Genomic DNA, 58081 nt, shown 5'->3' on the forward strand with positions numbered 1-58081 from the left:
ATGCTCTGGTCGCAGGAGTAGGTGTAGTGTGGAATGTCGACACACCTATGGAAACGTTGAAGTATAGATTGGGTGCTAAAACCAACCAATATGCAGAGATTGTAGCAGCCCTGGTCGCTGTACAGTCTGCGGTACAGAAGGGGATCCCAGAACTGATTATCTGTACAGATTCTGATTATGTGCGTCAGAACTTTGTGTCTCACTTACCCGTGTGGAAAAAGAAGGACATGTTAAATTCCAAAGGAAAGCCTGTCCATCATGGCGACTTGATTCTAGCCTTAGATCAATTGGTATGAGACAATGACATGACCATCTATTGGAAGAAAGTGAAAGGTCACGCCAAGGTTAATAGTTTTGACAAGATCGGAAATGACCTTGCGGATCAACTGGCCAAAGAAGGTGCTTTGTCAGGTGAACTATGGCAATGCCCTGAAGAGTTGTTCTCGGTGGTACATGCTATTACTCGACGCCAAGCGAAACAGGTAGCTGAAACACCTGTAGTGCAGTGGGGTAATGATGTCCCTTCCTTTGATCTTGTAACCGCTCAGAAGACAGATCTTATCCTGGGAAAGTTCTATAACTTCATACACAATCCACAGGATCATCCATTGTCTGAAGACGACCAGAAGGATGAAGAACTGAGGATACTCTACACCTCCAGAGAGAAATTCTCGATTCACCAGGACCTGCTCACTCGGACGAGTAAGCATGGTATCGTGCAGTGGGTTGTACCCCGTGCATATCGAGGAATCATGTTGCAACATGCCTATGATGAACCTTGTGCTGGAAATAGAGGTGAAGAAGTTACCTATGAGACACTAAAGCAAGTGGCCTACTGGCCTCATGTGCGGCAAGATGTGCAGTTATATACGAGAGGTTGCTTGACTTGTTGCCAATTTCAACCCTCTTCACCACTTCACCGAGCACCCTTGAGAAAGAAGGGTTTGGTCATGCCCTGGTCTGACATCCAGATTGTTTGGATTGGCCCAGTGGTCCGTTCCTCCCGAGGTAATAAGTATATGTTGACTGTCACCTGTTTGTTTACCAAGTGGATTGAGTGCTTGCCTGCACCCAATTGTACGGCAGAGACTACCGCTACCTTGTTACTGAATCATTTGTTCAGTAGGTGGGGTTTGCCCATGAGATTGGACTCAATCAAGGATCACATTTCACTGCGGATGTGATGCGACACATGTGGAAGATGCTCGGAGTGAAAAGTAAATTGCACATAGCTTACCACCCTCAATCATCGGGACAAGTGGAAAGAGCGAATCGTACCATCATCACGATCCTGAAGAAGTACGTGTCTACCTCTGGTAAGGATTAGGACATGAAGTTACCTTTGGTACTGATGGCTATTCGTGCCACACCTCACCGGTCTACGGGGGTAACGCCTTTTGAAATGATGACAGGTAGAGAAATGACATTACCAATTCATTTGTTGTATAGAACTAATGATGTAAATCTTTCTAGTGCTAATACTGCTCATGAGTATGTCACCCATTTACGTAAACATTTACAGGGTGCATTTTCCTTTGCCCAGAAAAATCTGGAAACTGCTGCTAAAGGTAGAAAAGCTTATTATGATCATAGGACTACCACAAAGGAATACCAAATTGGTGACAAGGTATTCTATTACAATTTTGGCAAAACCAAGACCAAAGAAAGTAAATTTTTGCCAAGCTGGCATGGTCCATTCCCTATAGTGGAAAAAGCTTCACCTGTGGCCTATCAAATTCGCACCAAGTCAAATTCTCCAGGTGCAGATGTCCTTAAATGGGTCCACATTAATCAACTGAGACCATGTCATCCCAGTAAATTTGCCCAGGATGAAACTATTGTTGTGATGAAGACATTAACCTAGCAACAGCCTAGGCTGTTCTCTCTTTTTTCTGTTTTTCAGATGGCGAAACGAGTTCTGCCGATGCTGTTCCTGGTTGTCCTGCTGATTGGAGTTGTTACCAAAGTGATCGATCCTGGTCCGCAGTCCCGTGTTGTCCTTCAAGATTCTCCTGGTTTCCTGATTACCCAGTCTCAGATCGTTACACAGAAAGTCTTTATCTCCTTGGCTCCTCTCGATGTGTTCCGGAAGCATTTCAACTTTACCAGTCCATCTAACGCTCCTACTTCTAACTGGAATACCCAATTATGGTATCGTGACCACCTGCGCTATGCTACTACCAATGTGCAGCATATCCTGAATCAACTTGAAAAAGTAATGGTACCGCAGGTTCAACCTCACCATGGCAGATCCCGACGTTTTGTCGGTTTTGTCTCTGGTGCACTTTTAATCACTGCTCTTGGTTCACTTTTTGGCTCATCTATGTCCATTGCCAATGCTGTCTCCATTAATAAATTACGTACAACTGTCAATCAGTTCCAAAATAATTTGGATGAAATTCAGTCTCAAGTGAGTATCCAGCAGCAAAAACTCATTGCTCAAGGCCAGACTCTCCATGATACTGTGACTCTGGTTAATCTGCATTCACATCAAATTTACTTTAATGCTGCTGAGGTATCTGTGATCAAAGGCATGATGAATGATGAACGTATATTTATGCATCCCATGAGAGAAATGACTTATAACCTTTTCTGTGAAATTGACACCAGTATTAGTCATCTTCTATTGGGTCATATTCCCCTGTATTTGGTTTCCTCTGATGTAATTAGAGAAGCATTTTCTAAAATTACTCGCATTCCTCTTGACCCTTTTCAAATCCAAATTGCTTTCCACTTAGGTTCTGCAGTTCCTTTATATGTAAATGTAGAACGCATGGAACTGGCTTTTGTGTTACATATACCTTTTATTCTCCCTGAAAATGTCTACCAGTTAAAGCACGTCATTAATGTGGGTACCTGGAAAGATAACATTCACATAAAGGTAGACACTCCAGAACATGTAGCTTTCCACTCTGATGATCCCACTCATTATTTGGTCCCTAATTTGGTTCTGTGTCAGAAAACTAAAGATATTCATTGGCTCTGCCCTGGTAAACCCTTCCTGAAAGATACCTCTGAAACACTATGTGGTTTCTATTCCTGAGAAATGCCAGGTGACCATGACTAAGTATGAGGATTTTTCTGACACCACTGTTGCCATTGTAAACAATGCTTGGTTACTCAGTACTCCTACTTCTGAACTTATTGTCACCTATACTAAACATGATGTGACTAATCGTTTTACTTTACCTAGCAATGTCTGTATGATTACTGTTCCACCTTATGCTTTTGTTTCCATTGGAGGTGTTTCTCTTTTCCATTTGGACTCTACTCCTACTGAAACTGAATTGGAAATCCTGGATGTTTTCCATGGACATTCCATCAACTTTACCCTTGAAGTGGAACAATATTTGTTGACAAAGCCTTCCCACACCATTGAACTGAAAGTTGATAATGATAAGCTTCATGTTGAGGACTTTCATGTTGGCTCCTCCAATGTACATGAAGTTGTTGATACCCGCAGTATTGATCTTTTTATCACTGTTGTTATTCCAATTTTTGCCATCCTGTGGGCTCTCTTATTTGGGTTCTCTGTTTTTGCACTCTATGAGACCATTCGGATTTGACGTCTTATTCGTCAGAAACCATCACATACGGACTTAAGAATGCATGATTACATTAGGCTATGAAGGAGTGATTTTGCCAGCCGTATTTTTGATTTTGGTCTATCTGTCTTAACTTTTGCTTTGGCATACCTTTTGTGCCTTGCTAAGTAGTTATGATTTTTTATTTTATCATATATTGCCATTAATCAGTGATTTTGTTATCATTTATTTGGCTGGGTTCATATATTTTGCCCTTGCCTTTATGATTATTATACATTGATTATTGATATCTTTGATTTATTGCTGATTTATATGGTATTGCTTATGTTTATGCATTTTTATATCACCTTGGGTCTTGACGATCCTTTCCTACTTAGTTAGGTTGAAGGTGAAATAGACTCCATTGAAGTTATTTCTCCTTCAAGAGGGGGCACTGTAGGGATATTTCCGTATTCACACCTGTGGGTTAGGCCTCTCTGATGTCATCACAGCCTGAACCATTCTCAAGAAATCTTTCTGCTGAACAAGAGATTTTTCCAAGCATGAATTACAAGAAGAAAGAAGTACACAGCTTTGCTGTTTCTGCCTGATGCATTATGGGTATGTACCAGAATGTTACTAAGCAAGGACATTCATCTGTGCCTTCATAATGGGACAGTGTGAATCTTGAAGAAATTATCCTGCTCTTATCTGTCTAACGGCCCTGGGTCTTTCAGACTATATGATACTTTTGACAGAAAGGCTATTCATCCAAGTTTTGTTTCTGGATTGGTCCGAGGTCATCTGATGAGATACAAGAAAGAGGGCTAATTAATTAGTTAGTTAGTCTGTGATAAGGTCCGGGGAAGCTCAGATCTGTTCACAGATGTTCTATATGTAAACTTTTTCTTTCAATAATTAGACCTGTAAGATACCTCGTGTGACTCTCTGCATAAGAGAGAGAAATTCAGACTTTTAAAACGGCTCTGAACTCAGCACAGAACGGGACTTGTTTGCGGATGATTTATAGCTTCATCAAGGATTGTCAACACGTGTACCCTTAACAACAAGATTCCTGACGTCTACCAAGAAGTTTTCCCTTCCACCTAATTTCGCCTGAGCGGCTGATCCTAAGGTGAGATTAAGGAATTTACACTCTTAACAGCTGGGTTAGATAAGGATCACTTGTGATAAAGGATAAGGGTTGAAAAGCTCCATTGGTGATAATATAATCATTTGCTAATCAGGGATTATTATTATAAGGAATTATTTAGTGTGTGTAACAAGTAGAATTACTTAATTGTCTAACAATTAGATTGTGATAATTATGTGAGTTTCATTTGTGTAATCAGATATTTTGTGAACAATACCTAGATTTTGCAGCTGGCTTGTGAATTATATTTTTCTATTTTCATAATAAAGATATTTCTCATTAGCCTGGGTTTTGTGTCATATAAATAGACCATGATATTTGGACCTGGATAAGAGGTTGTGGTTTTCCCTAGACAACTTAACAGAGACGTAACGTGTTTATAAAACTGCGGAGTGAACCATAAATCCTACTACATCCCTTAATTTAGCCACATATTCCACAGCAGATAGCTGGTCTTCAATTTGGTGCTTAGCCTGGTCTAGCTCAGTAGCTAGATCTTGAATTGGGCTTTGGACCATTCCAGGTAATCATCTTGGAGCTCTGTCTCCCCTTCTGGCTGAGACACCATGGAGAGATACCCCATTCCAACCTTCAGTGGGCTTCAAATCACAGGGTTTGACCAGGCTCCTTCTCTTGGACTGTGAGTCAGGGTTTGGACTCGCTTGTCTCCTTTCCCTTCTTGGAACTTTTGGGCTTCCATTTTCCCACTCCTGGGTTTAAATCTGCTTCTTTCTGCTGGCTAGTTCCTTGACTGCCTCCTAGTAGTCTACTGGCTCCAGGGCACTTAATCTCTTGTGCTCCTCTGACTCTGCCAGGACCCTGGTGCAAGATCAGCCAGGTTTTTTGCCACTCTTCCTCCCAAACTCCCATTTTGGGTTCCTAGATTCTGGTCTCTCACTAGTGGTACCTGGAGTACTGACTTTTATATTTCAATCTGTTTTATTGAAGGAACATATCTGAACAGTACAAATGAAAAATACAGGCAGAGCCCTAGTTCTTGTGGCCCCACTCCAGGAATTATGCTAACATTGTAAATAGTTCCCCCAAGCAGTACAAAGTATACCAAAGTTCCCCCCCCAGTAAGACCCTAAAGATGGAAAGTGACCGTCACAACAGGAAATAAAAGGCGGTATATTAATGTAAATCATTCAAAATCGGACTTCTAGGTCTATATGATAAAGATTGGAGTTAAGGGTCCCAGATCAACAGGAAGATTCTTGTAAATTTAGGAGTCAGATGAGCCCCAAAACCTCAAAAAGTAGCAACCTAAGGGGTTGATTTCTCCAATGCCAAAAACTCGGGGAAGAATCCTGTACCCAAGACTGCGTTTCCCCATCCCAAAGACCCCACAACAAGCAGCCTTACCAAACAAAGCTCCCATAGGAGAACTCCGGACCAGACTATCCCATAAGGCACCTAGAGAGCGAAGGATATGATTCCAAAAGGATTGTATTTTAGGACGTTGCCAGAGGGCATGAGCACATTTGTTACATAGGGAAGAGATAATCAAGCCAGCAGGAGTAAAGTACGCCCTATGTATGACTGTAAGGTTGCCAGATTTTGTGGAATTAAAATCTGGATCCATGGCCACCCCCAATCCTATCCCATTCCGCCCCCACTGCCTTGCCCTCAGCCCCGCCTCCCTCAGCCTGTTCACTTGCCAGGAGGGCATCTGAGCAGGCGAAGGTGTTACATCACTGTATTGCATCCGTGCATGCGCAGATGCCGTCCCGACGTTGCTCCTAGCTGGAAGCTTTTCAAAACCTGGACAAAAGTGCCAGGTTTTGAAAAGCCGCCCAGACGCCTGAACATGTTCTCTAAAAGAAGGACATGTCCAAAGAAATCCGGACTTCTGCTAACCCTATCTATAAGTGCACTCTCTCCAGACATGTTATGATTTTTGAGAGTCGTAGAATCGCCTAACATCTGTGGCCCCTGGTTCTTTTTCCTGTGGCTCCTCCTTAATATTGTGGACTATTTCCTTATTTGTGTAATTTTCTCTTATTAGTTTACTGATTTCTTTATTTCAACTGGTATTTTGGTTAAATATTAAATACTAGTCTTATAGCCTATTACATTAACGGGTGCTAGAATATATGTGTGTGTGTGTCTCTCTTTATTTCTTTCTCTCTCTCTCTCTCTCCTTAGCCGCTTTCTTTCTTTCTGTCTTTCTTTTTCCTTGGCTGTCCATCACCACCCCTTGCCTGCTCCCCCTGTCCATTCTCCTTCCTTTTACCTCCCCTGTGTCCACCACCACCCCTTCACAGCTCTCCTTATGCAGCAGCAGCCCTTCTCCCTTTGTTTTACCTCCCTACCTGTCCAGCAGCACCTTCCTTCTCCCCCTGTCCAACATTAGGACTCTGTTTTTCTTCACCCCCCCTGTCCATCAGCACCTCTTTCCTTCTCCCCCTGTCCAGCAGTAGGCGTCCCTTCCTTTTTCTCCCCCCTCCTCCTTCTTATCCCTATGATACACTTACCTTGCTCTGCCCCTGATCAGATGCTCCCGACAGCCGCCCAGTTGCACCCATTGGAAAAGTTCCCTCTGCGTCATTCCGCACCCCTCCTGACGCGACTCCCGCTGTCTTTCTTTCTGTCTGTCTCTGTCCCTGGCCCTCTTTGTGTTTGTCTTTCTGTATATCTCCCTGCCCCTGTGTCTTTCTTCTTTTATTTGTCTCCCTTCCTCCCTCTGTCTGTCTGTCCGAAGCAGCATTCCCTCCCCCTCCATTTCCCTCCCCCCACACCAGTTCCCTGTGCACCTGCCCCTGTGTCTTTCTGTCTCCCTCCCTCTGTCTGTCTGTCCAAAGCAGCATTCCCTCCCCCTCCATTTCCCTCCCCCCACACCAGTACCCTGTGCACCTGCCCTTGTGTCTTTCTGTCTCCCTTCCTCCCTCTGTCTGTCTGTGCAAAGCAGCATTCCCTCCCCCTACACCAGTTCCCTGTGCAGCAGCATTAGCGTTTCCTCTACCCCCTTTCCCCTCCCACAGTCGCGACTACAAACGCGGGTCCGAGTACTTTACCGCCCCCCCTTCCCTTCCCTTCCCGCGGGCCCGACTACACATGGCGATTCAAGCAGCGTGTGCAGCTGTCTTCACATGCTGCTTCGGGTCCTTCTACTGCCCTGATTTACTCTGGCACGTCCGGAGGGCAAATCAGGGCAGTAGAAGGGCCCGAAGCAGTGTGTGAAGACTGCTGCACACGCTGCTTAAATCGCCAGTCGGGCCCGCGGTAAGGGAAGAGGGGGGGCGGCAAATGACTCGAGTCCCGGGCAGTGGAAAGTTGCTGGGCTCCTCGGTGGGGGCGCTGAGTGGCCGCAATCCCTCTCCTCCCAGACCCCCCCCTGAGGAACGGAGATCGGCGGCTACAGCCGCTGGCTTCGGCGTCTTCTATCCACTGCGGCCAACCCTAGCGGAAACAGGAAGTAGTCAGAGGGTGGGCCGCAGTGGACAGAAGACAGCAAAGCCAGCGTTAGCGCAGTGCGCTTTTCTCTTCATTTAAAAGCGGGTGAAGTGGGTGAGCCGGCAAGAAGGAGGAGGTGGTGGTTTTGGCAGTGAGTGAGGGCGGGAGTCGCCGGCTGTGCTGTGCTTTCCCGATCTGTCCGCCGCATACGCACTCTGGCCACGGACCTACGGATCAGGGATTACAGATCACTCAGGTCTGAGTGCGCATGCGCGGCTAGCGTTTTATTATATAGGATACATTCACGTGTGTGTATTTGTATATATGTGTGTGTGTGTGTGTGTGTATATATATATATATATATATATATATTGTCACAATCCTATCCCTAAAGTGCAGCTTTCACCAGGACAGGCTATTGTCAAGCCTGGTCCATTGATCCAGAGGGCAAATCATGGGGATAGGATTGTGACCAAGCCTAAGGAAAAACCTAGCTTGCCCTTTAATTCAGTCAGGTCTGAGCTCCAGGGAGAAGAAGAGGAAAGTTGGGACAACCCACAACAGCCCCAGAGAGAGCTCCCTTCCCCTGGCTTCTCCCAGCTGGAGGGAATAATTAGGCTTCCCAAGCCAAGCAGGCAAAGTAAGCTGAAAGCTCCTCCCACTAAAAAGGCAGGGCAGGTTCACCTGAGTATGTTAGAGGCTGCTTTGAGTAGGAAAAGGGCAGTCTGCCCAGGACCAGCCAGTGGAAGGATCTCTCCTCACCAAAGTGCTTCAGAGCTGCCAGATTGGGAAATGCAGGAACTTGACACAGACCCTGGGGAAGAACCTATGGAGTTTGGAGAACTTGCCAATCTGTCTGAAGACACAGAAATGGACATCAGCTAAGTGGCAGGGCTGAGAGGTGGGAAGGTTGGTTAATCCTTCTGTAGTTTAAAGGCACAAGCTGTGAGAAAGAGGGTTTGTTTTTGAATGCCCTTGCAGGACTTGTGCTGGCTCTGCTTGTGTGAAGGAAAAAAAAAAAACGTTTTTTTTTTGTGCTTATGATTCAGTTAGCTAGAGTAAGGCTGACTGGAGTTTTTTTGCCAGGATTGGTATGAATATCTGAGGGAAGTAATTGGGGAGAATTCACTTACCAACTAGGTTGGGTTTGTGGGGCCGCTACTGGCATTCTGTTAATCAGAAAGATAATTAGTGAATTCATTTACTCCCCTCCCCCACCAACTCCTCCTGGAGCTGGCTGGAGACAAGCCTGGAAGTCTGTAGGGCTTGGACACAGTGTGAAGCAAAGTGATTATTGGTTCTGTTACCTAGATGAAAGTTTAGGCAACTGCACTTCAGTTTTTGTTTCATGTTTGAACTTTACTTACCTGAACTGCCTGAATGAAGGTAAGAGTGGGAACCTTGTCTTACGGTTCAACTCTATTTTTGTTTATTTGAATTGGATTGTGTTGGGTTGCTCAGATCCTGGACTGCCGGTAAAGCAACAACACCAGTACCACTGAATAAAGTGGGTTTGAATGATTATGAAAATTGACTTTTGTTTTGTTTTATTCCATATTTTGAGAAAGACCCAGCAGGACTTCTTACATTTAAGAAGCACGTCGGAGTAGCGCTGTATGGCGCGGGGATATGGATAAGAGCCCCGTTACAAGTGGTGTCAGAAGTGGGATTGTGCGCCTCCTGCTGGACATACGGTGAAATTTTTTTTGGGAAAAAAAAAAAAAAAAAATTTTTTGGATATAGTTGGGAAAAAAAAAAAAAAAAAGTTTTGGACTTTTGACTGATTTATTTCTTTAGCTTGTTTTTTTAGTTTGTTGTGTTGGTTCCTGTTTGCGAGGAGCTGAGTTCCTGTCCTGGAGGATCCGGTGTCCAGACGTTTCTGTTGGAGTGACCAGAGTGATCCTGTCTGACCGTGGAGAATCGGAGGCCGAGAAGGATCGGGAGAACGGGAGAAAAGAATAAGAGGACAGAAACGCAGTAAGCGACTGGGGGCCAAGGAGGCCTACAAACCAAAGGCGGAGACTCACCTTGCTCTCTGGTAAGCTACTAAACCAGGGGGGGTGAGGGGATTGGCTACCCAGTTATTTTGGTACCGCACTTGGGTTGGTCTCTCCGTTTGTTTTTCCCAGGTGTCGGGCCAAGATGGACCAGCCACAGCCGGAGATGTCGTGCCTGAGCGAAGACAGGCAAAGCCAGTCCAGGGACCTACAGGCCGCCCTGAAAGCAAGCCAGGACGAATGGACTCATAAGCAAGAAGGGCAAGTACGACAGCATGAGGAGTTGATGAGGGTGATGAACACCCAGGCCGCGTCCCTGAGACAGTTATTACAACCACCGTGGGTCGAAACTCCCACTAGGTCGACAATGGACCAGAACAGCTCCTCTGCGGTAGGACAGAGCCTTTTGCCTTTGCTGGACATAACTGAAGGCAGGGATGGTCCTGAGCCCCACCTAGGGTTAGGGAGGCCCAGGGGGGGCGCTGCTCCAAGGACCGAACCCCAGGGGAAAAGGGTTAGAGACGATGCAGAGGGTGACTGGTTGGACAATCTGTGGCCCTCTCCCGAGGTTAAAGTAAATTCCGCTCCATACTCAAGGCCAAGAGTTAGAGACGATGTAGAGGGTGACTGGTTGGACAGTCTGTGGCCCTCTCCCGAGGTTGAAGTAAATTCCGCTCCTTACTCAGGGCAGCCTAAGGAGGGGGGAAGAGACACCCGCGTTAGGAAGACCCTTAAGAGAAGCCCTCTGCGGTGTTGGAGCTGTGGGGAAAAGGGGCATGTCCAAAGAAGTTGTGGGACCAGGAAAGACCCAGTAGCCGAATGGGGGCCAGATAAATATAACCCTAGGGAATACCAACTTCCTGTTTCAATTGCTGGAAAACAGGTTATGGCTCTAATAGATACGGGTGCAGACCAATCTATGTTGGCGGCTGATCAGTATCGCGGCCTGTTCCCGGGGGAAAAGATAAGTGGGAAGGAAAGAACGGTGGTCATTAGGTGTGTGCATGGAGATAGTCTCAGGTATGTTCTCCGGCCAACGACTATGTTGTATGGAGATAGGGTCTACAGGGTAGATCTAGCTATTGTGCCCAAAGCTCCCTATTCCCTGATTTTAGGTAGAGATTGGGAAGGTTTGGGGGAGTGCCTAAGGGCCAGACAAGGCTTGGTGGGGACACGCTCCCAGGGTCCGGTGAAGACTAAGGAGGAGGAAGGGCTAGACCATATTTTTCCCTTTAGAGGGGAGGTGGTAGGAAGTCCTTCCTCGAGACAGTCTCGTCAAACCCCAGCCCAGAAGAAACTACAGAAACATCAGAGGAGTCAGGCCTTAAGGAGGGTTACCAGTTTAAAGGAAATACCCTGGCTTCCCCAGGATATTAGAGAGGCTTTCCCCACGTTTCAGGCCGAACAAAAGACCGACGCCTCGCTCCAGGAAGCTTGGCAGCAAGTCTCTGTACCTATCCCGGGGAAGATTCGGTTTCGCATAAGGCAGGGACTGTTATATAGGCTGGGGGGAGGGCCACCCTCGAAAGAGACCCAGGAACAACTAATGGTACCTCAAGGATTTCGCAAGTTGATATTGCAATCTGCGCACGACCATCCCCTAGCGGGTCACAAAGGGGCAGAGGCCACCGAAATTCAGGTTTTGAGGAGGTTTTTTTGGCCGAGCATATCCCAGGAGGTGGCACGCTTTTGTCAGTCTTGCCCCATCTGCCAAAAACTATCCCTCAAGAAACCCCCACGGGTCCCGTTAGTGTCGGTCCCTAGGGTAGAGGAACCGCTAGCAAGGTTAGCCATGGATATGGTGGGACCGCTAGAGAGGACTCCTAGGGGGCATAACTTTATTCTAGTCGTCATGGATGTGGCCACTAGGCATCCATGGGCCTTCCCGCTGAGGAAATCTTCCTCGGCGGCTATTATGAGAGAATTGGTAGGGCTGTTTTGTACTGTAGGATTCCCCAAGGAGGTACTTACTGACCAGGGGAGTAATTTCCTGTCAAGAGAAATGGAGAAGTTCTGGACAGGGTTCGGAATTAGACACATAAAAACTTCAGCCTACCACCCACAAGCCAACGGGTTGGTCGAGCGATTCAACCAGACACTTAAACAGATGTTAAAAAAAGTGACCGGCCCGGATAGGAAAGACTGGGACCTGTTCATCCCGTTAGTATTGTTTGCGGCCAGAGAAAAAGTGCAAGACTCCCTTGGGGTCAGTCCCTTCGAGATGCTGTATGGGAGAACCCCCCGCGGAGTTCTGGACATTATTAGAGATCAGTGGGGGGCCCAGGAGCAGGAGGAGACTAATGTTATATCCTACCTGACTCAGTTAAGGAAGAGACTAGCACAAGTGGCGCGGATAGGGAAGGACAATTTGGAGTGGAGTAGAGATAGGCAAAAGTTTTATTATGACCGGACTGCTAAGTCCCGTCAACTTAAAATAGGAGATAGGGTGTTGGTCCTCATACCCTCGGACCCCCACAAATTCCTCGCCGAATGGAAAGGGCCCGTCACGATTGTGGAAAAGCTCAATGAGGTAGACTATAGAGTCAGAGATGAGAAGAATAGGGTACAGACTTACCATGTTAATCTTCTGAAGCCCTGGCGGGAAAGAGAGGTGTTGGCAGTAATAGCTGAACAAAAGCAAGACGAGGACTTAGGGCCTCAAATAGCTGATTTAATGCAGTCCGAAGGGGTCAATATTGGGACCAGTTTGTCGGGGGACCAAGCTAAACAGCTTGAGACCCTGGTCCGGGACTTCCAGGATGTATTTTCCCCAGTACCGGGATGCACCAAAGTGGTGACCCATGAGATACTCACTACCCCGGGGAAGATAGTGAGGGTAAAACCTTATAGGTTAGCAGAAAAAAAGAAAGAATTGGTGCAGAATTTGGTGGAGGAAATGCTAACCCTGGGGGTGATCGAGCCGTCCCAGAGCCCTTGGTCAAGTCCTATTGTGATCGTTCCCAAGGCCGATGGCACCCCCAGGTTTTGTATAGACTTCCGGCAACTTAATGAGATATCGCAATTTGATGCGTTTCCGATGCCCAGAGTGGATGAGCTCTTAGATCAATTAGGACAGGCCCAATACCTCTCCACTATTGACCTCACAAAAGGATATTGGCAAATTCCGCTGTCATCCAGTGCAAGGCCTAAGACCGCATTCAGCACCCCTGGGGGCCTCTATCAGTTTCGGCGCATGCCGTTCGGCCTTCATGGGGCCGCGGCTACATGTCAAAGAGGGGTCATGGAGGTACTGAGAGGGCACCAGGCCTATGCTGATGCCTATCTCGATGACATAGTGATACATTCCCAGGATTGGAGCCAACACCTAAGGCATGTCAGGGCCATCTTAGAATCATTGCGGGTGGCGGGATTCACTGTCAACCCAAAAAAATGTTATCTAGGACAAAGACAGGTGAAGTATCTGGGGTACATGGTGGGCAGAGGGCAAATTAGGCCCCTCATCGATAAGGTTGAATGTGTGAGAAACTTTCCGTGTCCCACCTCAAAGAAACAGCTCCGAGGGTTCCTGGGCCTTGTCGGGTACTACAGGCGATTTGTACCCAACTTCGCCACCCGGGCTTCAGCCCTCACTGATATGTTGAGGAAAGATAGGCCAGACACACTGAGATGGGAGGTGGCGGGCCGAGAGGCACTAGAGGACCTCAAGAAGGCTTTGTGTACAAACCCGGTCCTGAGGTCCATCGATCTAGCCAAACCTCTGATCCTGCAAACAGACGCCTCTGGCACTGGATTAGGGGCGATCTTGAGTCAGGAGGTACTAGGGGTAGAACACCCGGTATTGTATTTAAGCCGGAAGCTACACCCCAATGAGCGTAATTACGCGACGGTAGAATTGGAGTGTCTTGCTGCGAAATGGGCGATGCAGACCCTGGAATATTATTTACAAGAACGGGAGTTTACTTTGATAACCGATCATGCTGCACTGAAGTGGCTGAATACCATGAGGAACAACAACTCTCGCCTCACTCGGTGGTATTTAGCCCTTCAGACGTTCCGGTTCCGGGTACTGCATCGGCCAGGGCGGTTGAGTACGAATGTGGACAGTCTATCGAGAATGCAAACTGTGACTGAAAGAGATTTGGGATCCCAGGATGGGCAGCCCTTAAAGGTGAGGGTATGTCACAATCCTATCCCTAAAGTGCAGCTTTCACCAGGACAGGCTATTGTCAAGCCTGGTCCATTGATCCAGAGGGCAAATCATGGGGATAGGATTGTGACCAAGCCTAAGGAAAAACCTAGCTTGCCCTTTAATTCAGTCAGGTCTGAGCTCCAGGGAGAAGAAGAGGAAAGTTGGGACAACCCACAACAGCCCCAGAGAGAGCTCCCTTCCCCTGGCTTCTCCCAGCTGGAGGGAATAATTAGGCTTCCCAAGCCAAGCAGGCAAAGTAAGCTGAAAGCTCCTCCCACTAAAAAGGCAGGGCAGGTTCACCTGAGTATGTTAGAGGCTGCTTTGAGTAGGAAAAGGGCAGTCTGCCCAGGACCAGCCAGTGGAAGGATCTCTCCTCACCAAAGTGCTTCAGAGCTGCCAGATTGGGAAATGCAGGAACTTGACACAGACCCTGGGGAAGAACCTATGGAGTTTGGAGAACTTGCCAATCTGTCTGAAGACACAGAAATGGACATCAGCTAAGTGGCAGGGCTGAGAGGTGGGAAGGTTGGTTAATCCTTCTGTAGTTTAAAGGCACAAGCTGTGAGAAAGAGGGTTTGTTTTTGAATGCCCTTGCAGGACTTGTGCTGGCTCTGCTTGTGTGAAGGAAAAAAAAAAACACGTTTTTTTTTTTGTGCTTATGATTCAGTTAGCTAGAGTAAGGCTGACTGGAGTTTTTTTGCCAGGATTGGTATGAATATCTGAGGGAAGTAATTGGGGAGAATTCACTTACCAACTAGGTTGGGTTTGTGGGGCCGCTACTGGCATTCTGTTAATCAGAAAGATAATTAGTGAATTCATTTACTCCCCTCCCCCACCAACTCCTCCTGGAGCTGGCTGGAGACAAGCCTGGAAGTCTGTAGGGCTTGGACACAGTGTGAAGCAAAGTGATTATTGGTTCTGTTACCTAGATGAAAGTTTAGGCAACTGCACTTCAGTTTTTGTTTCATGTTTGAACTTTACTTACCTGAACTGCCTGAATGAAGGTAAGAGTGGGAACCTTGTCTTACGGTTCAACTCTATTTTTGTTTATTTGAATTGGATTGTGTTGGGTTGCTCAGATCCTGGACTGCCGGTAAAGCAACAACACCAGTACCACTGAATAAAGTGGGTTTGAATGATTATGAAAATTGACTTTTGTTTTGTTTTATTCCATATTTTGAGAAAGACCCAGCAGGACTTCTTACATTTAAGAAGCACGTCGGAGTAGCGCTGTATGGCGCGGGGATATGGATAAGAGCCCCGTTACAATATATATATATATATATATATACAAACATACATAATTAAACATACATAAATAAAACATACATAAATAAAACATACATAAATAAAAATGTAAAATATTAAAAAAGAATTCCACCCCGTTCTTTATCTAGGGCAAGGGAAGAGCAGAACACATCATCTGCACAAATATTACAATACATTACATTACATTAGGGATTTCTATTCCGCCATTACCTTGCAGTTCAAGGCGGATTACAAAAGAATTATCCAAGATGTATTACAACAAGAACTTACAAAAAAAAATAAAAATTGGTCATTTTCAAAAAGAGTAAGAAATGGGTAAGGTTATTTGTTTAGGGTAGTTGGCTTTAGTGAGAGGTGGAGTTTGAGACTTGCGGTATTATTTCTTTTTTTCTGAGTTTTCTTGAAGAGTATGGTCTTTATTTCTTTTCTAAAAGTTTTGCAGTCGAGGGATGCCATCAGTAGATTGGCGATTTGGTTGTCTAGTTTGGCTGCTTGAGTGGTCAGGAGGCCATCATATAGTTTTTTCCGTTTGACCTCCTTAATTGGGGGGTATGAGAATGGGGTGTGAGTTTTCCTATGTCTGGTTGCGGTGTTGTGGATGAGGCAGTTATTCAGGTAGTTTGGACTGTCTCCATATAAAGTCTTAAATAGTAGGCAGTAGAATTTAAATTGTATTCTTGCTGTGATCAGAAGCCAGTGCGATTGGAGATATGCTTCTGTAACGTGATCATGTTTCTTTAATGAGTAGATGAGTCTTAGTGTTGTGTTTTGGATAGTTTGTAGTTGTTTTGTTATGGTTGTAGGGCATGGGAGGTAGAGGATATTACAGTAGTCAAGTAGGCCTAGTATTAAGGACTGAACTATGAGCTGGAATTGAGTTTTCTCGAAGAATTTCCAAACTTGTCTTAAGTTTCTCATGACTAAGAATGACTTTTGTATTGTTTTATTGATTTGCGGTTGCATGGTGCAGCATCTGTCGATAGTTATTCCTAGCAGTTTTAGGGTGGTTTGTATGGGGTAGTTGATTGCGTTGATTTCAATGTTGGTTATGGTTGGTATTTTGTTGTTGTTTGTTTTTTGTATTTTGTTGAATTTCGTTTTATCTGGGTTCAATTTCAGTTTGTGATCTTTCATCCAGGTTGATATTGATTTTAGTGTTTGGTATATTGTGTTCGTCATGGAGAGTTCAGGTTGATTGAAAGGTATGAGAATGGTAATGTCATCGGCATAGCTGTAGGAGGTTATGCCTTGTTTGTCCAGGTGAGAGCTGAGGGAGGCTATATAGAGATTGAAGAGAGTCGGTGATAGAGGGGATCCTTGGGGAACTCCGCAGGGGTTTGACCAAGGTTCAGATTTTTGTTTGTCTGATTTTACTCTATAGGTTCTTGATTTAAGGAATCCTTCAAACCATGTGTATACTTTATCTGTGATACCTATTGTATCTAGGATTTGTAGTAGAATGTTATGGTCCACCAAATCGAATGCAGCGGTAAGGTCTAGTTGTATGAGCATCATTTTTTTTCCTGTGCTGAGATGTTGTCTGGCTGTGTCCAAGAGAGATCCTAGTAGTGTTTCCGTGCTGAAGTTGTTTCTGAAGCCAGATTGTGTGGGATGGAGTATGTTATTATTTTCTAGGTAATTGGAGAGGAATTTGGCAACTAGTCCTTCTATTATTTTGACGTAGAGTGGAATAGAGGCAATGGGTCTGTAGTTGGCTGTTTGGTCTATCGGTCCTTTGGGGTCTTTGAGGATCGGGGTGATGATGATTTCGCTGAGGTTGGTAGGGTAGTGGCCATTTATTAGCGAGATTTGTATCCAGTTTAGAAGAAGAGCGCGGAATTTTGTGTTGGATGTTTTTAGGAGATATGGTGGACAGTTGTTGAGGTCACAGGATGCATGGCTGTATTTTTTGTAATATTTGTTGAATTCGGGCCATTGTATGTTGGGGAATTGAGACCATATTCTGTCTCCTGCAGTAGAATCTCTATCTATGGAGAGAATTGTGAATTCGTTAGGATGGGTAGAGGTGTCAATGAGGGTAGCTCTTGCATTGGTAATTTTATTTTGGAAGTGTTCTGCTAATAGAGTGGCTGAGGGGGGGGGGTAGTATTGTTAGTGGTCAGATAGGGTTTGGTATCGGTTAGGGTTTTTAGAATTTGGAATAGTTTTTTGGTGTCTTGGGTTTCAGTGCCTATTAGGTTGGTGTAGTGTGCTTTTCTCTTGTCCTTTAATTGTGATTTATATTGTTTGTTGATTTTTTTCCAGGCGGATTTTGTATGATCCGAGTTCGATTTTCTCCATTTTCTCTCTAGTCATCTACATTGTATTTTGAGTTGTAGCAGTTCGGAGTCGAACCTTTATCTGATCTCTTGCTGGGTCTGGATTTGGTTTGCAGTGGGGCTAAATCATCAAGGGTGTTGGAGCATAGTCTTTCCCAATGTAAGATGAAGTCCTCGGGGTTGTTTTCTAGAATAGTTTAATCTATTTTAGACCAGAATATGGAGGGTTCGATGTGTTTGCGTGAGGTGTATGTTACTTTATTGAGTTTTGTTATAATTTTTTTGTTGTTTTTGGTCCAGTTGATGTTGAAAGTGTAGGTGTAGTGGTCTGACCAGATGGATCTGGACCATGTTCCGTTAGATGTATGAATTTCTGTTAAGGATGGTTGGTGGGTCATGAAGGCTGCAATATCAAGTTGGTGGCCTTTTTCATGAGTTGTTTGTGGATTTAGCATTTGGAAGGATAAGGCTTTGAGAAATGAAAGTTGTCTACTTGTTTGGATGATTGATCATCTAGGTGTAAATTTAGGTCTCCTAGGAGTAGGTTGTAAGTTGCTATTAGTGAATTTTGGTATATGAAGTCTTCCACTTTGGTTCTTGCTAAAGACCAGTTTCCCGGCGCTATGTAGCAGAGCATGCAGTTTAGTGTGTCTTTTAGTGTGGTGCTTGATAGTTTGCAAGCGATGTTTTCTCAATTATGTTAAGGGTTAGATCTTGTTTGATTAAGATTGCTAGGTCTCCGCCTCTTTTTTTTTCTCTGCAGACCACTGTAATTTTGTATCCTTGTGGGCAGATTTCAGTTATTCTGGGGTCTGAGTTGGAGGTTAGCCAAGTTTCTGTGAGGAAAAGACAGTCCAGGTTTTCTTGTGTTATCCAGGTTTTTATAAGCTCTGTTTTTGGACCTAGCGCTCTGATATTTAAGTAGGCCCATTTGAGTGTGGATATCTCTGTGATAGTTGTGGGTTGTGTTTGGATATATAAGTGATTTGGGGTGCCGGTGTGGTTTAGTCTTAGTGTGTGTTGGTCTTCTTCCCCATGCTGTGGTAATGGAGTGTAGAGTGTTAGATTGTAGGTTTGAGTTTCTGTCACTTGATGTTCTCCTATTTTGGAAGAGAGATTTATTTATATCTGTAGCGGGTGTAGGGAGGAGGTTATTTGCTGCTGTCTTCCCGCTGGTTACAAGAAGGATTAACAGTATGAAGTGCTGGGCTCGTGAGGTTAGCTTCATTTTTGACCATCTCTGTCCTTCCTAAAAAGATTATATCCCGGTATGTTTTCATCCCATCCATGGGATTCACTGAACCATGTCTCTGTGATAGCGACAATATCTAGATCTGCCTCTAACATCAGGGCTTGCAGATCATGAACTTTGTTGCTTAGACTGCTGAGCATGGGTATTGGACGCGTGCGCACTCATAACGCTGCAGTTGCCAATTAAGCTGCTAGCTTTCACCCAAGGTGTGAAAAATAACAAAAAAAAACATGGAAAATGACGCTAACGCAAGGTTTTACCAAAATATTGAATTTTATTGTTTCTATTTTTCTATCATGGACATCAAAAGGCTAGTTGCGTTAGTTATAGATGCCAAAATGCTGGGACTTTCCCGACGTTGAGGCCGAGGAACCGACCAACGAGAAAAGGGAATCCCCAGCAGTTTCAGTAGCAAGGGAATCCTTTTCTCCCTGACCGTTGGCGGCTGGGGAACCCTCCGTGTGGGAATTGGGGGAAGCCCAGGCTTCCCCGCAATCCAAACCCGATTCGTGAGGTACATGCGGCGGGGTGACATGGCCGCCGGCATCCGCTACCGACGAGGCTACTCCACCGCTCTGGCCTGCACAACGCTTGCGCAGGCCGGCTGCGAGTACCTCGTATCTGGAGCACAAGGAGCACTTTTTCCCTTTAAAAGTGCTTATTGTGCTGAAAACGGCCCTAGCTGCAAGAAAATACATGAAAAAGGCAGTTTTAATAATAATAATCATTTTATTCTTATATACCGCCATACCGAAAAAGTTTTAGGCGGTTCACAACAAGCAAAGCTAATACATGCAATGCAGATAAAATACAACAAATTAGGATAAGAAAAACTTATTAACAGTTAAAAAACAGAATGCATTTAAGATACAATGCAGATAAAATACATCAGATTAGAATAAGAGAAGCTTATAAACAGTTAAAAAAAGCTTATAAAAAAGAATGCATTGAAGATAGCAACCTAACAGGCCGAGCTGATACATACAATACAGATAAAATACATCAAGTTAAAATCTGAAAAAACTTGTTAAGAAATTAAACAGGATGCATTAAGATACCAACCTATCGAAAAGTTGTATCTTTAACAATTTTCTAAAATCAAAATAGGAAGAGACCTCTAACATAATTTTTCCAAGCCATAAATTCAGTTTGGCGATCTGAAATGAGAGGGTTTTCTCGTAGCGACAAGATTTTATGGAGGGATATGTAAACAAGTGCACTCTGCGTGTAATCTTATTAGCGTGACTCAAAGAACATGATAACCTGGTGAATGGTTTGTTTCTCATGTGAATCATTTGATGACGTTTTAGATTGGAAAACCATGTGAAGCTTTTATTACACTCGGTACATGTAAATGGTTTTTCTCCTGTGTGAATCATTTGATGACGTTTTAGCACTGAAAGATGAGTGAAGCTATTATTACACTCAGTACATGTAAATGGTTTGTTTCCCGTATGAATCATTTGATGACGTTTTAGCACTGAAAGCTGAATAAAGCTTTTATTACTCAGTACACATAAATAGTTTTTCTCCTGTATGGATCCTCTGGTGTCTTTTTAGCCCTGAAAGCCGAATGAATCTTTTATTACACTCAGTACACGTAAATGGTTTCTCTCCTGTATGGATCCTGTGGTGAAATTTTAGTTCTAAAAGCCGAGTGAAGCTTTTATTACACTCGGTACATGTAAATGGGTTTTCTCCTGTATGGATCCTCTGGTGCACTTTTAGCTCTGAAAGCCGAGTGAAGCTTTTATTACACTCGGTACATGTAAATGGTTTTTCTCCTGTATGGATCCTCTGGTGCATTTTTAAAAGTGAAAGCCAAATGAAACTTTTATTACACACGGTACAAGTAAATGGTTTGTTTCCCGTGTGAATCATTTGATGACGTTTTAGCTGTGAAAGCCAAGTGAAGCTTTTATTACACTCAGTACATGTAAATGGTTTATTTCCCGTGTGAATCATTTGATGATGTTTTAGCTGTGAAAGCCAAATGAAGCTTTTATTACACTCAGTACATGTAAATGGTTTGTTTCCCGTGTGAATCATTTGATGACGTTTTAGCACTGAAAGTTGAGTGAAGCTTTTATTACACTCAGTACATGTAAATGGTTTGTTTCCCGTGTGAATCGTTTGATGATTATTTAGATGTGAAAGCTGAGTGAAGCTTTTATTACACTCAGGACATGTAAATGGTTTGTTTCCCGTGTGAATCAGTTGATGACGTTTTAGCTCTGAAAGACAAGGGAAGTTTTTATTACACTCAGTACATGTATATGGTTTGTGCCCTGTGTGAATCATTTGATGACGTTTTAGATTTGAAAGGTGAGTGAAGGTTTTATTACACTCAGGACATGTAAATGGTTTGTTTCCTATGTGAATCATTTGATGACGTTTTAGCTCTGAAAGCCAAGTGAAGCTTTTAGGACACTCAGTACATGTATATGGTTTGTCTCCAGTATGGATCCTCTGGTGAATTTTTAGTTCTGAAAGCGAAACAAAGCTTTTATTACACTCAGTACATGCATGTGGTTTGTCTTCCATGTGGATAATCTGGTGTCTTTTTAAGCCTGAAACATTAGTGAAACTGTTATTACACTTAGGACATGTAAATGGTTTGACTGCTGTGTGGGTTTGTTGGTGAATTTTTAGAGTTGAAAGTTGAGTGAAGCTTTTATTACACTCAGTGAATGTATCTGGTTTCTCATTTTTATGTTTGCTTTTGTGCCTTTGGAGTTCTGAAAACAAGGGAAAGCTCCTCTTATATTTAATACATGTAAATTCTTTGTGGTGTGTTTTTCCTTTTCTCTTACCATGGTGGACTTCAAAAGTCACTTTATCACTACTATTAATTTGGAAGGGTCTCCCTGTTAGGTCTCCATCCCTTGAGTCTCCTGTAGGGTCTTCATGCTCCTTTGATTCCTGCTTACAATTCTTTGTGTTAATCCTCTCAATTCCCTGGGAAATATTCTCACAGATGTTTCCTGATTGCCTTTGGACTTGTTCTATTTCTACAGGATCTTCTCCTTGCTTCTTTTCTTGTGTGATCTGATGATCTGTTGGATACAAACAGAAGGTATTAATCATGTGCCAGAAGACAGTGGTGGTTCTTAAGAGAAGGACTAGTTATCTTACACTGGGATTTTCTATGTGTGGATTCAAATGGAACTTTCTTAATTGAAAACTATTTGCTGAAGTGTTCTTCTAAAAACACTGCAGTTTTCTGAAATGACAAAATGTTTACTGGAAATGGCATGGGTAGAAACTAATCAATCCGCCCAAAATCCTTTTTCTGCCTAATTTTGGTTTATTCCAAAATTCTATGGCCGAAACGGAACTTGCATTTTCAATGGAGGCCAACATTTATGCTTTGTCCTGCTCCATCCGTCTTTCTCCCCTCTGAATAGAAGCAGCTGCCACTCCCTTGTTCCTGCAGATACCCCCCTTGGGGTTATTTCACAAACCCTGGTGGTCTAGGGTTGTAGTCAAGGTAGGAGTGATTCCCCAGTCACTCCTACCCATGCTGGCTATGATCTCAAATGGCTGCCCAACCTCTGGCACCAATCTCATGAGACAGCATACGAGATCATGACAGCCATTTTGAGAGTTGAGCTGAGAAGGCCAAAAATTACTGGGGCTCAATCCTGCTCCTTCACAAAAATCACTAGATCCCACGTATTGTAATGTGGTCCTGTGGTGAGGGAGGGGGAGGGGAAGAGAGGGTTACTCTTTGCATTCTTTTTTGGTGTTTATGTAATGGGATTGCAAGTAATGCATTTATGGTCTGATATGGTAGTATACAGTATATGATGAATAGAGTTACATGAGAACATAAGAATGGCCTTAATGGGTCAGACCCATGGTCCATCAAGCTCAGTAGCCTGTTCTCACGGTAGCCAATCCATGCTTCCGATACAGGGCAAGCAGTGGCTTCCCCCGTGTCTTTCTCAATAACAGACTATGGACTTTTCCTCCATGAACTTGTCCAAACCTTTCTTAAAACCAGCTACGCTATCCGCTCTTACAACATCCTCTGGCAATGCGTTCCAGAGCTTAACTATTCTCCGAGTGAAAAAAAATTTCCTCCAATTGGTTTTAAACGTATTTCCCTCTAACTTCATCGAGTGTCCCCTATTTTTTGTAATTTTTGACGAAGTGAAAAATCGATCCACTTGTAACCAAAGCAGCGCTTTCCTCACGACTCTCCACATATCAGTTATTCCTCGTATCTACCACCATAGGACTTGAAGACAACTATCTTGTCGAAACGCAGGCCATGTTGGGTCCTCGCTTTCAACGGACTAGGTCCTTTAGGTTTTTATGTGGATTATTTTATTTTCATGTGGATTGCATAATTGTACCTTATGGTACTTTTAAATTTTCAATAATGTCCATCTCAGGAACATCGTCACTCCAAAGTGTTTTTTTGGTTTCCTCTGGACTCTTTTCTCTGTGGATTCCTTAGGGTCAATTCTCTCTGGTTTTGTTTTAACAACTTTGAACAGTTTAGAGTCATCTGCAAACTTAATCACCTCACTCGTCGTTCCAATTTCCAGATCATTTATAAATAAATTAAATAGCACTGGTCCCAGTACAGACCCTGCGGCACTCCACTGTTTACTCTCCTCCATTGAGAAAAATGTCCATTTAACCCTACCCTCTGTTTTCTGATAACCAATTCCTAAACCATAACTGAACTTTGCCACCTATCCCAATACACTTTAATTTTCTCAGGAGCCTCTCGTGAGGAACTTTATCAAAAACTTTCTGAAAATCTAGATATACTATATCAACCGGCTCATCTTTATCCACATGTTTATTCACACCTTCTAAGAAGTCAAGCAAATTGGTGAGGCAAGATTTCCCTCGGCTGAACCCATGCTGACTCCGTCTCATTAAATCATGCTTGTCTATGTGTTCCACAATTTTATTTATTTATTTTTAAATATTTAAATGTTTATTAAATTTTTAAACAAATAAACGGCATCAAAGACAACCAAAATAACACATGTGAAATCTGCAGTAAACCATCACCGCTGTGTACACAAAATTCAGTAACATCCTTAACAGTGATAACAACCACATAAGAGGACCAACCCCCCCCCCCCCCTCCAACAGCAGAAAAGTACTATAGAATCAAAGGGCTGGATTCACTAAGCAAACCGATCGTTTCCCCGCTCGGTTTGTGCTCACTTTCCAACTCTGGCTCGATTCACTGACCTTCCTCCAGACCCCGTCCACACCCTATCCGATCTGTGTATGCAAATGAGTAAAAAGGCATGTAAATTTCTTAACGCGTCAATTCATGAAACCATTTCGTCCAAACCGACTGGCCTTTCCGTTCCAAAAAGTTACGACTGCTGAGGACCAGTCGTTTACATCCTCACCCACTATTTCTGCCTAGCAACTGACGCGTGCATGTTAAGAACCCCATTAAAAATATATATATCTACCCCTCAAAAAATCCAAAATATATCTAAACTTTCAAATATATGTAAACTTTCATGTATATAATCGTTAGAAATGTTTTTATAATTTTTTTAGAATGCGCATAGCGAGCACAGGAGTGAATCTTGGATTTATAATGCGCATGGCGAGAAAATCTCGGATTAAAACCCCTTGCTCTTCTTGCACATTGTATATTTCAAATATCTATGCCATATACTAAAAAAAATACAAAATCAAAAATAACTTTTATGGGCCAGCTATCCCTCCCCTTCCTTCCAGCTAGATTGTCGCATGCATGTGACATCAGGGTGTCGCTAGTGGTTGCTATGTGCTTCACGGCAGATAGAGCCACACAGCCTCCTGGGATTCGTAGGCTGTATATAACAGCGCGTGATCCCAGCACATTCAACAGCTGTTAACTGTTGTGCCTTCTAACAACTTAACAGTACTTTTCCTTATATTGCATTTTTTACGACAACCATGCTTTGCGGTAGGTGCATTCGGAGCCTGCTAATGATGTCCGCGATTAAACCACGCCCCATTTCTACGCAGTGAAGTCCTAAAGAACTAGCGCATGCGTTATGTGTTTCAAAACCAACAAGGATACATTGCGTACGTGTATCGATTGATGTTTCAACACTAATAACGGCGTGTTAACGATTGGACCATTTGCATGGACATCTTTTACTGAATCGATCTGCTACAATGACTCGGAAACGGATAGGACACGAATAGGATAGATTTCGGGCCTTTAGTGAATCCCGCCCAAAGTCCTTTCATACATCTAAATAGCCAGTTTGTGAGCAATAACATTCCAGGTATGTAGTGATTGCTCCATCTTCCTCATCAATGATCATTTTACCCTCCATTCACTCACATCAGGCACCAGGGACTGTTTCCAATAGGCGGCTATAAGGCAATTAAGTGCTGCCAGCTCCATTCTCAATAAACAGGTTTGCCATCTAGTCACACAATTATTAAATAACCCCAATAAACAGCTTTGAGGAGTAGGGGGATTGGAAGCGTCTGAAACCAAAATAACAACCGGGACTGCGATACGCCTCCCCAAGAGAGCCAAAGCCCATGCCAGCGTTGGAAGTCCAAACGAATCTTCCAGATAACCGGCCCATAATTAGCCTCATATAAACAATCCGATTCCATGGGCAAATAAATACCTAAATATTTCATACTCTTGGATGCCCATTTAGAAGGAAAGTGACGCTGGAGATCAAGAACCTGGGTCTCCCCTAAAGTAAGATTCATCATTTCAGTCTTATCTAAATTGATCTTAAAATTTGTAATAGGTGCTCTACTGTACGTTCGGGGTCCACCATATACAAAAGGATATCATCCGCAAATAGAGTTACACGATGTTCAATACCATCTACCAAAATCCCCTTCAACTGAGGGTGATTCTGGATCAAGAGGGCCAACGGTTCTATGGACAAAGCAAAGAGCAATGGGGAAAGTGGGCGGCCCTGCCGAGAACCGCGCGCTATAGAAAACAAATCTGTGTATGTCTGATTAATCCTAAGACACGCCCGGGGCTCATGATAGAGCGCGCGGACCCACTCACAAAAGGTCCTCCCCAATCCCACCTTCCCCATAACCGCCCACAAGAATTCCCACGACACCCGATCAAAAGCTTTCTCAGCGTCTACCGCCATCAAGACCGCTGGATCCCATCCCCGCCGCACTTGCCACATCAAATGCAGAGTTCGTTGGATGTTATCGCACACCTGCCGCAGTTGTATAAAGCCAGATTGATCCATATGAATCAAACTGGGGAGCAACTTACCCAAACATATAGCGAGGAATTTTGCAATGATTTTAGCATCCACATTCAAAAGGGAAATAGGTCTATAGGAACTGCAACTTAACAGGTCCCTCCCTGGTTTCAAAAGAATCGCAATACCTGCCTCCCCCATGGTGCCTGATAAGCGACCCGCCGCCTGGACCCCATTCACTATATGTACCAACAGTGGGGCCACCTGTGCTCATATACCCGTCTAACCCCGGTGATTTGCCAGGCTTAGCTGCCCTGCTTACACCCAAAACTTCTCCCATGTGACCGGTACAAACGAGGCAGGTTTGATGAGGCCCGGAGCAGAAGCTGTGGAAGCCTGGAGTGCATCGGACGATGTTGAAGGCAAAGCACCCCTAGATGATGAAAGCTCCATCGAAGACTCCATACCGAAAAGCTGCTCCCACAGGATGCAACGACGCTTGAAAGCACGAGGCTTAAGTGTTGAGCAAAGCCAGCACGATTTCGAGAGATGTTGAGGCCCGAGACACCGAAGATAGATAATATCTTATTAATTCATAATGGCCTCATTCCCATGTCCTTAGAGCCCCCTATGTCTTTAGTGCCCCTAGTGCAGGGGTAGGGAACTCCGGTCCCCGAGAGACATATTCCAGTCGGGTTTTCAGGATGAATATGCATGAGATCTATTTGCATGCACTGCTTTCAATGCATATTCATTGGAGAAATCTTGAAAACCCGACTGGAATACGGCTCTCGAGGACCAGAGTTCCCTACCCCTACCCTAGTGCCTCCTTCCTATGTCTTTAGTGCCCCCAGTGCTTATTTCCTATGTCCTTAGTGTCCCATCCTATATCCTTAGTGCCTCCTTCCTATGTCCTTATGTGGGTTGGGACAATGGGACGGTCGATCCAAAAATGGGTCTGTCCCGTTGAAAAAGGGAAGTATGGTCACCTTATGCTTGAATGATTGACTCAGCATTGATAAGAAGGGGACTTTTTTTTTAAGCCATCAAGTCTGCATCCCCCCTGCCCCGACACCTCAAAATTACTTTGCCATCTAGTAGACTCCCCTATTGTTGCCACGAAAACAAAAAATTCCTTTCTTCAGTCGTTCCACATCTACAAACAGATTATATTCAAGCAAACAATGGATCCAAGATTTCCCCCCTCCCAAAAAAAAAATTCTGACTTAGGGTGAAGCTGAATATGGAAGAAATTCTAGGCAGAAGTTGGTCCTCGCAGGTTGTGGATAAGAGCAGATTAAAAGTAGGCCCAGGAGGCAGGTGCCTAGGGCCGGTGTTAGGGGGGGAGCAAACAGCAACAGATCGGGGGGGGGGGGGCAGTGGTCCGAACTTCTTTGCTAAACTCCTAAATTGGTGCCCTGGCATGGCAGCTGCCCTGAACCTTTCCCTCTGCCACGATGTGTCCTGTCGGAAACGGGAAGTTGCGGCACAGGGAAAACTTTGGGGCAGCTGCCGTGTCGGGGCCCCTCTGAAAAGGCCACTTTTGGTTGCGGGGAGAAGCGATCTCTTGCCTGGCTTCCTCCCCCTACTCTTCAGCTTTCCCCCTTCTCGGCTGTATTAGCAGACAGGCAGGAGCAAGGAGAGCAGCTGCCCCTGGCACTCTGTTTTGTGCCGTGATGGTCGTCTACTTTTTCTCTGCTTCCCCGATGCGGCAGGAACAAAAGCCACCTTCTTGACGTCAGGGAGGACATTCTGGCCCAAGCATGCAGTGATTGGCTGGCCCGGAACGTCCTCTCCGACGTCAAAATTGGCGTCGGGAAGAAGGCAAGAAGCAGCAGCTGCGGACCGGGCTTTGAATTGGCGCAGCAGGGAGGGAAAGCAATCACCCGTCCCGGTGTCCCCACACACCGCTTCGGGACGCTGTCCCTGAAAATGGGACATTTCGGTGTCCCGAAGCAGTGGATTGGGACAACGGGATACTCGGTCTGAAAACGGGACTGTCCCGTTGAAAACGGGACGAGTGGTCATCTTAGCCTTGACCTCTTAAAAAAAAATAAATACAAATGATAATTAACATTTTCTCTGCGTACAGTGTGCTTTGTGTTTTTTTTAATTTTATTGTTGGTAGATCATTTTGACTTGGCCATTTTAAAAAGTAGCTCGCAATAAAGTGTGGGCACCCCTGCTGTACTGTCTTGAAGAAAGATTTGGCCTCTGAAAGCTAATTGAAAAATGGATTAGTCCAAAAAAATGGTATTTTCTTATTTCTCATTATTTGTTTTATTTCTATTTGTTAATTTGTAAAGTGGCGATTGTTATGTAGCAGTTTTTTTCAAATTTACATCTACTGTCTTTATATTTTGCACAGTATTAGAGGAAGTGTCACTGTTTCTGTGGTGTTGCATTGTATGCAGAGTCTGGTTTCTTGGTTCAGTATAACTTTTGTCTACACGGTTCTATTTTTAGTTTGTGTTATTCCATATTGGGCGAGGGTGTATCTGTCTGTGTGTATGAAAAGGACATGGCTTTCTGTTAGCAATGACTGTACAGGAGCAATTGACTATGCAGGACCTGGCTTGTTTAGTTTTACATTGCGTGTGTTATTTGTTCTAGTGCTCACTGCAGTGTTTAAAATGCTGCCTTTTCCGAGGTTCACCCTTGTTGTGTGACTCATGGATTACTACTAAAAATATCTTTTTTATATAGAGGAGGGGGTTGTTAAAAAAATGATCAGCACTGGCTGTCATATATGCTAGGTACGCCACTGGATTTAATGACCCTATTCTAACTTTACTGTTGATGTAGGTGTTGCTCCCCCCCCAACCCACCCCCACACACACTATAAAGAATTAAATTAAAATTGTATTAACATCAAGCAGCTTTCAAATGACATTATAAGCAAATAAAAATAAAATATTTTTAATACATTGCTAATTATTTCCTGCATCTTTACCTAAGCTGTTTTGCCCTAGCTCTCACTTTGCTCTACAGCAAAATAAAAAAGTAGCAGATAAAGATCAATCACACAGGACTCCTTCAAGGCTCAGTAACACCTCTCCATAAATTATGTGGAAGAGGTCTGGAAGTGGGAATCGCATCTATTTCATATCCTCAGTGAGACCTCAGAAAGGAACCTAATGATCAAAACATTATTAGAGGTGCTGTAGAGCCATTTCTTGTATGACTGGATGATCTATATTTATTTCTTTTTTTTTAGTTGTTTAAATTCATGAAGAAATAAATGGCTAGATTGAACCTAATGAATTCATTAACGTATTTCCCTTTTTTAAACCTCTATCTATACCATTTGAAAGAGGGCAAATATCTAATTATTCCCTTCTAGAATTGGATACTTCTTAAATATAGTAAAAATATTCTGGCACAAGTGTCAAACCTTAAAAAAGGAAGTCATATTGAGCATTGGAAAATAATAATAATTAATAAAAATAGTACACATTTAGGGCTCCTTTTACTATGCTGCGATAGCGGTTTTAGCATGCGCTTAGCGCGTGCAGAATTGCTGTACGCACTAGACGCTAATGCCAGCATTGAGCTGGCATTAGTTTTCCTGCGTAAACATAGAAACATAGAAAAAGACAGCAGATAAGGGCCGCAGCCCATCTAGTCTGCCCACCCCAATGACTCTCCCCTATTTAACTCTGTGCAGAGATCCCACGTGACGATCCCATTTCTTCTTAAAATCAGGCACGCTGCTTGCCTCGATCACCTGAAGTGGAAGTCTATTCCAGCGATCAACCACTCTTTCGGTGAAAAAGTATTTCCTGGTGTCGCCGTGCAACTTCCCCCCCCCTGATTTTCCATGGATATCCTCTTGTCGCCATCGGACCTTTGAAAAAGAAGATATCCTCTTCTACCTCGATACGGCCCGTGAGGTACTTGAACGTCTCGATCATATCTCCCCTCTCTCTGCGTTCCTCGAGTGAGTATAGCCGCAATTTATCCAGCCGTTCCTCGTACGGGAGATCCTTGAGTCCCGAGACCATCCGGGTGGCCTTCGCTGGACTGACTCAAGCCTCAGTACATCCTTGCGGTAATGAGGCCTCCAGAATTGCATGCAATATTCCAGATGGGACCTCACCATGGATCTATACAACGGCATAATGACTTCAGGCTTACGGCTGACGAAACTCCTACGTATACATCCTATGATCTGCCTAGCCTTAGATGAAGCCCGCTCCACTTGATTGGCAGTCTTCATGTCTTCACTGATGATCACCCCTAAGTCCCGTTCTGCAACAGTCCTTGCTAGGATCTCGCCATTTAGGGTGTAAGTCTCGCATGGATTTTGACTGCCGAGGTGCATGACTTTGCATTTCTTGGCATTGAAACTCAGTTGCCAGGTCCTTGACCATTGCTCCAATAGGAGTAGGTCGTGTTTCATATTGTTCATTGTGCTCTTGCTTGTTATATTACATAGTTTGGTGTCATCGGCGAATAACGTCATTTTACCGCGAAGCCCCTCAGCCAAGTCCCTTATAAAGATATTGAAAAGGATCGGGCCTAAGACCGAGCCCTGTGGCACTCCGCTGATCATTGCCGTCGTTACGGAGGGGGTGCCGTTCACCACCACCCTCTGAAGCCTACCACCAAGCCAGTCCCCAACCCATTTTGTCAAAGTGTCACCTAATCCTATAGAACTCATTTTGCACAACAACCTGCGGTGTGGGACACTATCAAACGCTTTGCTGAAGTCCAAGTATACAATGTCCAAGGACTCTCCAACATCGAGCTTCCCCGTCACCCAGTCAAAGAAGCTGATCAAGTTGGATTGGCAGGATTTCCCCTTGGTAAATCCATGTTGACGGGGATCCCGTAGATTCTCCTCATCCAGGATCTTATCTAATTGGTGTTTGATTAGGGTTTCCATTAGTTTGCTCACTATAGATGTGAGACTCACTGGTCTGTAGTTCTCAGCCTCTGTCCTGCAACCTTTTTTGTGGAGTGAAATGACGTTAGCCGTTTTCTAGTCCAACGGGACTCTACCTGTACTAAGGGAGAGATTGAAGAGTGTGGATAGTGGTTCCGCCAGGACGTCCCTTAACTCCCTGAGCACCCTGGGGTGTAGATTGTCTGGCTCCATTGCTTTGTTAACCTTGAGTCTAGACAGCTCACAGTAGACACTGCTTGTTGTAAACTTAAAATTACTAAACGGGTCTCCTGAGCCATCCTTTTTCTGCAGCTGAGGGCCGGAACCCGGCACCTCACGGGTGAAGACTGAACAGAAGTATTCGTTTAACAATTCAGCTTTTTCTGAGTCTGCTTCTACATAGTTCCCGTCTAGTTTCCTAAGGCGTACTATCCCGCTTGTGCTGAGGTTTCTGTCTCTAATATACCTGAAGAAGGATTTATCGCCCTTCTTGATGTTCTTTGCTAAAGTTTCCTCCATTTGGAATTTGGCCTCTCTAACCGCTGTTTTGACAGCTCTTGCCCTAGCCAAATAGACTTCTCTAGAGTCCTGAGATCCTGTATGTTTGTAGGAGATGAACGCTTTTTTCTTCTCTTTTATGAGGTTCGAGATCTCCGCAGAGAACCATTGTGGCTTATTGTTCCTGCGCCGTTTACTCACTGATTTTATATAGCGATTGGTCGCCTCCTGAATGTTTCTGTTTCTATGTTTCTATGATAGCTTTCAGAGTCGACCACAATTCCTCTACGTTATCTGTTCCTGCTCAGTTTTGTAGTGCTTGATTGATGAAATCCCCCATACCCTCAAAGTTGGCGTTCTTGAAGCTAAGGATCCTGGTTAATGTGTTAGTTTTGGCGAAACCCTTCCTGAGTTTGAACCATATCATGTTGTGGTCGCTGGAGGCCAACTTGTCGCCCACTGAGACCTCAGTGACACTTTCGCCATTGGTAAGCAATAGGTCCAGTATTGCCTGTTACCTTGTTGGCTCCAATACCAGTTGGCTCAGTTTAGCTCCCTTCATAGAGTTCAATAGTCTCCTGCTGCTGCTGGATGCAGAGGAAAGTGTGTTCCAATCCACATCAGGCATATTGAAGTCTCCTAACAACACTGTATCCCCACGTAAGGTGATATTCTCTATGTCACCGATTAATTCTATATCTATGTCATCCTGTTGCGCGAGGGTTTGCGCACACTAAAAACGCTAGCGCTCCTTAGTAAAAGAAGGGGTTAATTTTGCCCACCACCAATTTCCCCATCCCTCCCCACCTGGCTACTTTTTCATGCCACCCAGCTGGAAAAAATTTCTGGAGAGAACACTGTAATGTAATATGTGATTTATGGATTGAATAAATAAAACATAAAGATATTTGCAAATAAAACAAATCTTTGCCCCATATAAAAAGATCTGAATATCTCGCGCGCGCTCAGATAAAGAAGAGTCAGGTTTGGAAATTAAGGTTACAACTCCCCCCTTCATCTCAGCAGTTTTACCCCGTCCCTCTTATTACTGCACTCACCTGAGCAGCTGCTTCTCCCAGGTTCTCTTTCCTCTGATCCTGGCTCTTCCCTGATGTACGGCTCTTCCCCCCCTTCAATGTGGAATATAATATCAGGAGTGACGGAAGGAGAGCCTATTCCTGGGGAAAGAAAACTGCATTAGGTCTCCCAAAAGTATATATTGTTGGATTTCCAGCCCAAAGAATTTCACCAACTTCAAAAAAACAAAAATACTCAAACCCTCAGTTAGTGGAACAGTTTTAGACCCTGCAAATCTCAGTAAAATCACATAAATCTTTTTACTCATCATCTTGATAGTGTTGGATATTGAAGACTCCTCCTCTAATTCCGACTTACCTCCAGACTCTCCGACTCCTCCAATCCTATTAGCCACTAAATGACTTAACAAAATGGATCACTCAATCTAACTAATTATCCCTTCTTCATTACTCCCCATACTAAATGCCTCTGCTTTGCCTTATCGAACACTGCAGTATGTATCACCACCGTATGTAACACTGCTGTATGTAATATCGCTGTAAGTAACTTACAGCAAATGTAACTTCATTGCAAATGTAACCTAGCTGTAAAAATAACTTCACTGTAAATGCAGCGTCGCCAAAAATGTAACTTCGCTGTAAATGTACAGTCTCTTCATCTGTTAACCGCATAGAACTTCCATGGTAATGCGGTATACAAGAATAAAGTTATTATTATTATTATTATTATTATATTGAGATCAGGCTTATTTCAATATGTGTGAACTTCCTTATCTATATATATATATATAAAATCGGAGGTATGTATGTGTGTATGTATGTGTGTATGTGCTGCGATCACGCAAAAACAGCTTGACCGATTTGAACGAAACTTGGTATGCAGATCCCTCACTACCTGGGATGATATGTTCTGGGGGTCTCGCGGCCCACCTGCACATGTGGGCGGAGCTACAAACAGAAAATCAGATTTCACCCATTCATGTCAATGGAAAAAATGTAAAAAGCTGCCATTCTCACAGTAATTCAAAAACGGCTTGACCGATTTGAACGAAACTTGGTATGCAGATCCCTCACTACCTGGGGTGATATGTTCTGGGGGTCTCGCGTCCCACCTGCACATGTGGGCGGAGCTACAAACAGAAAATCAGATTTCACCCATTCATGTCAATGGAAAAAATGTAAAAAGCTGCCATTCTCACAGTAATTCAAAAACGGCTTGACCGATTTGAACGAAACTTGGTATGCAGATCCCTCACTACCTGGGGTGATATGTTCTGGGGGTCTCGCGGCCCACCTGCATACATGGGCGGAGCTACAAACATAAATTCAGATTTCACCCATTCATGTCAATGGAAAAAATGTAAAGAGCTGCCATTCTCACAGTTATTCAAAAACGGCTTGACCGATTTGAACGAAACTTGGTATGCAGATCCCTCACTACCTGGGGTGCAGAGTGAAGGTCTGCTAAAGGGAAGAAAAACTCCATGGGAATATCTTACCTGCTGGCTTTATTTATATCCCATCATACCTTTTCAGTTCAAGATGGTATACAGTATAGCAGTGAACAAAGTGGTTACAAGGTACAGGAAGATCTATATGTACAGGGTTGTAGCTTGTACATGAGTATCAGGGATTGAGTGGAGAAAGAGGGGTAGGTTAGTGAGGAGTGATTGGAGAAGTTGGAGAGGAGATAGTCAGGTTCTGAAGGAAGGGAGTTCAAACAAATTTGTTGAATAGGTGAGTTTTCATTGCTTTTCTGAAAGATTGGTATGTCGATGAATTCAGGAGGAAGTTACTTAGGGTGATGTTCCAGATGCCAGCTTGGAAGGATAGTGTCCTATCGAGGAATGTTTTGAATTGACATCCCTTGAGATTAGGGAAAGTGAATAGTAATGGTCTGCGAGAGAGGTGGGATTTGCCCTGTAATTGTCTCAGAAGGTAGGTGGGTGAGGTGCCGAATACTGTCTTGTAACATAGGCACCCGAATTTGAAGCTAATTCTAGCCTCAATTGGTAGCCAATGGAGTCTTTTGAAATATGGGGTGATGTGGTCTGATGTTTTTAGTCTGAAGCCGTGTTTTGGATCGTTCTCAGTCTTTTAAAGTTTTTTTTGTGGGATCCAAGGTAGATTATGTTGCAGTAATCCAGTGATCTGAGGATTAATGTTTGTACTAGTAGTCTGAATGATGTGGAGTCAAAGTAGGGTTTTAACATGCGTAGTTTCCATAGAAGGTTGAAACATTTTTTGATTAAGATATTGGTGTGGGCTTCCTGTGTTAGCTGTTGGTCAAGGGTGAAACCTAGGAATTTATGGTGGGGTCAATTGGGAAGTTTTTTCCATTAAGGTTGATTGACTAGTCAATGAGTTTCCTTGTTGAGGTGGCCATAAAGAATTTGGTTTATTCTGGGTTTAGTTTGAGTTTGAAGTTATTTCTCCAGAGTGTTACCAGGTCAATGATTGATGAGATGAAGAGTCGGGTGTCTGTTGCCATGGAAGAGATTGGGATGACGATAGTGATGTCATCCACATATATATAGGCTTTGAGGTTCATTTTTGAAAGTTTTTGGCCTAGGGGGGCCATGTATACGTTGAAAAGGGTGGGGGCGAGAGGGGGCCTTGGGAAACACCACGGGGATTGGTCCATGATTGTGAGTAGAGCGTTTTTTAAGGAAGCCTTTGAACCAGTTTAGTACTTGGCCTGAGATACCTAAGGCATCCAGACAGCTCAAGAGTATGTCGTGGTCCACTAGATCAAATGAGCTGCTCAGGTCGAATTGTAGAATCAGTGCCTGGTTCCCTGAGCTGAGGATGTGTGAAATGTGGTCCACGATGGAGGCTAAGGCAGTTTCGATGCTGTGGTGTGAACAAAATCCTGATAAAGACCTGAATGGTCCATGCAGTCTGCTCAAACATACACTCTAAAATTTAATGCTTTAATTTAAATTATTCTTTTTTTTAGATATTTCTGGGCCACAAACCCAGAGCTCTGCCTGGCATTGTGCATCTATTGGAGTCTTCGTTAAGTAATAACATGGGCTTCAGTAGGTTATTTCATTGTCCTCCTCTTTTACCTTTTTAATTCAGTACTCTGCTTTTTCAGCAGTCAGTTTAGGCAATAGTGTAGCCTTTTGAGTCTCTCTTAGGATTTTTAAATGATAAAAAGCATTTTAGTCTAGATTAGAATAGAAGTTGTAAAAGATTTCAATCTCCTGGGCTCTGTTGTAAACAAAGAAGCAGGAAACTACTGTAGCAGGAAGAAATACTCTGCAGTGTAGCATTTGGTGGCTCTTCAATAAAGGCTCTCAACAAAATATTCAAAGGCAAGGAAACAACACTCCAAATGAAGATCAGACTTGTCCACACACTCATTTTCTCAGTGGTCAATTATGGATATGAAAGCTGGATACTACAAAAACAAGACAGAAAGATTATTGACTCATTTGAGCTTTGATGCTGGAGAAGGATTTTATGCGTGCTACTACCCCAATATTGACTGGGTAAATGTAGCATCAGGGCATTCAAGGGAGATAAAATTCCTTGATGAAATTAAGGACTTTTTTTATGGAGAAGCTGATTCAGGAACCAACAAGAGGTGAAGCAATTCTAGACCTAGTTCCTGGTGGAGCGCATGAATTGGTGCAGGAGGTAATGGTGCTGGGGCCATCTTAGCAATCAGATTTGATACAATACCTGGAATAAGTTCACACAGGAAATATAATATAACAGCATTTTAATTTAAAAAAGGAAACTATGATAACACGAACAGAATGGTAAAAAAGAAACTTAAGAGGGGCAGCTGCAAAGGTCAAAAATTTACATCAGGTGTGGATGTTGTCAGTTTTGTTCGTGGCCCCCCCAATGTATGTTGGTAGGGGTTAAGTGAAATGCGCACTGACCAACGCCAGGTCCCAGGTTCAGTTCCCTCACCGATGACTCACCAGGAAGTAGAATAAACGAGCACAAAGCCAGAGGTAATTGCATAAAGAATATATTATAGAAATAGTCTTACAGAAAAGTAATATTTATTACAATTAAGCAGAGAGCATTACACTTAAGCAGAGAGCAAAGCAGTCTCGCTGCCTTACAGAGTCCAGAAGGAAGTGTGAAGTTTCAGGGAAAGGCAGAAAGGAAGAGAAAAGGCGGATGGTCTAAGCTTTGTGTTCCATAGATAAAGGGAAGGATAGACAGAGAGAGGGAGAGCCAAGAGAGAACCAGAATGCCAAGCCAAGAGATAGCTAGATAGAAAGAGAGAGAGAGGGCCAAGACCCCTCTCCTGATAGCTTGATAGGAAAAGAGATATACTTATTGATAGAGCCGAGAGCAGGCTTTTATACCTTGGAATCTTATTCTGAATAGAGAAAATATTGTATCTCCCAGTATCTTTCTGTTTAGAATTTGTAAACTGTTTGAGACAATGGTTAATTTAATTGACTAAGGAGGGTGTAATACCTGCAAGCATGGTGATGGGATTAGGTCTCTGGCTTCTTTGTTTCTTGATCTGTGCACTTGGACCGAAGCACCCTCTTAATCAGACATTAACACCTTTTAGCTAGTCATGATTCAATCAGGGAAACTTAAAACCATATCAGGGAAACTTTACACAGTCTCCCTGCACTAAGGGTCTATCTGCTTTCCCATGCCAGAGTCAGATTGATATAATTTCCCATAGGCCTCTAGGCTGACAGATGTTATTCAAAAATACTATCCTGGAAGCCCAGAGTAGATATATTCCATGTATTAAAAAAGGAGGAAGGAAGACCAAACAGCAGCTGGTGTGGTTAATGAGATACATGAAGGAAGCTATTGGAGCTAAAAGAGAATTTTTCAGAAGGATCCTATCCAAGGCAGCTGCTATTTCCTTGGATATTAGTTTCCCAAGATGAGAGTTCCTCTCGAGAATAAGAGAAGATTCTCATCTGCTATTTCAAATAGATTGGACTCAAAAAGATGTGTTACAATAAGAAAATATTTGAGTTTATTTATAACAAGATAAGTCAAATATAACATTCTTTTATATCCAGGGAGAGAAGAGCACCCTTTAGCACCTCCTGATCTTCAGCTTTAGAGTTTAAACATTTATATTTCCTCTAACATCATTCTGTGGCAATTAGCATACAAGGGCCCAGCCAATCACGTAGCCAATCTTTCGGGGAATAACATGGGAAAGGATGGATCACCTTGGACCACACACCCAGGGGATAGTGCCAAAGCCTCCAATTTCTCAAAGTTAATCCACAATCCTGAGAATGCTCCGTACCATATCACCCAGAAATATGAGCATGTCATCTGCGAGGTTTAGAGGATCAATTATTGATATCTGGAACATGTAAGTCTTGACTTAGAAGTGCATTTGCTCAGTAACCCAGGATGTTGTTAACACTGAGAGGGCACGAAGAACATTAACAGAAGTCTCATGCACATTTATATTACATTTATATGTCTCTATCATATCTCCCCCTCTCCCACCTTTCCTCCAAAGTATTCAGATTGAGATCTTTAAGTCTGACCCCATATGCCTTATCACGAAGATCACATACCATTTTAGTAGCCTTCCTCTGGACCAACTCCATCCTTTTTATATATTTTTGAAGGTGCGGCCTACAGAATTTTTTAAATGTGGACATCAGTCAAGTTGAAAATACCTTTGTTACAAAGGTTTATACAAAAAATACCAATAAGACCACACTTTTGAAATATGACAGCTTCCATGCGAAGAAACTCAAAGAGAGCTTGCAGTTTTCTCAGATGGTAAGGAACAGAAGAAATTGTTCAGAAATTGACGAGTTCAAAATTCAATCGAAAAAACTTTTGTCTAGAGGAGACCCTAATCATGTGATGGAAAGAGCGAGACATCACGCAAAATACATCAATAGAAAACATCTTTTGGATGAACGCAGATCTAATGAGTTTGAGGATAATGTTGAAACATGTTTTTACGATACTGTTCAAAAAGTAATTCTGTGGTACAAATCCATCAGCAGAAACTGGGAAATTGTGAATCTTCACCCAGTTTTTACAAGAAAAAACTCAGAATATCTTTTTCTCGTAACTCTAACTTAAAAGAAATTATATGCCCTGCAATGATTGAATCAAAGACAACATCTAAGAGCGATATTGTAAAGAGATATTTTAAATGCCATTCATGCAGCATTTGTCAGATCATGTTGCAGACTAAAGTTTTCGTGAATCCATCTAATAAGAGATATGATCGGAATTTTTAAAAAATTGTAGATCCACCTTTATCATTTATATCATTTGCCCCTGTAATTTACTTTACGTGGGCATGACTACGAGAGATCTGAAGACCAGAATGTGTGAACATAAGTCAAACCTGAAGCGGAATCGTAGCTCAGAGGTTATAGTTGAACATTGAGCATTATTTCAACATAAATTTCAGGATCTCTGATGTCTTGCTATTGACCAAATCTTTAAGCGGAGGGGACAGGGTAAAAAGACTTAAACAGAAAGAACTAAGGTGGATTTACCTTCTGAAAAGCATGCAAAAAAGTCTGTGGAGTGACAATGTTCCTAAATGGATTTTATTTGAAAGAGTCAAGTTCCAAGGTACACCAAAATCATCCACATAAAATAATTTCATCCACATAAAAATAAATTCATCCACATAAAAATAGGTTATCCACATAAAAGCCTTAAAGGACCTAATCCGCTAGGGATACAGGACCCAACACGGTCTGCGTTTCGACAAAAAGTCTTCTTTAGGAGTCCCTGGGGGTCCTATTAAGGTGAATACGTGGGAACAATAGTATGGTGAACCGGAAGTGAGACACTCTTGCGTTTGCAATAGAAAGGCCATTGTGGATGATTTTGGTGTACCTTGGAACTTGACTCTCAAATAAAGTCCATTTAGGAACATCGTCACTCCACAGAGTTTTTTGGGTTTTCTCTGGATTTTCTTCTCTGTGGATATCTTGGCTTCAACTCCTTTTGTTTTCCGCATGGATTAAATACAGTTATGGATTTGTCAGTTTGTTTCATCGACATAATGGTTCCACTGCCAGACTAGTGAGGGAGTTTTTAAACCAATGAGACACGATCACGTCATTCACTTTACTGCACATGTGTCAGCGTTCATGCTATTATAAGCGCCATTTTTACAACTGCACTTTTGTGTCATAGCGTATGATATGTTAACGCTAAAAGTAAGTACAGCTTTTTACTTCAATTGTTAAAATTATGACTGCCTAACATTTTTTTAAAATTTTCAGTTGTACCCCTATTTGTAAACCCCGAGGAAGCCGTTTGTTAGTGGCGAAAACTATTGATACTGGTTGTGATTCTATATTTGACAAAATGTTGATTTTTTAATATCGAGTCTTTGCTATATATGTCTAGTACTGAGCTATAGCATTGAGTGTATAGAACCGCTAACATTTTCTATGGTGGAAAATGCACAAGCTGATTGGTGTCAGTAAAAATTTTTTCTAAGAAAAAAATTTCTATCAAGTATTAAATAACTTTTGAGTACAGTAGTAATAATTTATTAAATTGACAAAAATAGTCATTGTAGTATATGAAGGTTTTGGATCGATGAAAGATACCCATGCCACAATTTCCTATATGGATAATATTACTATGATCCTTGGAGGTGGCAATTCTGAGATACTTTCCTCCATTTAGTCACCTAATCTTTGTATGATTAACCTTGTGTGAATCTATATTTAAGGTCACCATCCTGAATCCTAGGAGTAGAAATTGATAGCCACCTATCCATGAAGAGCCACGTACAATCAATACTAAAACAATCTTTCCTTATGATGAGAAAGCTAAGATCCATTAGAAAATACTTTGAAACAGAGGCTTTCCGAATCTTAGTGCAATCCCTAATCCTATTCTGACTAGACTACTGTAACTTAACACTAGTTCTTTGCTCTAAAACACTGCTATTGCATCTACAACTAGTCCAAAATGCAACAGTAAGACTCATATACAAACTATGGAAATCAGAACACCTACAACCCTACTATATGAAACTATACCTACTGCTAGGAGAAGCTTGTGATGCCCAGATCACAAAATTCCTAAAATGCCTCTCGGAAATAAAAAACAGGATGTCTGAAAACAAATTACAATTAAACGCCTCCAAAACAGAACTCCTTTGGATCTGCAAAGAGCACTGCAACCACATCCATCTCTCACTACACTGGGACTCAATTACCATAAATGCGAAGGACCATGCACGCAGCCAAGGAATACTCCTTGACTCCAACCTGTCGCTTTCCAACCATATCGCTCAGGTGCTATCTTCCTCATTTTATTACCTATGTCCGCTCTGAAAAATAAGGACTTACTTTTCTGAGTCTGACTTCACACAACTACCTTAGTCCTTTCCAGTATGGACTACTGCAACACCCTATTCAATGGTCTCACAGCGAATATATGATGTCTACAGCATGTACAAAATGCGTCAATCAGACTTCTAAAAAACGTCCTTGCCCATGACCCTGTCACCCAGGCTCTATCGTTGGCTCACTGGCTGCCCGTAGCCAAACACTGTGTCTTCAAAGGACTGATGCTAGTGTTCAAAACCCGGACAACACAACAATTAAGCTTCCTTCGTATGTGCCGAACAGGTCCCTCCACTCACAGGATGAAATACGCCTCATAATATCCCCTGGTCATTTCCTACAACTGCAAACTGCCAAACAACATTCCTACTCCCACTTCATACCAAGCCACTTGAATCAACTGCCCCCACAGATCAGATCCCTTGAAGGAGTCTTCAGCTTTAGAAAAGCAATAAAACCATACCACTTCACCTAACTCCATCACCTAAGGCCGATAGATTACAAAGAAATATTAATGGATCTAGGCACCAGATCCTCGATATGTGTCACGTTAGGATAAAAACTTATATTGATAAATCTTGCATTGTAACTATGTCAAATTTATCTTATAAACTACAAATTATGTATATTAGTATTAGATTCCTGTAACAAATTAAGGGGTTTTCCCTCCCCATGCAAATATTATACCCCTGGGCAGCAGGAGATGTTAATCAAATGTGGAACTATAGGTCCCAGAATGCAATCAGCTATGGAGCCCAGTGTTGAATCACATGGGCGGGACTCACAGGAGAGAGGTAGGTATTTCTACCCATACTGGGTCCATTCTAGAGGTCCCCGAGGGAGAAAGAGGAACTCTCAAGTTTTCCCTAGATAGACGGAGAAGGCAGGACTTGAGAAAATAGACTGGTGGCTGCGGTAAGCCAAATTCATTCTATTTTGTGTGAGGCAAACATTAACAAATACAAATTCTCATTATATGGAATTGTGTCTTAGTTGTATATGTGCTAAACTTCCTGGGCAAACCAGCCAAATGGACTAGTCTACCACAAGCCCTAGAATGCATCAAATTAGCATAAAAACTATCAAAAAAACATGTACTGTAAAACCTGTGAACTGTATAATATATTTTCTGTTGTGCTTCTATGAAGTTGGCAGAACAATTTTTGTTTTTCACTTTATTGTGTGTAAGAACATAAGAATTGCCACTGCTGAGTCAGACCAGTGGTCCATCGTGCCAACAGTCCGTTCCCGTGGCAGCCCCTAGGTCAAGGACCTGAGCCCTGAGTCTAGCCTTACCTGCGTACATCTGATCGAGGAACTTGTCTAAGTTTGTCTTGAATCCCTGGAGGGTGTTTTCCCTGACAGCCTCCGGAAGAGCGTTCCAGTTTTCCACCACTCTCTGGGTGAAAAAGAACTTCCTTACGGTTGTACGGAATCTATCCCCTTTTAACTTTAGAGAGTGCCCTCTCGTTCTCCCCACCTTAGAGAGGGTTAACAATCTGTCTTTATTTACTAAGTCTATTCACTTCAATATCTTGAATGTTTCTATCATGTCCACTCTCAGTCTCCTCTTTTCAAGGGAGAAGAGACCCAGTTTCTCTAATCTCTCACTGTATGACAACTCCTCCAGCCCTTTAACCATTTTAGTCGCTTTTCTCTGGACCCATTCGAGTAATACCATGTCTTTCTTCAAGTACAGCGAACAGTGCTGGATGCAATATTCCAGGTGGGGCCGTACCATGGCTCGGTACAGCGGCATGATAACCTTCTCTGATCTGTTCGTGATCCTCTTCTTAATTATTCCTAGCATTCTGTTCGCCCTTTTCGCCGCCGCCACACATTGCGCGGACAGCTTCATTGATTTGTCGACCAGTACTCCCAAGTCTCTTTCCTGGGAGTTTTCTCCAAGTACTGCACGAGACATCCTGTATTTGTGTACAAGATTTTTGTTACCAATATACATTACCTTACACTTATCCACGTTAAACTTCATTTACCATATCGTGGCCCATTTCTCGAGCCTGTTTATGTCCTGTTGCAGGTCTTCGCAATCCTCCTGTGTATATTTTATGTATGTCAACCTGTAATCCGTTCCAAGCTCTTTGGGGAGAATGGGATAGAAAATTAATCAACTAAATACACTGGCTGCCTATAATCCCAAGAATCAAGTTTAAATTATGAATCACTGTCTTTAAGATTCAGAAAGGCAAAACAGAAAAAAAAAAAAAAAAGATTACCATACTATTATCTGAGAATATGGATAAAGCTGGGATTGAAAGTATTTCCATTATTTATGTAGTTTAAGCACCTGTGATCGACAGGTGCCAATTTATGAAGGGAGATGTTGGAGAGTCCCTGGACATCGTATACCTGGAGTTTAGCAAAGCATTCGATAGCGTACCTCATCGCAGGTTGCTAAGCAAGATGAGTTCCATAGGATTGGGCGACACATTGACGAAGTGGGTTGGGAACTGGCTTAGAGGTAGGGTTCAAAGGGTAATGGTGAACGGCACCCCCTCTGAAATGACGGAGGTGATCAGCGGAGTGCCCCAGGGCTCGGTCTTGGGCCCGAAACTATTCAATATCTTTATAAGGGACTTGGCAGAAGGGCTCTGAGGTAAGATAACATTATTCGCCGATGACGCCAAACTAAGCAATGTAGTGGGCAAAAGCACAATGGATAAAAATTCAATGCCTGACAATATGATACACGATCTACTCTTACTAGAGAACTGGTCTAAGACATGGCAGCTCAGCTTCAATGCCAAAAAATGCAAAATTACGCACCTGGGTACCCAAAATCCATGTAGGACTTATACCCTTAATGGCGAGATCCTAACAAGAACGGTAGCAGAACAAGACTTAGGGGTGATCATCAGTGAGGACATGAAGGCTGCCAATCTAGTGGAGCAAGCTTCATCCAAGGCAAGACAAATCATAGGTTGCATACCCAGGGGTTTCGTCAGCCATAAGCCTGAGGTCATTATGCCTTTGTATAGATCCATGGTGAGACCCCACCTGGAATACTGTGTGCAATTCTGGAGGCCGCATCACCGTAAGGATGTGCTGAGGCTAGAATCGGTCCAGAGAATGGCCACCCGGATGATCTCGGGACTGAAGGATCTCCTGTACGAAGAACGGTTAGATAAATTACAGCTATACTCGCTCGAGGAGCGCAGAGAGAGGGGAGACATGATCGACACGTTCAAATATCTCACGGGCCGCATCGATGCAGAGGAGGATATCTTCTTTTTCAAGGGTCCCACGGCAACAAGAGGACATCCGTGGAAAATCAGAGGCGGGAAACTGCGCGGTGACACCAGGAAATTCTTTTTCACCGAAAGGGTGGTTGATCGCTGGAATGGTCTTCCACTTCAGGTGATTGAGGCCAGCAGCATGCCTGATTTTAAGGCCAAATGGGATCGACACGTGGGATCTATTCGCAGGGTAAAGGCAGGGGAGGGTCATTAGGGTGGGCAGACTGGATGGGCCGTGGCCCTTATCTGCCATCTATTTCTATGGAGACTGTCAATTGCTGTCTATCTTTTCACGGATGTGATCGACTGAGTGTGCTGGTGCTTCTACATAATATTATTTTTGAGCATTAATATAAAGTTTTTTGCTATGTGATTTTTTTCATCTTTCTACATTTGCTTTTTGGATTTATAATGATGTCTCATTACTGATTTAAAAAAAAAAATACAATATGATCCCTTACCCAGTGAGATCATGGTCTGATAATTCTCCTTCATCACCTCCCTGTAGAGCTCCTTCTGCTCATCATTTAAATACTTCCACTCCTCCTGGGAGAAAGAGACAGCGATGTCCTCGAACTTTACAGGCATCTGAAATACAAAGCAGAAACACACTCAGAATCTTCAGTATTGCACAGACCACCAGATCTCCCAATGCTGGTGCCCACTGGGGTAGGGAAAAGTTTGCAGAATGCATATACAGTAGTGCCTCACACAACGAACCTAATTGGTTCCAGGAGCAAGTTTGTTATGCGAAAAGTTCGTTATGTGAAACGCGTTTTCCCATAACAATACATGTTAAAAAAAATAATTCGTTCTGTAGCATAAAATATGCTAAGATGACATAAAAAAAGATAAATTTTTTGTTATTATTTTTATTTAGATACATCTAAAAACATAATTGTTTTTTAAAACAACACACATTTTTTAAATTTAAAGACAGACTAAGTAGAGTCTACCGAATCTTGCACATCTTCATCCATTTTCTGCTTTTTGGCCGATGGTTTCATGAAAAACCTGTCCAAAGTCGTTTGTTTTTCTCTTTTCACCAACATCTGCCAGAAATAACGGACAAGAGTATCGGAGTAAAGATCGTTGATCCTGTTTGCTTCAGCTGAATCAGGATAGTGGGCATTGGTAAACTCCTGAACTGCTTTCCATTTGACCAGGATGTTCTTGATGTCAGCAGTTGGGATTGGTTGATTGTTTGATTGTTGCTCCTCGTCATCAGATGACGCTTCCCTTTGAGCATTGTCCTGTTGCTGGACCAGAAGTGCTTGGAGCTCTTCAGTTGTCAGCTCTTCTTCGTGTTCCTCAATAAGCTCCTCTACATCCTCTTCCTCTACCTCTAATTCCAACCTTTGGGCCACTGTGATGATGTCCTTCACCACTTCTGTGTCATCAACTACTGCTTCTTCCTGGGTCCACGAAGGCACAAGCATCTTCCAAGCAGAAATTAGGGTCCTTTGTGACACTTCTTCCCAGGCCTTCTGTATAAGTCGTATTGCCATAAGGACATCAAATTTCTCCTTCCAAAACTTTCGGACAGTCATATTGTCTCCACCAAACTCGCATTCTTCAAACACCTTATTAAAGAGGGCTCTAGTGTAGAGTTTTTTAAAGTTCGCAATAACTTGCTGATCCGTTGGCTGAATAATGGATGTGGTGTTTGGTGGCAAATACTGCACCTTGATAAAAGGATAATTTTCCTGCAATATTTCCTCTAGGTCTTTTGGGTGAGCAGGGGCATTGTCAAGTATCAGAAGGGCTTTGAGCGGTAGTTCTTTTTCCAGCAAGAATTTCTTCACGGCAGGAGCAAAGATTTCCAGAATCCATTCGTTGAAGATAACTTGGGTCACCCAGGCTTTTTGATTGGACTTCCAATGGACAGGCAGTTTGGACTTAATAACGTTATTTTTCTTGAAAATTCTTGGATTTTCAGAGTGATAAACCAATAGAGGTTTGATCTTGAGGTCTCCGCTGGCATTAGACGAAAACATAAGGGTAAGTCTGTCCTTCATGGTTTTGTGTCCTGGCAATTTCTTCTCCTCTTTTGTAATGAAGGTTCTGCTCGGCATTCTTTTCCAGAAAAGACCCGTTTCATCGGCATTGAACACTTGTTGTGGGCAGTATCCTTCATCCTTAATACATTTTTGAAAGTTAATAGAGAACTTTTCTGCTTCTATCTTGTCAGCACTGCCAGCCTCACCATGCATAGTAACGCTGTGGATTCCACACCTTTTCTTAAATCTAAAAAACCACCCCCTGCTGGCTTTGAATTCTTCTTCATTAGCTTGATTGCTGCTACTTCCAGGGACGTTTTTCTTTAGATCGTCATAAATTCTCTTGGCTTTGTGACAGATAATATCTTGGGTTGTTACGTCACCTTTCACCTGCCTGTCCTTAATCCAAATTGCTAATAGCCTCTCCATTTCCTCGTGGATTGAAGACCTATGTTTTTCATGAAATAGTTTTGATACTCCTTTGGCTACTTTGGCTGATTTTATTGCATCCTTATTTGTCAAAATGGTGAAAATGGTGGTTTTGCTGAGGCCAAACTCTTTGACGAGGTCACACTGTTTTACCCCACATTCACTCCTTCTAATTATTTCCCGTTTAATTTCAACAGAAATCACCTTTCTGCTTTTTTTAGAAGGCATGATATACTGTATAAACAATAATTTTACAGTGAGAGAGGGCAGAGTCTCAGCGGCAAAAACTGGGACTTAACTGTTCAAGTTTTGTTTTTTTTCTAGCATCGGGGAAGCGGCGAGAGTAGCTCTGCCCCCCCCCAACGCATCAGCAGTAGGCGCCGGGCCCCTGCGAGCCGACGGTCCGCCACTGCACAGGGAGCCAGGCGGAGAGAGGGCAGTTAAGCGCAGTGCCTGCACGGAAGGATGCAGCTCGGGCGACTTCGTTGTGTGAAACGAAGTCCGTTGTACGAATCAAGACAAGAAGTTCGTTGTGCGCAGCGTTCGCTGTGCGAGGCGTTCGTTATGCGAGGCACCACTGTAATTTAGAATTGCAGAAGACACTGTCCCATAATGGGGTTACATTTCAGATCCCCCCAGGACTGGGGCTCAGCAGAGCAGAAGAACATATTTTTGTGAGTATATAATTCAGTGTCACATATTAACACAGGCTCAGAGTAGGGTCATATTTATTTGAAGAGAGATTTGTGTCCCAGAAAAGGAGCAGAGCAACTAGACAAGAGGCCCAAAGTGCCAGTGTCCAGCCCCAGGACTGCTTAGGATCCCAGATGAGAAAAGTGCAGCAGGGGCAGGATGTTAGGGCCAGTCTCCTACCTGCCCAGAAGCTCTTGCAGGCATTTTCCTGACTGGAGGCTCTTTTTCTGGCCTCGTGCAGGGAGAGAAGGGCAGAAACGGAGATTTAGAGCTGGAGATTTCCGGTTTATCTGCACACGAGAGAAACAAAGAAAGCGGTAACAAGAGATTGCCTATTTGGCACAGACCGATGACGTCACAACGGAGAGGCGGATCTTCTCACTGAGTGACTCACGGTCTCCAATCGCTTTCAGTGCTGATTGGTCAGAATGGTCCCTGGGCGGGGAGAGTCATAGAAGGGTCCGCCCTCTAGCCCTGATTGGGGGAGAGGAGAAAAGAAGGCGTCACTCTCAGCTCCTCCTACAATCCTGTAACTCCAGATCGTTTCACTTCTTCACAGTTCATCAGAACCAACCCCGGAAGCGTTTTCAGCCCACTGTGGAGAGAAAGAGTCTACCAGCCTGTCAGCTCTGACTAAAAGCAGGAGAAAGAGACTCTTCTGGGAATTTAGACCACAGTGGTGATGAAAAGAGTCTAATATGAAAAAAGATTCACATACACTCAGAATTGTGTAATTCAGCCAACCCCACCCCCACAATCACTGTGTATGGAATGAATGCAATATAGTTACTCAAGAGAATCTTGAATTGAAAGGTCACTTTGGGCAGCCACAAAACTTAGAGACTTGAAGAAAGCACAGATGTTTATTCAGCATATGCGGACCCCGAAACCAGGAAGTTACAGAGATATTTATACATTCTTCTGGCTATACAACTGAATTATAGAAAAAACTTTTCACCTGTTACTTTTCTTAACAATCATTGGTCCTCAGCTCACACTAGCAGGTCACTTATCTAGGCCCTGCAGTTTTTCTGTTGCATGTCGTTTATGCTGAGATAGCCATAAGAAGCTAGAATGCCCAAGCTAACACACCCAGTGTAGGCAGGCTAGAACATGAGATAAGTTAGGTCTGCAGCTAAACATAATTCAGCATTTTATTAAAGAGAAAACTTAGTTCAACACTTAGGAAAACCAGTCCCAGACTCCTTCACAATCAGAATAAAATAATGTGTCATTTAACTTTTGGGGGTCAAAGGGTCCTGACGACCACGTTTTGGAAATCTTTTTCAAAGAGCCCAAAAGTAAGAATAGGTAATTTATTTGTATACCATTCAAGTGATATAGAGCTGCGCTGTCATATGCGACCTTCATCCGATGAAACCGACATTCCTGCATTCCTTCATTCTGACATTAATCTCTCTCTTTTTTTAAAATTCTGAATATTCCCTTAAAGTGATCATTCCTTTACATTTTTTTTCTTCGGTTGCATCTTGTCAGCCTGGGTTGTGCCCCTCCTAAAGCTGCATTAAGCAGAATCTCTTCTCATCCACTCAAGGGTAGAAAAGAAGAAAGCCTTGGAGCCTTAGTTTGCTCTCTCTCTCCAACCACTGTTCCTTCTCACACTGGCACTTAGAACATAAATCTCTCCTTTCTGTGAGGTCTCCTGCCACACATTCACTAGTCATGCCGTCTCCCATTTCTTGCCTGGCACTCAGACAGTAACAACTCCCCCACATCAATCATGCCATTTAGGGGAAACCTTACTCTATTAAACTCTTGATGCCATCACGAGATGGGTTTGCCAGTGTTTCCTGCCCATTTGTCATTTTCTTCTTTCTCAGTGCTAACCATCCATCTTCCATCTCTGTCCTCCTCTTCCGTTTCCCTTCCCTGGAGGTCTGGCATCTATCCTTTTTTATATCTCCATCCCCAGGCTGCTCTGCTGCTGGAATTAGGTAAATGGATGCGCGGGAGGCCATGAGGGAAGCTGGACACCAGCACTTCCTGACTGACCCTCCCCCCACGCCCTCTAAAGCAGGAGCGGCAGCGGCCTGCCAGCAAAGAAGCAGTGCTGCCGCTCCTGCTTTAGGGGGCAAAGGGGGGAGGGTCAGTCACCGAATCGGGAGGCTGATTTTTTTGGGTTTTAAATCAATTAATCTGAAGTGAATCGGTGAATCGATTCGAATCGTGAATTGGGCAGCACTACCTGCCAGAAAATTTTGCTGGAGCCCCACAGACACTCCCCCAGAAGTAGAAGGGATGCCCATTCCCTCCCACCACCAACCAACCCCCCCATACCCTTCAGCAGCAGGAGGAATGCCCACACCCTCCCACTGCCAACCAAGCCCCTGACCCCCTCCTGCAGCGGGAGGGATGCCCTCTCCCTCCCCCTGCCACTGTCATGCCTCCAACAAACCCCTGCCCTGCTTACCTTGTTTATAAAGGCCGGCCGACAGGATGCTACTCCCTCCAGCCAGCAGACCCGCCTCTTCAAAATGGTGGGCATTCCACTTATGACTGCAGGTGGCACCTATATAGCAGTACAGTAGGTTTTGGGTGAGTTTTGGTAGGCTCACACTTTCCACCATAAATATAGTGGCTAGAGTGTGATATGGGCCTGGATTAGAGGTCTGCACGGGAACGGGGATCGCGGGGATCCCGCGGGTCCCGCGGGGATCCCGCGGGTTCCCCCCCTGGCCCATGGGACTCCCACGGGGACGCCCCCTGGCCCACGGGACTCCCACGGGGATGCCCCCCTGACCCACGGGACTCCCACGGGGACGCCCCCTTGCCCACGGGACTCCCACGGGGATGAAAACAACCTACCTAAATTCTGGCGATGCAAGCATGCAGCTTACAAGTCTGGCGTCGCGTCGGGAAATAGCCATGTTGAGCAGTGAGCTCAGCACGTACACAGATGAAAGCCTTGCTTGCTGATTGGTCCGGCGGCCCCGCCCCACCGTGCCGCCGGACCAATCAGCAAGCAAGGCTTTCATCTGTGTACGTGCTGAGCTCACTGCTCAGCATGGCTATTTCCCGACGCGGGCATTAGGCTGTTTTTTGTCATTTCGGGTGGGGGATGGCAGCGGCAGCAGCAGCCTGAAAAAGAAATCATCCTGGCCGGGTTCGGTGTCATGCTCCGGAGCTTCTACAGCCTTCCTATCTCCCTCTCCCTTCTACCTGCGGCTCTCTTCGGCAACTCAGCAGCAACGATCGACACAAGCTTCTGGCGTCGGGGCCTACCCTCTGCGAGTCCCGCTTGTTTCAACTTCCTTTTTCCACAAAGGTGGGACTCGTAGAGGGAAGGCCTCGATGTCGGCAGCTTGTCTTGATCACCGCTGCTGACGAGTTGCTTAAGAGAGCCGCGGAGCAGGGGGGTGTTGCCAGGTGCAGGTAGAAGGGAGAGGGCCAGATGCAGGACTCGTGGGTGAGGGAGGAGAAGAGAGAGGGGAGAGAAACAAAAGGAAATATTTCATACTGGGCTGGGCCGGAGTGGAGAGAGGGTGGAAAGATTCTGGCTACAGGGTGCAGTAACAAAGGAAAAGGGGGGAAAGCTGAAAATGGAGATAGTGACACAAAGAAGAGAAAGGGTAAGCAGGACCTTCTGAATAAGGATAGAGATACAGAGGGGACATGAAGAGGAGGTGAAATAGAGACATAGAAGTAATGCTGAAAAAGTGTGTGTGTGGGGGGGGGAGATAAAGACATTGAAAGGGCAAATGGTGAATATGGGGTAAAGACAAGGACAGAGACAAATGAAGATTCTGAAAAAGTGGTGAGATAGGGATATAGGTGAGATGGACACAAAGAAGGGTGATGCTGGAAAATAGGTGGAATGGTAATTCTGACAGACACAGAAGGGAAATGCTGGATCAAGGAGAGATGGGGCTCAGGCTGGATGGAATGAGGAGAAATGCCTTGTTGGCCCGGAACTTCCTCTCCTACGTCAGAATTGACATCAGGGAGCGGAATGCTGGTCAGCGCGACGCTTCTGCAGGGAAAGCTTGGGACAGCGGTGGCTTGGGGACTATTCCCCGATGGCGGTGGCAGCAAACCGAGTGGCTTGGGGGAGGGCACGGAGAAAGAAAGAAAGGGGGCAGACAGAGAGACAGAAAGAAGGGGGAACAGGGAGACAGAAAGAAAAAGTTGGGGGAGAGAATGAGGTCTGGAGGAGAGGAAACATACAGGAGGCTGAAAGAAAGGAAGAAAGATTGGATGCACAGTCAGAAGAAGAAAGTGCAACCAGAGACTCATGAAATCACCAAACAGCAAAGATAGGAAAAATGATTTTATTTTCAATTTAGTGATCAAAATGTGTCTGTTTTGAGAATTTATATCTGCTGTCTATATTTTGCACTATGGCTCCCTTTTACTAAACCGCAATATTGTTTTTTAGCGCAGGGAGCCTATGAGCATTGAGAGCAGCGCGAGGCATTCAGCGTAACTCCCTGTGCTAAAACCTACTATTATGGTTTAGTAAAAAGGGTGGGGGTGTATTTGTCTATTTTTGTATTTTGTTACCGAGGTGACATTGCATAGAGTCATCTGCCTTGGGAAATGTATATGGCAGATATCTTTGTTTTGTGTTCAAAAGAAAAGGAAATGCATTTCTGGTTTTATTTCTACAGTGTTGAAGTACTTGTTGGCCCTTGCTGTGACTGGTGGGGATCCCCAAGCACCGCCAGCAGAGGACCTCCTCTAGAGATGGTCAGAACTCCCCTCCACCAAGCGCAGCAGTCGCTGGCAGCATCCATGAGCCACTGAGGTGCCAGCATCTGTGACTCAGGGACGCTACTGCTGCCTGCCAAGCTTGGCAAAAGGGACCCCAGGCCAACTGCAAAGGAAGTCCTCAGCTGACAGTTTGTGGGTTCTCATCAGCTGAGTATTTATATTTTATATTTACATTAGAGGTTCTGGTAGAAACCCATTTACAAAGTATGTATTCTTCCCAATTAATATTTCCAAATTAATAGTCTCTTTGCTTATTTGTAAATGGGTCTCTACCAGAGCCTTTAATTCAGTAGCATAATTAAATAAAATAACTATTTCTGAAGTTTATAGGGAAGGATGGTGACGGAGGGGATTCCTCGCGGGGACGGGTGGGGACGGAGGGGATTCCTCACGGGGACGGGTGGGGACGGAGGGGATTCCTCGCGGGGACGGGTGGGGACGGAGGGATTCCTCACGGGGACGGGTGGGGACGGAGGGATTCCTCACGGGGACGGGTGGGGATGGGTGGGATTTTGGCGGGGACGGGTGGGGACGGGTGGGATTTCTGTCCCCGCGCAACTCTCTAGCCTGGATCCCCCTCTCTATGCTTCACTGCTCTACTAGGATTTCCCATTCCAGAGCAGTAATGTGGGATCTCTTAGGGAGAGGAGGAGCTAGTGGATTCTGGGGATGGGCAGACTGGATGGGCCCCTTCTCTGCCTTCATGTTTCTCTGTTTCTAGAAAACAGATAAATACTGTTTTATGCACTTGGGTTTCTTTGGCCAGGATTCACTAAACCTCCAAACCGTGCACGATCCGTTTCCGTTTGTACGTCGGCCGACTAATTCAGTAAAGGCCTGCATGCAAATGGGGACAATCGTTAGCTTGACCCCTACCCACGGCCAGAGCGATCCCCGCTCATGCGCACACCCTAACAGTCGTGACAGGAGAAGCAGCCTGCAGACCTGACGGTAACTCAGTTACCGACAGGTCTGCAGCAGTCGGGTTTGCCAATAGTAAAACCCGACTCAAAATAGCCAAGCAATTGTTAGTGAATCAATCGCTTGACTATTTTGCTTGGAACGATCAGGATGGGTCGCTACAGGCGTTAATAAATAGTGCAGGAGGGAAATCTGGTCGTAAAGGGCTCGCAAACCGATCGGTACACGTTTGCTTAGTGAATCTAGCCCTTTGTCAGTAAGACATGCAAGTGCCGATCTCTGACGTTATCTGGACTTCTTTTTTTTTTGGAAATGAGCCCCTTAGCATGGGGGAAAGCACACTAAGGTCACATTTTGCTGTTGTTTTGTAAAACGACCCTTTAAAGTACTGGCCACTAAAATAGTCAGTGGTCTCCATCACAAAAGCATCATTGGGAATAGCCCTATTGTCAGTGCAGGGGACCAGGTTCAATTCTCACTGCACTACTTGTGACCCTGGATGAGTCACTTAAACCTCCATTATCCAGATAAAATAAACAGATTATGGGCAGAATGCACATTACCCTGGTGGAAGCAATTTTTTTTTTGTACATATAATACTCATCATAATAGCATGCAAGTTATATGCAAAGAATCACCGGTAAAAGGGGAGGAACTGTGCCTGGTGCTTGCTTTTCTTGGGCACAGCTCCTCCCTCCTGTCAGTCTCGAACTGCTCTCCCTGCTCCAATCAACTGAGTCACAGCACTGCTTCCCCTGCCACTCGGCCATTCGGGGCTTCCCCTGCTGACTCAGCTGCCATCAGTTGAGCTGGAAGGGGAATCTCCAAAGCCGCCAATGAGCGGCTTTGAGGTCTCCCCTGCCAGCCCAGCTGATCAGCCAGCAGGAAGAGCAGCAAAAGCCTTCTTCCCCCCCCCTTCCAACACTCTTCCAAGCCCCTGAAACAAAGCCCTGGTGGTCTAGTGGGCTGGGGGGGTCGGACCCCACCAACTCAAGGACCCTTCCCACGACATCCCCCCCAAGTCAAAACCCTGGTGGTCTAAAGGGCTGGGTTGGTTAGGTTAGATCCCCCAGATCAAGGACCACTGACACCCTTTGATGAAAATTAGCAAGAAGCTTAGAGGGAACATTGGAACAAAGGTAGGCTGGTATTTCCATGGGAACCATGGAGAACCAGTATCCATCCCCTCGGGAGTCCTATGGATCTGGGGGGGAATCCCGCGGGAGTTCCATGAACCTGGGGGGATCTCTGGAGATCACATGAAACTTCCTTTTACAGATTCCACCCACATGAGAGGAAAACAATTCCTGACCTCATCAGATACTGAAAACCAGATTAACCAATCTATATACTTACAAAAAGTTTACCATATTTGTGAAGATGATGTGTTCGGCTCTTCCCTTGCCCTAGACACTTGGATGTAGTATTATTTCAAAGATAAAAAGCATATGTTCGTATAAATAGAGCCTTTTTATTTTTATGTTCAAATATTTTTATTAAATTTCCAACACAATGCAAGTATACAGACAGGAATCATCATCAAAATCTTCCACGTGTACCAAAATCCCCAACCCCCCCTCCTTCCCCCAATACCCCAGGAGTCCAGTACCATTGCAGGAAGCATAATGTCAGCCTCACAAATTCAATAATCTACTGTGAGCATGTGGCGTAAGGTCCATCCAAAAACGTTCCCAACTCTGACAGAATCTACGGCCCGGACCATGGTCCAGATCCCCGACCTGTTTCCTCTCCAACGTGACATGCACAATCATCAACGATCTCCATTGGGAATAAGAAGGCGGATCCCGGGACAACCAGTTAGTCAAGATAGCTTTTTTTCCCAACAGCAGCACTCTAGTCACGAAGGCTGTCATCCCTTTAAGTTTTGGCGTGACTATGTTATAAAAACCAAATAATGCTCTCGGCTGGGGGAGCCAGCGCTTACCCCAAAGAGATGTAGTATAGTGGCCCAGGCGTTGCCAAAACTGTAAAATTTTAGGAAAATTCCAAAGCATATGTCCCAATGATGCATGGGCATAATCGCACTTCGGACAAATATGGTATGTGGTAATTCCCATCCGAGATGCTCTTTCAGGTGATATGTAGAGTCGCAGGACAATCTTCAATTGCAGTTCCAGTGAGTAATATTAGGGGACACTTTCTGTTAAAGCATATCGCAAATCCTCAGCCCATGATGCTGCCAAAATGTCCAAATTCGGTCCTGGTTGGCTATCCCAAATACTCATAATGTGAAAGCGAAATGGAATCCTCTGTTGTGCTGAAAGACTAGAGTTCAGAGAGAGCTTCCCGATTGTCTTTTGTCAAGTGATCTGCTGGTAAAGAATGAATATAATGTCGTATCTGATAATATGCAAATATATCCTTGGCCGGTAAGTCAAACATACGACTTAATTCCAAAAAGGTAGCCATCCGTCCCTCCTCCAAGAACAAATGAAAAAGATATTGTAATCCGTTTGTTCCCCATCTTTGAAAGGGCTTATTTTGTAATCCTGGCTGAACGGCACAATTGCCCTGGATGGGCAAGTACAGAGATACCCCAGAAGAGAACTTGGCAGATTTACATACCCACTTCCAAGTACGCCGTGCTGGAGCAAATACAGGATAATGTGTCACCAATGGACATAGCTGCGGATCAGCCACATGTAAAAAATAGCTTACATGAAATGGAGATAACAGAGATAATTCTAATGATGTAGCAGTAAAATAAGCAGTCTCCCTAAACCAATCATTAATATCTCTCATCTGGCAAGCCATGGCGTACCAGCGAATGTTCAATAAGCCATACCCCCCCTATCCCTGGGCAAGCACATCTTAAAAAATTGCATATGAGGTCGCCTACCCCCCCCACAAATAACATTTTAAACTCTTGGTTAGGCGAGTGTTGTAAGTATAAGATAAGAGCAGCGGGAGCACCTGAAATCGATACAGCCATTTTGGGAAAAGTACCATATTATAGAGGGCCGCTATCGATAGGGGGAAGGTAGACCAATTTTGCAAGCATTGCAGAGTATCCTGCAATAGAGGTGAAATATTGCTATCGTAAAGAGTCTTAAGATCTCTAGGAATCCAAATTCCCAAATAGCGAATGGATGATGTCGCCCATGTAAAAGGAAAACCCATGTGTGTTGCAGCACAATCGGGCTGGCCAAAGGTATAGATTTCTGATAATTCAGTGTAAAGCCTGAATAAAATCTGAATTCATTCAAAGCTTGCAAAGGTGGGGAATAGAGTGATTGGGGTTAGTTAGCGTAAACAATAAATCATCCGCAAATGCTAACACTTTTATGGAGTGGTGGACAAAGTCCACCCCTGCAATATCGCGATCTTGAGATACTGTGCGAAGAAAAGGTTCCAAATAAAGCAAGAAAAGGAGAGGGGACAAAGGACACTCCTGTCTGGTACCTCTTTCTATCAAAATGGGATTCAAAACCACCAGAATCACGGATGTTAAGTACACCGGGGAATCCCTCTGGGTGAACCTGGCCAGAGGGAGAGAAAAATGCCTGTATCTTGGTGTAGTATATAGACCTCCAAGACAACCGGAAGACAAGGACACGGAACTAATCGAAGACATAGAAAATATCGCTCTACGGGGGGACGTTGTACTAATGGGAGACTTCAATATGCCGGATGTAGACTGGAGCACACCTTCAGCAACAACCAGCGGCAGCAAGAGGTTATTAGCCTCCATAAGGGGAGCACGCCTCAATCAAATGGTAATGGAGCCCACTAGGGCCCAAACGATCCTTGACCTAGTACTCACCAATGGGGAAAGTGTCTCAGAAGTCTTCGTGGGAGATAAGCTAGCCTCCAGCGATCATAACATGGTATGGTTCCACCTGAGGAAAGGTTTCCATAGATCAAACACTAAAACAAAGGTACTCAACTTCCGAGGAACAGACTTTGCATGCATGGGAGTTTTCGTCCATCAGGCGCTCCAGGACCAAACTGAGACAGGGAATGTGGAGGATATGTGGTCATCCCTGAAATCTGCCATACACGAGGCAACCGGCCGTTACATAAAATCATCACATAAATGGCGAAGAAAAGACAAACCCCAGTGGTTCACCACAGAGATCTCACGTCTCGTTAAGGAGAAGAAAAATGCATTTGCTTCCTTCAAACGCACGGGGAAAAGCGAAGATCAACTGCTACACAGGATCAAGTCCACAGAGGTCAAAACGGCAGTCAGGGAGGCCAAACTTCGAGTGGAAGAAACTCTAGCAAACAACATTAAGAAAGGGGACAAATCCTTCTTCCGGTATATCAGTGACAGGAAAAAAAACACAGACGGGATAGTACGCCTGAGAAAAACGGACGGGAATTACGCAGAATCGGATCCCGAAAAGGCCGAACTACTGAATGAATACTTCTGCTCGGTCTTCACCTGCGAGGCGCCAGGGTCCGGCCCTCAATTGAAGCCACAGTCAAACACAAAAGACCCGTTTCGGAATTTTAAATTCACACCCAGCGAGGTTTACTTTGAGCTAACAAAACTCAAGGTGGACAAAGCCATGGGACCGGACAATCTGCACCCCAGAGTGCTCAGGGAGATAGGTGATGTCCTGGCAGAACTGTTAGCCGTGCTCTTCAATCTCTCACTGAGTACAGGGACAGTCCCCTTGGACTGGAAAACAGCTAACGTTGTTCCTCTGCACAAAAAGGGTTGCAGGACAGAGGCTGCAAATTACAGACTGGTGAGTCTGACATCGATAGTATGCAAACTCATGGAAACATTGATCAAACGCCAATTGGACACGGTCTTGGACGAAGGGAATCTACGGGACCCCAATCAACATGGATTCACCAAGGGTAGGTCCTGCAAATCAAACCTCATCAGCTTCTTTGACTGGGTAACAAAAAGACTGGACGAAGGAGATTCACTGGACATAGTGTACCTAGACTTCAGTAAAGCTTTTGACAGCGTCCCACACCGCAGACTGTTAAACAAGATGAAATCGATGGGGTTAGGAGAGACTCTAACGGCATGGGTCAATGATTGGCTGAGTGGCAGACTTCAGAGGGTGATGGTTAACGGTACTTTCTCTGAGACATCGGAGGTGACCAGCGGGGTGCCTCAGAGCTCGGTCTTGGGTCCGCTCCTC

General features: G+C 44.1%; 1 protein-coding gene across 1 annotated transcript; it reads right to left on the bottom strand.

Moving 5' to 3' along the window:
• Nucleotides 1-19777: 19777 nt before the first annotated feature.
• On the bottom strand, nt 19778-47652 carry LOC117354619 (gastrula zinc finger protein XlCGF26.1-like). The gene is made up of 4 exons (XM_033932420.1): nt 47484-47652; nt 44643-44769; nt 32640-32759; nt 19778-22076 (listed from the first exon to the last, which is right to left on the bottom strand). The coding sequence occupies exons 1-4, from the start codon at nt 47505-47507 to the stop codon at nt 20524-20526; spliced, it is 1824 nt and encodes a 607-aa protein (XP_033788311.1). The 5' UTR covers nt 47508-47652; the 3' UTR covers nt 19778-20523.
• Between the last annotated feature and the right edge of the window lie 10429 nt (nt 47653-58081).

This window comes from Geotrypetes seraphini, chromosome 2 (genome assembly GCF_902459505.1).
Source record: "Geotrypetes seraphini chromosome 2, aGeoSer1.1, whole genome shotgun sequence".
Lineage (NCBI taxonomy): Eukaryota > Metazoa > Chordata > Amphibia > Gymnophiona > Dermophiidae > Geotrypetes > Geotrypetes seraphini.

Excerpts from the sequence above, each read along its gene's own strand:
- LOC117354619 (XM_033932420.1), bottom strand. The coding sequence starts at position 47,507 with ATGCCTGCAAGAGCTTCTGGGCAG. Across the intron at positions 44,770-47,483 it reads CTGCAAGAGCTTCTGGGCAG|ATGCCTGTAAAGTTCGAGGA; the intron begins GTAGGAGACTGG and ends TTTGTATTTCAG. Across the intron at positions 22,077-32,639 it reads TGGGAGAAGCAGCTGCTCAG|ATCATCAGATCACACAAGAA; the intron begins GTGAGTGCAGTA and ends TGTATCCAACAG.